The sequence below is a fragment of the Lycium barbarum genome, chromosome 6, assembly GCF_019175385.1.
Source record: "Lycium barbarum isolate Lr01 chromosome 6, ASM1917538v2, whole genome shotgun sequence".
Lineage (NCBI taxonomy): Eukaryota > Viridiplantae > Streptophyta > Magnoliopsida > Solanales > Solanaceae > Lycium > Lycium barbarum.
The window spans coordinates 133,807,049-133,878,523 of record NC_083342.1 but is presented as its reverse complement, the minus strand read 5'-3'; the positions used below and the strand labels follow the sequence as shown (position 1 = coordinate 133,878,523).

Sequence of the window (71,475 nt, the reverse complement as noted above, 5' to 3'; positions counted from 1 at the left end):
CCAATCCAAACCAAAAATCGAATCAAACCGATTAAATAAACCGATATTTACTTGGATTGGTTTGGTTTGGTTTTAAATTTTTGAAAACCGATAATATTTTGTTTGGTTTTGGTTTTACTGAAAGCAAATCGAAGAAAAAATCGAACTGAACCAACAAATTTTATACATAATTTTTATAAATACTTTTAAATATTTTGTATACTTTTTAAGTAAAATTTTATTTATCTCTAATAGGCTAATGAACTTTATACATTTTAAAAATGAAATTCATGAATTCAAACTCATTTATTCAAAGAAAGAACTATGAGATTTACCTAGATTTATTTTTTGTATTTCGTATAAAATTTATTCACTTATTAAAGCTTATAAATCATGTGACATTTTCTCCATGATACAAAAAAACAATAACTACCACAATAAAAGGGCAATAACGAATTGTAAGTCGGAAAATGATAGAAAATTCTCTCCTAATTGTAGAAAAAAACATGAAAGAAAGAAATACCGTTGGTTTTCTTGAAAACCAAAAGATCAAGCCGAACCGAACCAAACCTGTCACAACCAAACCGATGGATATGTATTATATTTGGTTTGGTTTGCTTTTTATAATTTAAAAAACCGACTAGATTGGTTTGGTTATGGTTTTTGACGCAAAACCGACCCATGAATACCCCTAGTTCCTATATATGTTTCAAAGTTATTCTAATTTTTACACTGATATCATTCAATGTGCATACAACTTACAAGAGGAGTGTATGGATCGGGTTGGTTCGAATTTTTCAAATATCAAACCAAACTAATTGCATCGGGTTTTAAAATTTATAAATCAAACCAAACCAATAAAAGTCGGGTTTATCAACCTCGGATTTTCTCGATTTTTTCGAGTTGTTCGAGTTTTTAGATTTTTTTCGGTAAAATCTTCATACAAAATGTATAACTTATACTTCAAATATTTATTCAGTCCTAGTAATATACGACTATCTAATTATGATATGTTTAAGAAAATAACATAAAATGTGATATGAGAGATACATTGTACTAAAATATTCAATAAAAAAAATAACGAAATCACATAAAATAAGGGGAAAAGGACATACAATGGCCAACAGGCCAAAGTAATCCCACATTTAGCCTACATTTTGAGCCTAATACCGTGAGTTGGCCGGCCGGCCCAAATTATTCTCAAGCGCTGGCGAGCCCAGTAGCCCAAGTGCCTTTATAACAAAAAAAGACTTTCTGTGGCGATCAAAATTTTTTTTTAAGTGGCAATTCAAGAAGTTTCCACCACAGGTTAAAATTCATATTGAGCCTTCAACAAATATTTCAAAACATGTATAATATGTGTATACTTATATAGTGATTGAACTTTTAAAAAATATTCCAAAACATATATAATATGCGTATATTTATACGTTGATTGAGCCTTCAAGAAATATCTCAAAACACTTTTGTGGCGACTTTAAAAAGGTTTGCTGCAAACTTCGTTTTGTTTTCTATCTTCTACTAGGGATTAAAAAAGAAGAACTAAATAAATAAACTAAAGTAACCATCATCAAAAACTTAACAAACTAAATATATTAACTATAAACTAATAAAATTAGTAAGGATACATTAATTATAAATTTATTAAACATAAATTATACGTTAATTACATTTATTAAACATAAATTATACGTTAATTATACATTTATTATACACATATTATACAATAATGATACAATTTCTATATGTATGATATATTTTATTTACATATACAGTAGTGATACATATTCCATACAACAATGATACAGTTTCTATACGTATATGTATGATATATTTTTTGTACATATGCTACACTTTCTATACAAGAATGATACAGTTTATATACATATGCTGGAATTATATATACACACTTTTTATACAAGAATGATACAGTTTATATACATATGCTGAAATTATATATATACACTTTCTATACAAGAATGATACAGTTTATATACACTTTATACACAAGAATGATACAGTTTATATACACTTTCAATAGAAGAATGATACAACTTATATACATATGCTGAAATTATATATAGACTTTCTATACAAGAATGATACGGTTTATACATAAATTATATAACAACGATACATTTTCTATACGTATGTATGGAATATGTATAATATGTGAATCATTAGTGTATACTCAATGTATAACTAATGTATAATATATGTATGATTATTGAGTATACGTTGATGATACGTTTATTATACACAAATTACACAACAATGATACATTTTCTATAGATATACATTTTCAATACATATGTGAATCATTAGTGTATAATCAATGTATAATGTACATGCTAATGTATAATATATGTATGATTAGTGAGTATACGTTAATGATACATATTATATATGGAATATGTATAATATGTGAATCGTTAGTGTATAATCAACGTATATTGTACATACTAATGCATAATATATGTATGATTAGTGAGTATACGTTGATGATACATTTATTATACACAAATTACACAACAATTATAAAAACCTATGATACATTTTCTAAACATATACGGTAGGGTTTCATATTCTATACAATAATGATACATTTTTTATACGTATGATACATTTTCTATACATAGTTGATCTTCAGTAGCTTTTACCAAAAAATAAAAAAATTGTTCTTTAGTGGCAACTAAAGCCGCCACAAATAGTCCTTTTTTTTGCAGCGGACTTTTAGTGGCGACTTAAAGGCCGCGCTAGCTACACTTTGGGTTTGGAGAAACATGGGCCATTCGGTGGGAATAGTTTGGGCCGGACGACCCTTTTTGTCTTTTTCCCTAAAATAAAATGATCATAATCTAAAAGTATTAAATCATGCTAAAATAAGTACGGCTAATAAGTATTAATTACATGACTAAATATTAAATAAAAAATAAAATTAAGTTATTTATTGTTACTGTCTAAACAAATATAAAACTAAAGAATAGATATCCAACATAATTGTCATTCCTATGTTATAATTGAATTTCTTTTGTTAGCATTAGTATTGGTTTGATATTTATTGGGTTTTATTTGAGTTACTAATATCTATGGGCTATAAAACTTATTGAACCATTCAAAATTCTAATTTCAAGCTAGAAATAATATGTTAAAAGACAAAAAACTATGAAAAAGTTTAAGAAATATTTATAAATTACATATAAATAAATATTTTTATGTATAAAATATTTTGAAATTTTATACATGTAATGTCGCGTTGATTTGATTTGGTTTGACTTTTTTAGTTAAAACCAAATTCAGAGTGGTCGGTTTTTCTTTTTAAAACCAAACCACTATTCGGAGTTTTTTTTTCGATTTGCCTCGAATTATCGATTTGGCGCTGTTTGTCGGTTTCCTTTGTGTACCCCTACAACTTAATTACTATAATAATTTCTATTTATTAAGCCAATTATACTTTAATATAGATCTGATTTTGTTTCTTTTCAATCACATATTTAATATTCTCTGCTATCATTCATGTGATGTTTTTCGGTTTGCACACACAACTTAAAATGTTAATTCGATAGAATTTGGAAAGTAATAGATGTTATTTTCTTGGCTTTAATTCTCCTTTCGTCAATACTTATTTGTGATATATTTTTCCCTTTTTTTTTTTTTTTTTTAACAAAAAAAAGACATCTCCCTCTCCCTATATATAGGACCAGTTTAACTTTAGATTTCTAGTTTTACTTTTACTGAGACAAGTTATAATTACACCAAGGTCTATGATTTTTTTTAAAAAATTTTCATGTTTCAAAAGTTTTTCTTTCTTTTATATCTTTGTCTAGTTTTTTTTTTTTTTTTTTTGTTGAAAAACACTATGGAATAATGAATTAATAATATCAAAGCTAATACGTATGTATTGTTTTCTCTAACACATCTTACTAAACCAAACGATCTTCGTCTAGTTAAACAACGCCACATAATTTAAAATGATGAAATTTGGTCCAATCCTACCAATAATGTTGAGTTTCAATTCTTCAAAAGGTAAAGCGCCATAAAATTGTTTTAAAAGCATGCCATGGATATTAGTGAAGCGAACCCTCTAAATTTCAAATTATGAATTCCCCAATGATACTACTTACGAGTCTCAACTAAAAAAGGCTTGAACACATCACAATGTGAGTCCTAGATCTGGAATCTTAAGCAGTAAAACTTAAAAAGCTGCTTAAAATGAATCTAAAAATATCGGGTCACCCCTACAAAAATGATGATAGATGATTGATGATGGAAATAAATGAAAGAAAAAGACAGCAACGGTGGAGCCATATTTTTAATGTTTCATTACTCTTAAAACAGAAAAGAGAAAAGAGCCTGATTTACCCCTCTAGTTTGAGAAAAGGTTCATATTTAACACCCGTTATACTATCAGTCCATTTATACCCCTACCGTTAGAATAGTTGAAACATTTGCCCCTATTTTTAACCCCGTCCTTGATAGTAGAACGGGGGGCAAATATGAACTTTTTCCCAAAGTAGAAGGGTAAATCAGGCCCTTTTCCCTTTGATTGCCGATTCTTCTATTTTTAGATAACGTTGCAGGTTTCCTAACTAGTTCTGATTTGCTAAAAGAACAATATACACAATAATTTTATGCAAAAGTAAGACATTGTTTCATCCAAAATAAGGTTTTACAATGGACATATTATAACAACAATTTATCCAAACGAGGGCATTACATTACATTCATCAAAACAAAGGCATTTAAAACAACTTCATGATAATATTTTTCAAGTTACACCAAAAACATAAATACTAGTTACACAAATATTTTTCATGATAATATTTTTCAAGTATTTATGTTTTTGGTGTACCTAAACATAAATACTAGTTACACAAATATTTTTCATGATAATATTTTTCAAGTATTTATGTTTTCAAGTTACACAAATATTTTTCAAGTATTTATGTTTTTGGTGTACCTAAACATAAATACTAATTACACAAATATTTTTCATGATAATATTTTTCAAGTATTTATGTTTTCAAGTTACACAAATATTTTTCATGATAATATTTTTCAAGTATTTATGTTTTTGGTGTAACTTGAAAAATATTATCATGAAGTTGTTTTAAATGCCTTTGTTTGGATGAATGTAATGTAATGCCCTCGTTTGGATAAATTGTTGTTATAATATATCCATTGTAAAACCTTCTTTTGGATGAAGCAATGTCTTACTTTTGCATAAAATTATTGTGTATATTGTTCTTTTAGCAAATCAGAACTAGTTAGGAAACCTGCAACGTTATCTAAAAATAGAAGAATCGGCAATCAAAGGGAAAAGGGCCTGATTTACCCCTCTACTTTGGGAAAATGTTCAATTTACCCCCAGTTATACTATCAGGGACAGGGGGTTAAAAATAGGAGCAAATGTTTTAACTATTGTAATGGTAGGGGTATAAATGAGCTGATAGTATAATGGGGGGTAAATATAAACCTTTTTTCAAAATAGAGAGGTAAATGAGGCCCTTTTCCCAACAGAAAAAGAACACCGGGTGGTCCCTATTGCTGGTGAGCTTATTTCTTACTACCTTCAAAACACACTCGCAAAATCAGTCAATTTTTTAAGTGATAATAATTGTAATTTCTTACCTTCAAAACATATTGTGAAAGGCGTTAGACATAAATATATATATATATATATATATATATATATATATATAGGTGGTTAGGTTTGGTTTTTGTCTTATATTTATTAATCTTAATTCTTAAGTCAAATGTCACGAATTTGAATTATCTTAATATTCTTTTTTTTTTTCTTTTTCAATTGAAGTATCTTATTCTGTTGCTTGAAATTTGGTCATTCTAGCTAAATTTTACGTATTGTGTGATACTATATTTACATTGAATATTAAGTTTAGTCATCAAGTGATAGAGTATTTTTACTTTTCAATAGTTTCATCTAGGATCATATATAACATTCATGTAAGCTAGAGGGCATCAATTATGACTAGAATTTTTTTGGAAACATACTCAGAAGACAGTGTGTTCCAAAATCATGACACTAAAGGTGTCAACCGGTTCCGTGTAACCGGTTTTAACCGGTAACCGGACCGGTTAAATCGAAACCGGAACCGGAACCGATATAACCGGTTAACCGGATATTAGTTAACCGGTCCGGTTCCAATTTTTTCTTAACCGGAACCGGTTAAACCGGTTTAACCGTAACCGGACCGGTTAAACCGGTTAAAATTAAAATTAAAAAAAAAAAAAAAAAAGGAAAGAGCCGTTGGACTTGGGCCTCGGTAATGGACCGTTGGCAACGGTCCATTTGCAAAAATGGCCATTTCCAAACGGTCATTTTCTTAATTTTTGGCCCCCAATTTTTTTTTTTAACACTTTAACCCCTCCCCCACCCCTATATAAACCCTTCTTCATTTTCATTTCAATTCACTCTTCTTCATCTTTCTCTCAAATCTCAATCTCTCAATTATAGTTACTTTGCAATAATTAGCCACAAAGTCTTATTATAGTTTGAACTTTCAATTATTAATTTTGCAATTATAATATTGTTGGTGGAGTTGGTGATTTTGCAACAATCCGAAGTAGCTTTGGTGGATTTGCAATTCTAGCCGCCTTCGCTTTGTTGGAAATTATTCCGGCAATTTGGTACCTTCGTTCCAACTCTATCTTTAATTTTTGCAATTTAATTCTAGCAATTTATTTTTCGAAATTTAATTTACGCAATTTATTTTTTGAAATTTAATTTACGCAATTTAATTTACGCAATTTAATTTGTTGTAATTTATTTTCTTGTGATTTATTTGATTGTGATTTAAATTATTTCTATTTAATAATGTCAAAGAGATTAAGACGTGGTGCCGGTAGTAGTAGTCGTACTGTTAGGGGTGCGCTTAATGAGGAAACATTTATGGAAGAAACACCTAATTTAGGTATTGATGTTGGTGGAAATAATCCACTTTTAGGTCATGAGGCAATGCAACAACATTTTACCGACACTTTTAATGAAGACTTAGATGATGATGATGATGAAACACAACCCCCCGAAAATCCTATAGGAGATACAGGTCCTGCACAATCACATACACAAGACAAACCGCCTAGAACTCGTAGGCCAACAGCTAAAGTTTGGAAATTTATGACTAAGGATAGGGAAAATCAATCAGTTACATGTACCCTATGTGGACAAGTATTTAGTTTTAAGCAAGGAACTGGTAAGGATGGTGGAACGGGTACACTAAATGCTCATATGAGAACCAAACATATGGATGTTTGGGGAGAGCAAACGGGTTCAAATGTGGGGGGAATTCAAATGACGATAGACCCACGAACCGGTAGAAATTTTAAGTATGACAAGAAAAAAGAACGCGTAGAAGTAGCTAAAATGGTAGCTTATGATTGTTTACCATTTTCCTTTCCCTCGGGTTTAGGGTTTGTTACTTACATTCAACGTTGTTATAACCCGTTATTTGAGGGTATTCCTAGAAGTACTTGTAGAGCCGATGTTATAGATTTGTTTAAAAAATATAGATTTTATTTGCGCCATGTATTTAATTCTTTAAATTGTAATGTTTGTCTTACCGCTGATTTGGGTCTTAGTATTAACCATTTAGATTTCTTTGCTATTACATGTCATTGGGTTGATGACAACTGGGTTATGCAAAAAAGAATTATAGCTTTTTTATACGACGAAGGAAAAGGTCGTCACGATGGAAAATTTTTAGCCGATTTAATGTCTACTATAATGAGATTTTTTAACATTTATAGAAAAACACTTTGTATTGCTTTAGATAATGCTTCTAATAATACAAAGGCAATTGGTCTTTTAAAAAGAGAAATAAACCCTCCTCTAAGAAATATTTTTCATGTAAGATGTAGTTGTCACATTTTAAATTTAATTGTTAAAGATGGTCTTATGCATTTTGATGATTCTGTTCAAAAAGTTAGAAATGCTGTTGCGTTTCTTTTTTGTAATGCTAATAGGGGAAGAATTAGAGATTTTAAGAATGCTTGTGTAGAAAATAACCTTAGACCTAGGAAAATTCAAGTAGAAATTGAGACTAGGTGGAACTACACTTACATTATGCTACAACAAGCATATGAGTATAGGATTCCCATACAACAAGTTCACAACAAATATAATATTGATAGTGAGGATTGGTTAACTTATAGGCATTGGGAAGATGTTAAAGAATGTATTGAACTCTTAGAATTTTTTTATAATGCAACTCTTGCTTTTTCTAGACAATTCTATCCCACGGTAACCGGAATTTTAGCCTACTTAGCGGAAATAGCTAGAGTTTTACAAGAGTATAAATATAAACCCGATTATCAAGTGGCTATTTTTGAAATGATAATCAAATTTAAGAAGTATTTTTTTCCCATCCCAACTTTATTTATATTGGGTTCCCTTTTAAATCCTTGTTTAAAAGTGTCTTATACTAAAAATTTGGTTAGTCAAATTTATACATTTTTAGAAATTGAAGAGGGAGTTCAACCATCTTTAGCTAAAGCCGATCTCGCTATTGATGATGAGTTTAGAAGAGTTTTTACTCATTATTCTAGTTTGGAAGAACGTGCTACACCAGATGCTCCACGCCGTACTACTTCTCATAGTAGCAAAAAGGGTTTGTCGGGTTTAAAAGTTTTACATTCACAGCCTACATCTTCTTCTACTGCAAACTTTGATGAATTTAACTTTTATTTGATGCAGCCAAATGTGGATATCAGCCAACTGGATGAGGTGGACGTCTTAGCATGGTGGAAGAAGTACAAGGCAAGCTATCCGATACTTTCAAGAATGGCTCGAGATATCCTTACGGTTCAAGTATCAACCGTGGCTTCGGAGAGCGCATTTAGCCAAGGAAGACAGCAAATTGGAGACCATAGACATTCATTATCCGGCTTTAACTTGCAAGTACTAGTGTGCATTCGAGATTGGATTAGATCGGAGCGACGCAACCAAAACTCAGAAGCGGAGCAAGGCGAAGAGGAAGAAATTGAAGATTTGATAGCTAGTGGACCGGACCAAATGGAAGACTTTGAAGATATTTCCATGACCGAATATGATGTGGGGGAAATTAACGAAATGGTTCAAAATTGGTGATTTTATTATTCTACTATTTTTGTATAACTCATGTATTATTTGCAAGTTAAAAAAAAATACAACTTGCAAATAAATGTTATCCAAGAATGAATAAAATATATGGCTCATTGAGTTTTCTTCTATTTACTTGTGTTTATATTTTCACTTTTATTAAGTTAGGAATATACCTAAAATATACTAAGAATATACTTAAGTTATATAGTATACTTAAACATATATAAGTATATATAGAAAAAATAGTATATATAGTATATAAGTATATATAGTATATAAGTAAGTATATATAGTATATAGTATATAAGTAAGTATATATAGTATATAGTACATATATACAAGTATATATAGTATATATACTATATATATTAAGTTATACACATATATAAGTACTATATATACTTACTTATATATAGTATATATATTAAGTTATACACATATATAAGTATATATAGTATATAAGTATATATATTATATAAATATATATAGTATATATATTAAGTTTATATTGTATATATAGTAGATATGTATATATAGTATATATATTAAGTTATACATATATTTAGTATATATATTAAGATATACATATATATAAGTATATATAGTATATATATTAAGTTATACATATATATAAGTATATAGAGTATATAGTACATATATATAAGTATATGTAAGTTATACATATATATGTGTACGAAAAACACTATTCTGTATTGCTGACTTGCTGTTAGGCTGTTAGTCAGTAAATATTTAAACTTTAATTATAAAATTGTATAACATATGTAAATATACCTACAATATACAAATAAATACTATAATATATATATATATATAATACAAAAAACAAAAAAAAAAAAATATTTTAACGAATCCAAATCGGACCGGTTCCGGTTTGGACCTTAAAACCGGTTAACCGGAACCGGCCGGTTTCCTAATCGGTTCCCGGTCCGGTTCCGGTTGGAACCGGTTGACAGGCATACATGACACTGAAAAGAAAAAACAACAATAAGCCATTGCCTTTTGAAAAATCAACGGGAGAGACCTCGTACTAATGACACGTGTCTCAAACATATTTCCTTGCAATATTCCTAACTGAAATCAATTACTATTTGTTAGTGTTTTTCTTGTACACGCCTCTTAAAAATATTCCCCCAGTCCCATAATAAGTGTTATCTTACGAAAATAAGAAATAACTTGGCTAGCTTTTTTTAATTCTAGACAAAAACTTACATGTTAAAGTAACATCTAAATGATAATTAAAAAAGTCACATAGTAACTTGGTATTGTTGGATTTCAATGTCAAAAAGTTTACTGCTTATGCATGCTCTAATCATGAGAAAAAAGTAATTTATTTTTATTATATAGGATAATTTGGTAAACTTCACATACATTATTAGTTTTTTAATATGCGTATTTTTGACTAAAGTGACACTTATTATGGACGGAGGGAGTATTAGTTAAGAGGTTTTTTGATTATTTTGTTCTTACTTTTGTTTTAAAGTATAATTTTTCTTCATTAAATATTTACTTTATCTATGTGCCATTTTTTCATATTTGAGATGATTGTAGTCTTCAAAAACAATTACTTCTAAGGGTAACATTGAAAAAAATAATACGCGATAATTAATTTTTATCTTTAACTTCTAAAATGACAAATAATTTGGGATAACTATTTTTAAAAATCACGATAAATAATTTAAGATGAGGAGTACTGTTTAAAATAAAATTAGATGTACTTATTTTTGTACTTGTAATTTGTATTTTCAGTCAACGACAACAATTATTATTACAATTCTGGTAAGTTCCTCTAGGAAGTTAGCATCAATTATAAGTCAACAGTATTTTTGCCTCATTTTCCGTCTCAATCTAATATTTTCAAGAAAATAATTCCTATCCCACCAATGTCATAAGTTTTTGCATCTGCTGTCACACAGACACACACACACGCACGCACAAAATAAAAATAAAAATGAAGGTGTGATATTTCGTATTTGGTCGAATTCATTCTTTTAAAAAGAATCATCTCTACGTCTCTTTGTTGATAGTCGCATCGCCGTCAATTCACAGTGACTGATGATGGGTACAAGGATAAGTTTTAGAAATTTTGTTCTCCTAAGCATTGAATTTGTTTGTTAGATATGATTATGTTTTTTGGCTTACTTGAACAGTTTGACATTGATGGAACAAATATCCAAATTAATTAGTAATGTATGATTTTGTTCTATGGTTTTAATAATTTAAAACTAAGTGTAAATAAATAGAGAGCGTCCACTTCCTAGGTGAGCCGCAAGAGGCAAGTCGGCAAGCAAAATGACAATCATTGTCTGGAGTGCGATGTGTTATATTCGATACGTTTTCAATTTTATCACTTTCTGTCCGAAAAAGGAAGAAACACTAATTAATTATCAGTATTAATCCTTGACTCAGACAAGAAAAATGGTCTAATACAATGCACGTTTGGGTCTAATACAATGTACATTTGGTTCTTCAAATCAAATGTGCTTGTCAACAAACAGATTGCTTTCACCTCGACAAAATTACATGGGTTGGTGATTGCTGATTCATCCTATGTTTGTGCTACTACTTCTAGAAGAAAATAAATGAATAGATTCCCCTTTTGTTTGATTTTTAAAAACAATGAGACGAATTTATCGTGGAAAAGAAAATTATTAACTGGCCATCCAACAACTTACGATTGGTCATCCAATTTTTGAAGTCTAGTGACTCTTCTAGAAAAATTGTAGCTTTGTAAGTTGAATGACGATTAATTTATTAAACAAGATTGTGTAGTCGTTCCTCATTCCTCAAGATGATTGTTCTGCTGTTAAGAGCTTATTATCAAAAGCTAATAATAGTTGGCGTTTGGCCATAATAAGCAAATATTTTTCATTTTATTTGGAATTTTTGAAGATGGAGTTGTGTTTAATATTTGGTTGATTCTTTTAGACCTATATGTTTGTCTTCAACTTATGCAAAACTAAGTTATTAGTTGCTGCTATAAGATTGTTTTCCTCTTGTTGTTACCCCAATGAATATCTCAGAATGTTTAGAGAGTAAAAAAAAAAAAAAAAAAAAAAAAAAAAAAAAAAGGGAAGGACAATTTTATGGCAATCATCAAGTCAGATATGTCCGGGGGCGCTTATGGTTAGGGTTTGCCTGAATTTCCAACTTTATTTGAATTTGATCATAATTGTGTTTTACTTCAAAAAGAATTTCTTGATAGAAAAGGTTTTTTTTGTAAAAAAATACTCTATCATATTTATCCATTTTTTTGGATGAGAAGTTTTACACTTCTAGAAATTGAGGATATTCCCTTCAAACTTAAACACAAAAACATCAACAATGTAGTCGTTTAGAGAGTTTTGTTTGGTGGGAGATTTTCCCTCAATAGTTCTTATGTTGCTTTCTTTTATATTATATGTAGGCTAATTGGCCAAACCATATTTTTATGCATATATTAATATTTTTTTTTTGTGTCTGATTTATCGTTGTTCAAGGTTTTCAATTATTAACTTCTGCATGACTAGGGCTGCTTATCGGGCGGATTGGACGAATTATTACACGTAACGGTTCGGCTTAACGGTTATCGGCTTTTAAAAGTACTAATCCGCTAGCCAACCTATAAGATATCGGTTGCCTCGGTATCGGATTAGCAATTATGGACGGTTATCGGGCGGTGTATCGGCTAAATATAAGAGGAAGTGAAAGAAGATCCGACACTAAAAATAACTAAGTAACTCTATGAAACATATATAACTTATAAGTTAGCCTTTTAGTGTGCCAAGACAGGAGAGTTTTTTTAATCATTCACAAGATTCTCTGTACATGCTGTGTTTCATTCAAACTAGTTTACAATGCATAATAATGTATGCCAAGAGCTGGTACTAACAAAGAAGTCTAGCCAGGTCCAATACACTTGGAAATGACCAAAAATAACTTGCCAAGCAAAAATGAACTTTTTTTTAAAAATTTTTTTTATGAAACCAAAGCTGCTTTTAATTGATTAAGCACTCAACAGGCAAAAGGTTCAAATGTACAACTGAATGCCAGTAGCTAACCAACATGGCAAAGTACTACTATGAAGAAAGCCTGTACAAGTAACTAGACAGATAGCTTCTTCCTCTTGAACGTGTTATACCTTCATCAATGACAAAAAACGAAGGCATCCCCAGTGCTGAGGCTTAGCTTTAGGTTTACAAATTATAATTGTCATACATATTTTATATGTTTAGGGGTAAAAATATAGTAAAATATGATAAATTCTTAACGGGTTAATGGTTTATCTAATAAGAAAATTGAGTAATCCGTCCCCCGCACCGATAAGCCATTAATTATAAAATTTAAATCCATTCTCCACCCGCTAATCCGATAACCCAATACCAATAAGGCTATAAGCCAATTTTGCGGTTGGGTTATCGGTAGCGGTCGGTTTTGAATGACCCTACGCATGACGCCCTGATTATTTCGATCCAACACTTGTGATCTTGCTGAATAAATATTTTGTTCAAAAACATTGCTAATATTTTACATTTCGGTATAGTTTAATTATATATGGTAATTGATAGCGCAAAAGCTTTTTTAGTTTAATTTGTGATTGTAGGTAGGTTAGTTACGGGGTGGATCTTGTGCAATAGTTACGGGTTCGTCCGAAGCAAGTAGCATTAATTTAAATCATAATCATGTAATTTCATATAGAAAATAGATTCCAAACCTGTAAATCAAATCAGTTGTGGTGAAATTCCAAACTCCATCTCATAAAATTCTAATCTTGAATCCGACTATAACTAATTACCTGTCTGTTTACTTACCACACAATGCTTTTCATATTGGATTTACTAATAATTGTACCTAATCCTATTACTGATACTACTTTTTACACCTACCACATATAGAAATTGAACTCTTATCCAAAAAGTAAAGCAAAAGATTGATTTTCATGAAGACTTCATATTATGAGTTGTTACTGCTTACATTACTGTTTCTTCGATGTTAATGGTTTCATCTTGAAGTTGAATGTATCAGGCCATATTGAAGATTACTTCTGGAAGATTCTGTCTCTATAAAATTTTACTTCTTGTTTGAGCTGATGGGAAATCTTCTTACTTAAGGTATGCAAACAAGTCAAAGGAAAATTTGGGTCCAGAATCACATCTACTTTTTTCATATGATCCCCTTTTTCTTGATACTTATCTAGCTGCTACTGTGAAGTGAAAATAATTCTACATCTTTATTAGCAAGCATATGAGCATGTAATTAATTTAGACAAAATAACTGTATCAAATAAAGTTTCGGCGATTTACATCATGCTAAGAAACGGAGGTGTATATTTATTTGTTAAGTTTTGGCAAGAGTAAGAGTTGTATTCCATCAGCATTTAATATGGTTCGTAGAAATCAAAGACAATAGTAGAAATTTTTATTTAGGACATACAAAAAAATTACATTACAAACTTTTAACTTAAGGCGCGCTAGACTTCTCTCCCAGTTCCGATCGGCAATAGGGACAAAATAAATTTGTTAAAAGCCATCCCAAAATGCAGACTTCATGGTATACGTGGGAACAATGATTAATGCAACAAACCATCGAACCTGTCCAAAATTCTTCCCAACAAATCGAACACAAGTCTGATGAATTAGAATTCTCAAATGCGCTTCCTTCAAATCTCATCTTCTTGATCCCTACTTCTTTTTGTAAAACTTCGTATTTCTTAATCCTTGATTCCAGCTCTTTTTGACTCTTTTCCCATGATTCATAATTATACTTTTTGTCCATATTGTTGTAAATCTCCATAAATTCTGTTTCAGGTAGACGAGTAATTCTTTCAATATCCAAAATCATGTACCGGTCTTCGTTAGAAATCAAAGATGCAGGATCCTTCATGCTCCTAGCGAACTCGGCTACTTTAGAAATCAACGTGTCCTTATTTTCCAATGGGGCATTAGTCTCGCCATCTTTCCACTTAAGCTTGTGATCTAATGAGAATGGAACATTCATCAAAAATATAATTTTTGATATAATGCCGAAACCATTGTCCGATAAAATAGTATCATACGGAATCCAAAAGTTGTATTCAGCTCTGTGATCTATGAGGTAGCAAGAAGAAATTGACTTTGAGGAACCCCGTTACGGGATGTTTTGTTAACATCCAATTCACACATATTTGCTCTTACACGTGTATCGCTGTAGTGTGATTGTGAACATGAAACTTCAGTACTTTCCTTAACCTTAGTACTTGGTTCGTGGTTTAATGCTCGTATTGCAAGAAAATCGGCTACAGTTAATAGTTTTGGCATAGTTGCTAAAATAGGCAAAGGCCAAATTTGTGCTTGAATTAGCTAAAGTAGAGGGAATGATGTAAAAGAAGAAGTTGCTGCTTTTATAAATTCACAGCAGACCATAGTCCAATGGAGACTGGGTTTTGAATCCTGAATGGAATTGGATTTTTTTTTTTTTCTAATTCAGTATTTGTTCTCTTTTTCTCCTAATTTGTTTTCCCAATACAACAACAGCCCAGTGAAATCCCACATCTTGGGGTCTGGGGAGGGTATAATGTACGCAGACCTTACTCCTACCAAGGTAGGATGGCTGTTTCCGAGAGACCCTCGGCTCAATAGAAGCATAAAAAGGGGGTCAGATAAGGTTAAAAGATTTAAAACGATATTGCAATGAAATAATGCAAGCGACACGGTAAAACAGGATAATCAAGGAATTCAAAGCGATATGGAAATGCAAATCACGAAAGTAGCAAATAATAACATAAATCAAAGCACAAGAAATTATAATGCGCTAATGCGCCTACTAATAAGGAAAGATAACGAGACTTATATACTAGCCTTCTACCCTAATGTGGGTCCTCCACACCTTCCTATCTAAGGTCATGTCCTCGGTAAGCTGTAACTGCGTCATGTCCTGTCTAATCACCTCTCCCTAATATTTCTTTGGCCTACCCCTACCTCTTCTGAAACCATCCATGGCTAACCTCTCACACCTCCGCACTGGGGCATCTATGTCTCTCCTCTTCACATGCCCAAACCATCTCAGTCGCATTTGCCGCATCTTGTCTTCCACCGAGGCCACTCCCACCTTATCCCGAATAGCCTCATTTCTAATCCTGTCGCTCCTAGTGTGCCCACACATCCATCTCAACATTCTCATCTCGGCATATATATACCTAAACAAAATTGTATTGAAAAGATTTTATTTTATGCTTCTAGTATATACCTTAAAAATTAAAAGATAATAATAATAAACTTTCCAAGTCCCGCGTGTTCTTTTTTTCTTTTTGTGTTTTGATTTCAAACTATGACTTCAATTTGTCAAAGATTTCTTTGACCAGAACTTCTAGTATAGTATATTCCTAGCAATTGCAAGCTTGTCCTCGTGGTATTAACAGTTACACAAATTTTATATAAAGATGTTTACGGTTTTATCTTTAAATGACGCTATAATTAGAGTTATATGAGCTAAATACTTTGGTTTTATAGGCTAAATGTGATAAATTTCAAATATCTAACTATGAAAGAAGCAGAACTTGACTGATCTAAATTTTGAAAATTGCTAAGGAATGATATCTCTGTATTCCCAAAAAAAAGCTTGTTGTGGGCTGCTCTAGTTCCAAGTGAAGCAATTGCATGGTTTTCCCTTCAAATGGGTTGATCTTTAGTTTTTGTATGTACCAATCAAACTTACGTCTCGCGGGACATAAATTTTTTAAAGGTGTAAGACATAACTTGTGAAAAATTATAATTTAAAATATAAACTTATAACCTGCAAAAATTATTGTCAAGAGGGATAAAAATTAAAGATCAGCAAAAAATAGGACATAATTGCCAAGATATTGGGCCTGGGTTGTTCAAACAAGAAGAAAGTGACTAATGATTAGACTTTGATGCAGTTCCACGACTTTGATGCAATTCCACGCAATAACAAAAAGGGTCACCATTAGGGTATCAAGGCCAGTTTAATTTTTGTCCTTCATCTAATATTCTGAAGTTTTAGATTCGAACATTGGCTCAGTTAAAAAAAAAATATCACAAGACACAGTTTCGTAACAAAATTAGATTCATTCGGGCAAAAATTAGGTTTTAAGGCAAACCTCTGCCTTAAGACCTAACTTTTGCTCAAAACTAGATCTCAAGGCAAATCTCTACCATAATATTTGCCCAAAATTAAGCTTAGCCCTTAAGGCTTAACATTTGCCCGAATAAGCCTAATTTTGGGCAAATGTTAGGCCTTAAGGCAGAAGTATAGCGAAAGCCTTACCTTGCGATTTTTTTTTAACTGAACGGGGTTCGAACCCAGAACTTGGGGATATTTTCGGCCACTTTTTTAAGCAAAGGAAAAAAATTAAAGACCAACAATTTGAGGGGTAAAAATTAAAGATCAGTGAGTTTGAAGGGCAATCCACACAAAAAAATGTTTCGAACAAACTTAGTTAAAAAAATAACAGTCTTTGTTGCTTTGATGACATTTTCAAATGGGCCCGTTTTCCGTGGAAATAATAGAAGAAATTGTATAGGGAAAAATAGGGTGGGCATGGTATGGTAGATAACGAGTACAATATTGAAGTCGAAATTTTTATACCACGATTTTGGTATTATGATATTTGGTACGGTTTTCGGTATGCATTTTAAAAAATTTTGATATTCGGTATGGTATTCGCTATTTACAAAGAAAATACCGAAATACCGGATATCATATCGAAGTATATCTGCATATACAATTCATATATCTTAGTATTATAATACTAACAAATATATAAACTAGTGTTATTACAAAATTGATTGTTTAAACATTGGAAACTTGACTATCCCATCCTGATTTAAATGTCTTTTTTGTGTAATTTATTTAGAAAGGGGATTGATTGTACTTTCTTTTGAATATTTTTATGTGTAAGGTGTTGGTACGATATAATTGAGACGTTTCTTGAATAGCCGAAGTCATAATTCTCAACGATATGAGCATATGTAAGTCGAAGTCAACAAACTATGGTACCAATTTACTGTACTGTAAAATACAGAAATCGAACTTAAAAATACCGAACCATACCTATTAATTGGGTATGGTAATGGTATAGTATTTTTGAAAACCGAAAATCGAAATTACAGTACCGAAATTTCAAATACCGTACCTTGCCCACCCCTAGGGAAAGGACATAAATGGCCAGTCGGGTGAAACTATGGACACCAGTGGCCTAAGAATCTTAAAAGACATTTTTAGCCTTTTCAAAATAATTTCATTTTCCAGCCATTTTTTAACTAATTCCAGCATATGTATATAAATGTTATCATTATTGTATATGTATTACTATTTTATATGTATAAAAAATATATCATACGTATAGAAACTGCACCATGATTGTATAGAATATGTAGCCCTGCAGTATGTGTAAATGTATCATTGTTGTATAATTTGTGTATAATAAACGTATAATCAACTTATACTCACAAACTATACACATATTATACAATCATTATATACATATTATACATGTTTTGGAGATATTTTTTGAAGAAACATGACTACGCACAAGGTGCATAATGAAGCTCAAAATCTCACATCCAAATTTGAGTGCAGATGATATGCACAAAATCCTCTATCAAACCAAGTAATAATACGGAAATAATAGTATCAAAAGTGTAAAGTGGGGCAGAAGAATAAAGCAGAGTACCCTAAGTAGCGTAACCAGCAATGGTAACACCACCGGCGACGGCAACAATCTTCAGTTGCAAGTACAGGTAGGTTTGAACAAGTTATTAGATCTACTGGGAAACTAATAAGACAACCAGAGTAAAATAATGGAGTAGGACATTCTGTTTGGAGGAAAAAGATGAATTCTTTTAGTTTCTGTTGGGCCGAAATATGGATGACTTGTAATTCAATTTTTTGCGCGGAGTGCCCTTCTTTTGGGCTGGTCTTTATATTTTGTCCCTCATTTATGTCTTCTTTAAATTTTGCCCTTGCCGCCTGTTTAATGAATGTTTTTTGATAAAATTACCCTTACCCCATTAAAATCCTTTTTATTTCATCATTTGCCCTTTTTTTTTTTTTGCTTCTTCTTTCCTCTTCTGTTTTGTGTTTGTCTCATCTGTTCTAAAACTTAGGTACGAATTTGGATCTTTTGCTCGTTTCAATATTTGTTTTTATGTTAAATTGTTATTTGTTGAATTGATATCCTTGTCTTCATCGTTTTTTATATTTAATTGATCCTTTTTTATTTAAAATTATCGTGTCTGTATGATTTTTTGAACTTTAGTTTCATTCCCCATGTATATATTTTGGTTTTTTGAATGTCGTATTATGAATGTCGTAATATGAATGTCGTAATATGTTTTAGTTGATTTTGATATGCGTTTTGGTTTTCTCTTTGTTAAATCGTTGAAGTTTTGCCTGTGAACAGCTGTTTTATGTTGTTGTTGTTGTTGTTTTTATTTAATAATCTGGTTTTTGTGAAGAATGTGTTTGTCTGAGGCAACATATGTCGGGTCCGGCAGAGTTCTTGGTTTTTGAAACTGAAGTTATGCCGGTTCCGGCATAAAGTTATGCTTGTTCCGGCATAACTTCATGAATTAAGTTAATTTATGTGTGCTTGATTTTTTGGTGTTGTCTTGTTAATAATTTTGGTTTTTATGCAATCTTATGTGTTTTTGGTGTTGTTTTGTTAATAATATTTTTGTTTTGCTTATGAAAATGAAAGTTGCCTCTAACAGCATACTTTATTCTTTTGTAAAGTAAACTTCTGCCTCCTCCGGCATACTTTTCTAGTTCTTAACACTTGCGTAAATTTTTGTTTTGCTCATGAAAATAAAAGTTTGTCACTAACAGCATACTTTGTTCTTTTGTAACGTGAACTTCTGCCCCCTCTGGCAGATTTGTCTAATTCTTAACACTTGTGTACTTTTTTATTTTGCTTATGAAAATGAAAGTTGCCTCTAACAGCATACTTTGTTCTTTTGTAAAGTAAACTTCTGCCTCATCCGGCATACTTTTCTAGTTCTTAACACTTGTATACTTGATATTTTGCTTATGAAAATGAAAGTTTGCCTCTAACAGCATAATTTGTTATTTTGTAAAGTGAACTTCTGCCTCCTCCGGCAGACTTGTCTAATTCTTAACACTTGTGTACTTTTTTATTTTGCTTATGAAAATGAAAGTTGCCTCTAACAGAATATTTTATTCTTTTGTAAAGTGAACTTCTGCCTCCTCCGGCATACTTTTCTAGTTCTTAACACTTGCGTAAATTTTTGTTTTGCTCATGAAAATAAGAGTTTGCCACTAACAGCATACTTTGTTCTTTTGTAACATGAACTTCTGCCCCCTCCGGCAGACTTGTCTAATTCTTAACACTAGTGTACTTTTTTATTTTGCTTATGAAAATGAAAGTTGCCTCTAACAGCATACTTTGTTCTTTTGTAAAGTAAACTTCTGTCTCATCCGACACACTTTTCTAGTTCTTAACACTTGTATACTTGATGTTTTGCTTATGAAAATGAAAGTTTGCCTCTAACAGCATAATTTGTTCTTTTGTAAAGTGAACTTCTGCCTCCTCCGGCAGACTTGTCTAATTCTTAACACTTGTGTACTTTTTTATTTTGCTTATGAAAATGAAAGTTGCCTCTAATAGCATACTTTGTTCTTTTGTAAAGTAAACTTCTGCCTCCTCCGGCATACTTTTCTAGTTCTTAACACTTGCGTAAATTTTTGTTTTTCTCATGAAAATAAAAGTTGCCTCTAACAGCATACTTTGTTCTTTTGTAAAGTAAACTTCTGCCTCCTCCGGCATACTTTTCTAGTTCTTAACACTTGCGTAAATTTTTGTTTTGCTCATGAAAATAAAAGTTGTCTCTAACAGCATACTTTGTTCTTTTGTAAAGTAAACTTCTGCCTCCTCCGACATACTTTTCTAGTTCTTAACACTTGTATACTTGATGTTTTGCTTATGAAAATGAAAGTTTGACTCTAGCGGCATACTTTGTTCTTTTGCAAGGTGAACTTCTGCCTCCTCTGGCATACTTGTTCAGAACTTTGCCTGATTATTTTTTATCAACTGAAGTTACTATAATTTCAAGTCTAAGTCATTGAGCATTATATACTAATCAAATGGAACGTATAAACTAATCAAAATCAGAACAAAGCAATAAATTTGATCAATTCTATGTTGTTGAGTAAAATTATGATTCGCAATGTTGAATCTCAACTGAATATCAGTTGTTTAGTTCATAGACGATGATTTGTTATTATTTTCAAATATTAACAAATCTAAACTTAATAAAGCATCAAATTGAGTTGAATTACGTTCAATTGAAACGCTATATATTATGTATTTATATTTTCCGATGTTGTAGCAGCAAAATCAATGGAGATTTTCCGGTGAAATGTTGGAACGATGGAACGATTGAAAGGTTTGTTGTTGGAATGATGGATAGGTTTAATTGGATGTTTGGGGTTCGTTACAGACTTTCAGGTTTTTATATGTGATGGGTAGGGGTAGTAACGTCTTTTCTCATTATTTTTTAGCTTAGAAGGGCAAATATTAAAGACCACGCATTACGGGGGCAAAAATTAAAGACCAACACATTTGAAGGGCATTCGCGTGAATACGTTTTGTTAAAGGGAAAAGGGCCTGATTTACCCCTCTACTATTGGAAATAGTTCACATTTACCCCCTGTTATACTTTCGGCCTATTTTTGCCCCTACCGTTACCTAAATATTTGTCCCCATTTGGACGACAGTCCACCATGGCAATTAAAATTCCACGTGACCTAACATTTGGATGAGGTGGCATGCCACATGACATGCCACCTCACCACCCTCTCCCTTCTCCCTCTCCCTTTCTTTCTTCTACCTCCAACCAAAGCCACCTCCAACCACCATTGAAGCCACACAATTTCTGCAAATCAGATTCAAGTAACTTAAAAATAGATTTGCAAACCCTAAACCTAAAAATAATTTCTTCTTCCCATTGTTGGGAGCAGTAGGCAACCACCCTCAAACATCGAAAAACCGCCGCAACCACACCACCGCCGCGCGACCACACCACCAAAACAACCTTAACTCCGGCGAACCCATCTCCACAACCACTATATGCCACTGCCCCGTCCTTTCTCTCTTACCTTTTCGATACACCACACCACCACCCCCAAGACAACCAAACAACCTTTTTCCTTCATCTTAACCCAAATGAAAAGAACTCATTACCAATCAAAATCTCTACCTTGTCATACCATTTCCCCTCTCAAACCCCAACTCAATCTTCCCACCACCGCCCTTAAATTCATTCGAAATAACCTTCTTATTTTCAAGACTTTCAAGCATTCAATACCCAAATGTTGTATTTTTACACAATGATGAAACCTTTTTTCTAAATCTTTCAAATTATCGTAAAGATTTAGCAGAAAGATAAGCAATGATGTTAATGCTTACGAGAGTTAAAAGACATTCTTTTATGTTATTGAAAGATTTAAACTTTTTATCTAAAAGTATCTTCAGATTTGTCAAATGGATTTTAAGAATTTAAATGGTTGTAACGTTTTTGGGTTGGAGTTAGATAAATGGACAGTATCCGGCTAAAATGATAGTAGTGGTGTTTATGGTAATTTCGGTGAGATGGATTACTGAAAAAGAAGATATAATTTTTGGAGGAGATGGTGGTGGGATGTGGCTTCAATGGTGGTTGGAGGTGGCTTTGTTTGTTTATAGAAAAAAGAAATGGAAAGGGGAGAGGGTGATGAGGTGGCATGCCACCTCATCCAAATGTCAGGCCACGTGGAATTTTAATTGCCATGGTGGACTGCCGTCCAAATGGGGGGCAAATATTGCTACTTAGGTAACGGTAGGGGCAAAAATGGGCCGAAAGTATAACGGGGGGTAAATGTGAACTATTTCCAATAGTATAGGGGCAAATCAGACCCTTTTCCCTTTATTAAATTGGTCTTTTACGTTGGTGGGATAAAACTTGTCTTTATTTTGGATTAGGGTCAAATTTACCCTTCAGGTATGATTTACAGATTAAATTTGCCCTCCGTTAAAGTTAGGGGTCAAATTTGCCCCTGCCGTTAACATACTATTTAAAATTGTTTTGATTATGGATGGAAGTATGACTAGGACTCCTTATCAGTCCACATAAGCGCCACCGTATATAAATAAATTTGTTTTTCCTTAAATCTTAGTGTAAAAACCATATAAATTAAATTTTGTCATGTATTTTTTTTTTTTTTTTTTTTTATATAAAAAAAAAAAGAATACAATAGCTAATCTTCTTTTCCATCAAACCACCACCACTTCCCCTTATTTTTCTCCGCCATTGTCATCGCCGTCCACCGTCATCCACCGCCGCCGGTTAATTTACTAAAAATAACCCATTACTTTCCAACTTTCCACTGTTATCGCTGATTAATGGGTTTGGGTAAAATAATTGGCAAGTAATGAGCTACTTTTAGCAAATTAATCGTATGAAAGGTGAAAAAGCAAGGCAAATATTGGATAGTAAAGGGATTCGCACTGTTGAAGTTGATTTGCATGCTAATAAAGGGGTCTTCCATGCTTCTGTTCCAAGTGATGTTGCTTCTGGAATATATGTTTTGCTTATATTTTGTCGTAGTCATGAATTTCAAGTTTCACTGTGATCGCCGGTTAATGAGTTTGGGTAAAAATTTTGGAAAGTAAAGGGTTACTTTTAGCAAATTAAGCGGCGAAGGTGGAGGGCGGTGGGTGGACGGCGATGACGATGGCGGAGAAGAAAAGGGGAAGTGATGGTTTGATGGAAAAAAGATTAGGTATTGTATTTTTTTTTCATAAAAAAAGAAAATACATGACAAAATTGAAGCGATATGATTTTTACACTAAGATTTAAAAGAAAAACAAATTTATTTATACACGTGGCGTCTATGTGGATTGATAAGGAGTCCTAGTCATACTTCCATCCATAATAAGGCAATTTTAACAAGTATGTTAACGGGAGGGGCAAATTTGACCCCTAACTGTAACGGAGAACAAATTTAATTTATAAACCATACTTGGAGGATAAATTTGACCCTTTTTCCTTTTGGATTTAATGGCCATTTCGGGTCATTTGCTTACGTTGGGCCTTTTGGGCCTTTTTTTTTTTTGCTGGTGGACACACCGTGTCTTTTTCCCAACTGTATATGCCTTTCAAATGGATTGGTTTTAAACTTTTGTCCTTCAAATAGGTTGGTATTTTTTCCCCTTAGCAATCAAACTTATGCCTAGGGAGAAATAAGTTTTTTAAGGAAAAAAGTCATGTGGGGCATGACTTGTGTGATATTATGATGCGAAAATATAAATTTATGTCTCGCGAAAAAGTTATTTGTCATGAGGCCAAATATTAAAGACCAAACACAAGATAGGGACAAAACATCACATGACCCGAAATAATAATGATCTGAGAGTCAAACTCCTTTTAGCAAAGCCCAACTCCTTTCAGCAAAGCCCAAGTTAAAGAAAATTTGTTCAATAAAAGCTCATTTGACTCTTGAGATTCGAAGGATACGACATAAATTATAACATTGGAAGTAATTAGAAAATTAAGAAAAGTTCAACGAAATCTTAACTTGTTCAACTAGCCGGCAAAAATGAATTTCACTAGCCTAGCCGTAAAAATGTGTAACCATCATTGGTGTATACTCAATAAATAATAAGTGATAGTACACTACATACTGACTAAACTTTTTTCTAAATAAAACTCTTTATATTTTATTTCGGACTGTATTGGATCGTTATTTAGTATAAAATTCTCAAATTTAATTAAGCACCGGTGGAATCAAGAAAAAGCTATATTCCCTCCAGTCCCATATTAAGTGACGTTTTTACATTTTTATTATGATCAAATTAAGTGATGTTTAATACAATCAAGAAGGTATTAATTGCATTTTTCCTAATTTATGTTTAACTAATTAAGTTATTTGTTAAGTTTTGACAAGAGCAGTATTCACTTGAGAACAAAATAAAGTAAATAAGATGGATGATCACACACTTCAACATGATATCAAGTCACCATAGGTCCTGGAATCTAATTTGACCGTCACCTATTATCAAAAGAATTTTTCCCGTGCTTGACCATTATAAAAAAAAAAAAAAGAATCACGCACATACATGAAAGGCGTGTTGAGAATATAATTAAATAAATAAAGTGTGATCTCATTTAATAGCTTAAACTTTATATGGAGATGGTCACACACTTTAACATCTTCAATCAGTATTTTTTGTAATTCATACAATTGTAGAAATTTGTTATTTAGGACTTACAACAACTATGCATCACTAATTTTTAACCTAAGGCGTATTAGAGTTTCTTTCCCAGCTCGGATCGGCAACAAGGACAAGATCGATTTGTTAAAAGCCATTCTAAAATGCAGACTTCATGGTAGACGTGGAAACAATGATTAATGCAAGAAACCATTGAACCTGTCAAAAAAATTTCCATACAAATCGAACACATATCCGATAAATTAGAACCTTCAAATGCGCTTGCTTCAAATCTCATCTTCTTGATTCCTACTTCTTTCTGTAGAGCTTCAAACTTCGCAATCCTAGACTCCAGCTCTCTTTGAGCCCTTTCCCATGACTCAAAATTATACTCTTCATGTCTCTTAATATTATCATACATCTTCCAAAATTCCTTTTGAGATAGATAAGTTTCTTCTGTAATATCCAAAATCATGAACCCGTCTTCATTAGAATCCTTCATGCTCCTAGCGAACTCTGCTACTTTATAAATCAACGCGTCTTTATTTTTCAACGTGACATTGGGCTCAACATTTCTCCACTTTATTTTGTGATCTAAAGAGAAAGGAACGTTCATCAAAAAGATAATTTTTGATATAATGTCGAAACCATTGTCTGATATAATACTATTATAAGAAATCCAAAAGGTGTATATAGCTTTGTGATCTATGGCGTAGGAAGAACAAGTTCTTTCTGAGGAGCGGCGCTTTACGCGAACAATAACCTTAAGTGGAAAACCGGAAGCTTTGTTAACATCCAATTCGCACATATTTGCCCTTAAAAATGTACCGCCACCGTGTGATTTTGAACATTCAACACACACATGAGTACCTTCCTTGAACCTGGATTTTCCTTCTTGATTTGATGCTCGAATTGCATCCAATTCGGCCAGAGTTAATATTTTTGGCATAGCTGCTAAAATAGGCAGAAGGCAAATTGGTGCTTCAATTTTTTGCTAGAAAAGAGTGAACGGTGTAAAGGAGGGAGCTATTGTTTTTATAATTCACAGGAAATCATAGTCCAATAGGGACTGGATTTTGAATCCTAAATGGAATTGGAATTTTTTTTTTCTTTTCTGATTCAATATTTGTGCTTTTTTTTTTTTTCTCCTAAATTTTTTAATGTTCCCGCGGTTTCTTTTCCGAATCCTAACAAAATTGTATTTAAGAAATTTTCTTCTAGAATAATACTTTAAAAAAAAAAAAAAAAAACCCCAAATTCCGCCTGGTTCTTTTTTTATTTTGCTTTAACCTTAACTTTGTCAAAGCTCTCTTTGACCAGAACTTCTAGTACTTATATTTGTTTCTATCAATTGCAATAGTGTCCTACTTTTGGTGTTAGCAATCACACAAATTTAAAAAGATCTTTACTGTTTTATCTTTAAATGACGATTTAATTAGAGTTATATTAGCTAAATATTCTACATCTTTAGTAGCAAGCATACATGACGAGAGTAGTATTCAATCGGCATTCAATATAGTTGATACAATAGTAAAATTTTCTATTTAGGAGTTAGGACAACAAAAAATTTCCATCACTAACTTAAGTACTTAACCTAAGGCTAGACAATTTCTTTCCCAATTTGGACCGGCAATAGGGACAAGAGCGATTTGTTAAAAGCCATCACAAAATGCAAACTTCATGGTAGATGTGGGAACAACGATGAATGCAAGAAACAATTGAACTTGTCGAAAATTCTTCCCAACAAATTGAACACATATCCGATAAATTAGAGCTCTCAAATGTACTTGCTTCAAATCTCATTTTCTTTATTCTGACTTTTTTCTGTAGAGCTTCAAATTTCGTAATCCTTGATTCTAGCTCTTTTTGAGTCTTTTCCCATGACTATAACTATACTTTTCGTTCATATTGTTATACATCTCCATAATTTACGTTTCGGGTAGACGAGTAGTTTTTCTAATATCCTAATCCATGTACCCCTCCTCATTAGAAATCGAAGATGCACGATCCTTCATGCTCCTAGCAAATTCCAATATTTTAGAAATAAACGCTTCCCTATTTTCCAAGGCTCAACATCTTTCCACTTTAGCTCGTGATCATCTAAAGAGAACGGGACATTCATCAAAAATATTATTTTTCATATAACATCTAGACGATCGTCGAATACAATACTATCATAAGAAATCCAAAAGGTGTATACAACTTTGTGATCTATAACGTAGTAAGAAGAAGTTACTTTTGAGTAACCCAGTTCTGCTTTTAAATGGGCCTGTTGCCTGTTGGAGATAATAATGATCCCAGACGCAATTTTTTTAGCAAAGCCCAAGATAAAGAAATTTTGTCCAGACTCAAGAAATTTGAACGATGTCCACATAAATGGAAAAAAAGAGCGTAAACAGGGAATTAGGAGAAGTTTAGGAATCTTATTATTTCAACCAGCCGGCTAAAACGAGTTTCACCAGACTAGCCTTAACAATTTGTAGCTATCATTTGTGTATGCTCAATGTATAGCAAGTATCTATACACAAATCATATAGTGATTACGGATTATTCACTACATACTGGTTAAATTTTTTAAGAAATAAAGCTATTGATAGTTTGTTGTGGACTTTTCACTAGGTATGTTGTTGTTATGTATACTTCGTTGTGGACTTTATTAAACTGTTGCATAGTATAAAATTTCTGATTTAATTAAGCACCTGTAGATTCAAGAAAAAGCTATCCTCCCTTAAGTTCATATTAAGTGGTCTTTTTACCTTTTTTTTATTAATAAGTGGTGTTTCACATAATCAAGAAGGTATTAATTTGCACGATTTCCCTTCAAAGGCGCTGGCTTTAATTTTTGCCATTTGCTTAAAAAGGTGACCGAAAATGCCCCGAGGTTCTGGGTTCGAACCCTCGCTCAGTCAAAAAATAAAATAAATTCACAAGGCATAAGTTCATATGAAACCATGCCTATTCGTTATGTAGTTACATAGAAACTATGCCGGACACAACTAAGGTTTCTGTGAAACTACATAGAACCTATGCCTATAGGCATAGTTGCGAAATTAAGACAGAACTTCATTTCCACGAATCTTTGTCGGACAAGCCATAAGTTCTATGTAACTTTGCCCGAATAGGCATAGGTTCATAAAAACAAGGCAAATGTTGGATAGTAAAGGGATTCCCACTGTTGAAGTTGATTTGCATGCTAATAAAGGGGTCTTCCATGCTTCTGTTCCAAGTGATGTTGCTTCTGGAATATATGTTTTGCTTATATTTTGTCGTAGTCATGAATTTCAAGTTTCACTGTGATCGCCGGTTAATGAGTTTGGGTAAAAATTTTGGAAAGTAAAGGGTTACTTTTAGCAAATTAAGCGGCGACGGTGGAGGGCGGTGGGTGGACGGCGATGACGATGGCGGAGAAGAAAAGGGGAAGTGATGGTTTGATGGAAAAAAGATTAGGTACTGTATTTTTTTTTTTCATAAAAAAAGAAAATACATGACAAAATTGAAGCGATATGATTTTTACACTAAGATTTAAAAGAAAAACAAATTTATTTATACACGTGGCGTCTATGTGGATTGATAAGGAGTCCTAGTCATACTTCCATCCATAATAAGACAATTTTAACAAGTATGTTAACGGGAGGGGCAAATTTGACCCCTAACTGTAACGGAGGACAAATTTAATTTATAAACCATACTTGGAGGATAAATTTGACCCTTTTTCCGTTTGGATTTAATGGCCATTTCGGGTCATTTGCTTAAGTTGGGCCTTTTGGGCTCTTTTTTTTTTTTTTGCCGGTGGACACACCGTGTCTTTTTCCCAACTGTATATGCCTTTCAAATGGATTGGTTTTAAACTTTTGTCCTTCAAATAGGTTGGTATTTTTTCCCCTTAGCAATCAAACTTATGCCTAGGGAGAAATAAGTTTTTTAAGGAAAAAAGTCATGTGGGGCATGACTTGTGTGATATTATGATGCGAAAATATAAATTTATGTCTCGCGAAAAAGTTATTTGTCATCAGGCCAAATATTAAAGACCAAACACAAGATAGGGACAAAACTTCACATGACCCGAAATAATAATGATCTGAGAGTCAAACTCCTTTTAGCAAAGCCCAACTCCTTTCAGCGAAGCCCAAGTTAAAGAAAATTTGTTCAATAAAAGCTCATTTGACTCTTGAGATTCGAAGGATACGACATAAATTATAACATTGGAAGTAATTAGAAAATTAAGAAAAGTTTAACGAAATCTTAACTTGTTCAACTAGCCGGCAAAAATGAATTTCACTAGCCTAGCCGTAAAAATGTGTAACCATCATTGGTGTATACTCAATAAATAATAAGTGATAGTACACTACATACTGACTAAACTTTTTTCTAAATAAAACTCTTTATATTTTATTTCGGACTGTATTGGATCGTTATTTAGTATAAAATTCTCAAATTTAATTAAGCACCGCTGGAATCAAGAAAAAGCTATATTCCCTCCAGTCCCATATTAAGTGACGTTTTTACATTTTTATTATGATCAAATTAAGTGATGTTTAATACAATCAAGAAGGTATTAATTGCATTTTTCCTAATTTATGTTTAACTAATTAAGTTATTTGTTAAGTTTTGACAAGAGCAGTATTCACTTGAGAACAAAATAAAGTAAATAAGATGGATGATCACACACTTCAACATGATATCAAGTCACCATAGGTCTTGGAATCTAATTTGACCGTCACCTATTATCAAAAGAATTTTTCACGTGCTTGACCATTATAAAAAAAAAATAAAAAAAATCACGCACATACATAAAAGGCGTGTTGAGAATATAATTAAATAAATAAAGCACGTGTAGATTCAAGAAAAAGCTATACTCCCTTAAGTTCATATTAAGTGGTCTTTTTACCTTTTTTTATTAATAAGTGGTGTTTCACATAATCAAGAAGGTATTAATTTGCACGATTTCCCTTCAAAGGCGCTGGCTTTAATTTTTGCCATTTGCTTAAAAAGGTGGCCGAAAATGCCCCGAGGTTCTGGGTTCGAACCCTCGCTCAGTCAAAAAATAAAATAAATTCACAAGGCATAAGTTCATATGAAACCATGCCTATTCGTTATGTAGTTACATAGAAACTATGCCGGACACGGCTAAGGTTTCTGTGAAACTACATAGAACCTATGCCTATAGGCATAGTTGCGAAATTAAGACAGAACTTCATTTCCACGAATCTTTGTCGGACAAGCCATAAGTTCTATGTAACTTTGCCCGAATAGGCATAGGTTCATAAAAACCTATGCCCTTTCACGGACGTTTGCCGGATAAGGCATAGATTCTATATAACTTTGTCCGAATAGGCATAGGTTTATAAGTTCATATGAAATTATTATTATTATTTACTCTGCTAGGGATCGAACCCATAATCTCTGGTATGAAAAGGGTACTTTAGCTCATAAATTTCATTAAATGAGAAGTAGGGGCAAAAATTAAAGACCAACGAATTGAGGGGCAAATATTAAAGACCGGTCCGTATGAAGAAGGGCAATCCATGCAATTTTTTTGGTTGTTTTCTTCTAAATTTATCCTTGTTATAAGTGAATTTTTATGTAACCAAGAAATTATATTAAATAGGCACTATTAAATTAAGTGTAAGTCAATAAAAACGCATTCCACTTTTTAGGAGTGTGTATATTTTTTAAGAATGTGCCCAAAATAAAAATAACTATTATATGGAACTGCAGGAAATATCATTTAATTCAATTAATTATGTCATAGCATTCCACTAAATATTACATATATCGAAAGAACATGAATCTCTTTTGCATTTTGTTATTCATGAAAGAATATGACCAGCGTCAATTAGAATAGGTGTAAGTTCAAATTTAAACAAAGTATCATAACTTCCCTCACTTTTCAGTTTTTTTCTTTTCCACCGTTCTAAATAATTAATGATGAGCACATGCCAATAAAGTACATTAAAGTGATAGCATGGTCAAAAAGACTGGGTACTATTGTTTTGTTCTACAGATAAGTGCCAGTTGGCAATAGGTGATAAAGCTATTTTATTCTATGGATTTAAAAAAAAAAAAAAAACATAGGACTTTGCATTTATTGCAACTAAATTATGGATATTTCATTTCTTTAAATTGAACGTACATTGTGCCCAACGCCGGCGTTGAATTTTCTCTTGTATCCTTCGTAGTTCCTAGTCTGAGAAAATGATAAGACGGTCCCCAATATTCGGGGTAAATTCAAAGTGGCCATTTAAATATATTTCAAACTTCAAAGACATTTTGGTTGTTTAAATTTATCAAAAATATATAACATTTTTATCTTTGTCAAACATTTAACAAATTTTAGTGTCAGATTTAATAGGTATTGTAAGGAATTAAAAACCCAGGAAAGTCCCACCAAGCTCAAAAGCTGCGCGAGAAAATTAAATAGATTAAGAAAACTAGAATCAAAATCACAAAAAGCCTCATTAGACTTCATATATGGGCTAAAAAATAGCCTAGACTAGAAAAACTTCACCTCCAATGTGAGTTTATTTTTAACTATTTCTTTTTGAAATGTTTCCGCTAAATCTAATAAATAAAGTTTGTTAAATATTCATTAATAATCAAAAGTGCTCATATTCAACAAACTTAAAGGATCAAAACTCTTAAAGAATACATCTAAGAGACCATTTTAAACATAAATGATCATTTTAATCATCTTCTCATCCCAGTCTTCATAGAATATGCCAGCGAACAATTCGAGAAATATTGCCATTTTCATTCTAAGTCAAAAGTGTCGCATACTTTTGAGGAGAAGAATATCTCTTTTATTCTTCTTGTCTAACGAGGAAAGTCAATTTTTGTTATTTTATACTACGATTGATTTTGATTCCTTCTTTTAAAACTCTCTGATTATTTTATTGGTTTATTCTAGTCAAATTAACCTTTTGGTTTATTCTAGTCAAATGAACCTTTTACTTTAATATATACTATACTCATTCCGGTTCAAAATAATTGAGAATTTAGTCTCTAAAAGTTGATCTAAAATAATTGAGGTTTTAGTCTAGCAAGAAGGTATTTTTTTTTTAGAGTTGCTAAATTGCCACACCAATTTGACTCAAATTTGGCTATACTTATGTAAAAATCACCATAACCTCTATTGTACAATTTCAAATTAAGATAAACTTTGAGAAGAAAAGATAGAAATGACATTAAGTAAGCAGAAATTAATAAATTTGACCTAAATAGTCATATGAATTAACCCCATTTGGGCCATTGTGGCTAAAATAGTGTGCAAAAAGACCTTATTTTTTTTTTTTTTTTTCAAATTTACCCTTGACACATTCTTAGTTCAATGAGCAAATTTAATGCTTGTTATAGTTTCAAAGCCAATTAATTAAGTATAGTTTAATCAATACACCTCTTAATTTTTAGAAATAAGTGAATTTTTTAATCCATGTGCTCAAGTTTAAAACCTCAATTATTTTAGACGGAGGGATTACAAAGGAATACTTATCAGTTATGATCTTATCTTTGGGACGCAATTGCATTCCAATACAGTATACTGATAGTGGTGTTAAGAGAATATTAATCCTTCAATTTTTTTTAATGCTCCAATTTTGTACTTTATACTCCATTTGGTCCATTTTATATGATAGAGAAATCAATTTATCTTTTACCATTTCGCATCTATTCTTAATTATAAAATTTTGTAATTTGTATATAGTTTTAAAACATAATACTGTATGTAGGCTTAAATTTAAAAGACTTAACTAAAACAGAGCATAATAGAATAAACAGATCCAACAAGGTAATAATTGCTAGTTGGGGATAATAACAATAACAATAATAATATATATTATTAATTTATTTTACTTTTACATTTATTTAGTATGATGAAGAACCGAACATGAGTCAAACTTAAACGGAGAAGTGAAGACTCATACGCCGATTCTAACTTATTTGGGAATGTGACATATTCATTATTATTATTATTATTATTATTATTATTATTATTATAAAAGGTAAAAAAAATGTATGAATTAAGACGAAAAATTTAAAAGTTTAACCCGGAACACATATATTATGCTTAGTAAAAATAAACTATAATTAACATGAGTCTTTCACCTTCAGCACGGACCATATCAATTTTTGTATTTATTGCTTGATTGTTGGATTTGGTAGGATTTTATAGCAGCCCTCTCTTTATGAGGAGTCTGGTCAGAACATGTGTTTGGTGGAATTAAACTACATGTACTACCTTGCAATTATTGATAATCTAGGATATGTCTAATGGTACGAACAATTTATTTTTCTTTACCCTATTGGCTGAAATTATTTTACTTATAATTATGTTAACCTTTGACTTTGTATTGTTTAATCCGATTAGAGCACTTTGACACTAGTATTAATCTTTATCACTTAATTTTCTATTTTAAAATACTCTCCAATTTGCTAATATGCTACCAATCAAACAGAAAATATTTTTCAAAAACTTTTTTTTTCAATTAAAAGCATTTCCCAAAAGATGAATTCAATGCATCAAATACAACTGAAGAAAAATCCTTATAGACAGTGTTTAAAACACTATTTTCATAAGGGAGAACAGACAAGAAAACATATTAGCGCCTGCATTAACGGAGACAGCATATGTGTCTTTTCATTTGACAGTACAATATTCTTATTGCTTTATTTGTTTCTTACACTCTAGCACTTTATTTCAAATTGATGATTCATCCACAAGTCAACCATTAACTGAAATTTGTTTTTAAATAATATTTGTATAAGTGCTTTTGGAGAATAAAATGTGTTTTACTAATTAATTGAAAACTATTTTTAACTACAATAGTAATTTATGCTTGCTCATGATTCCGATAGTTAAGCTGAAAAAAGTAGCTTATGTTACTATTCAAACACACTTAATATTTTGTTTCCCATAAGCTTAGCAAAGATTCCTCAACTCCGATCTTTTAAAATAAGTAGTACTTCTTTAAAAAGATATAGTATAATTTTAATTTCCCAAAAATTTGGTCGCACAAGCTATAAGTTGATTAAGGCCTAATTTGGTACTCTATCTTGGAGGTGAATTAGATATAACATTTCTTCTTCTTCTTTTGGTCACATTGAGTCGAATTAGACCCAAAACATAAGGATAATTTATTTTGATCATTTTCGTTAGTACATAGTACTAATAGTTTTGATTGGTTCCAACTTTATTAGTCCCGGGATTAAGTTGGAGTCCCGGGATTATAATTCCGGGACTAATTTATCTCATCTATTGGGATTATTTTATACCATCTAAAAGATGATATAAAATAATCTCAGTATAAGTGGGTTAAGAAGGTATAAGTTGGGTTATTTCAGCACTAATTTTTATACCATGTTTGGTCCAAGGTATAAATTTATCCCAACACTAATTTATACCTTATACCAAACATGGTATAAAAATTAGTGCTGGGATAACCTAGCTTATACCTTAAACCAAACGACCCCTTAGTTTATTCAAACCTCCAGCATAAGTGAGATGGATAAATTTAAAGTTCTTTTCCAACAATGGAGGTCTGATTAGATCCAAATATATAAAACAGAAAGGAAAATTATTTAATTTAAATAAATAGTACATAAATACATTTGATTATTTTTTTTAAAAAAAAAACGTATTATATACCTGCCACAATAATGACTTTTCACTAGAGTGTAAGGCTATAATTCCTTTACCGTTAGAATAAAGTCAATATTTCAAGAAATTAAAGTTGTAGTAAGCCCTCTGACCTCTTCCATCTGTTTGACATTAAAGTACACTTTGCAGAAGTTCTAGAGCCCGTTTGGATTGACTTATAAGTTGCTTATAAGTTATTTTCAGCTTTTTTAAGTGTTTGACTCGCCAGCTTAAAGTCATTTTGTGCTTAAAATAAATTCAAAAAAATAATTGAGCCCATTTAATTTAACTTATCTAAAGCAGCTTATAAGCTGAAAATAACTTATAAGCAAAAAAAAATAAGTTAGACTACCCCAACTTATAACATAAGCTCATCCAAACAGGCTCCTACTCAACTTGATAATGACGTGACAAAATTTGTAGGGCCATAAATTTAATTCTATGATATGTAGGTATCTTTAACCTTTTGCTTCACAAGGAAATGAAAAGAAAAAGACTCATTGTAGTATCCCGAAACTCAGCCAGTTGGATCTTACGTAAAGGAAAAAATCAAAATATCCGGCGGGGTCACCTAGACAAATAAGCTTTATGATGCCGGGTTTGTCATATAGCTAAATGTAAAACGTGAAGTAAGAAGTACCCTTTTATTTTTAATTAAAAATTTATTTGAGGTGAGAGGTAATTTTTTTATTTTCAACTTCTAGTTTTGAAAATGACGTTATTTTAATAGAATGTTTTATTTTTCATCGTGAACTCAAATTAATTGGGCTTCCAAGCGAGCACCGTCACCGTTGAGTTCTTTTTTAGAGAAAACTTTAAGCACAATTTCTTAAAGTCAAAATCAAGAATTAGAAATCTGATTGGGTTGTTTATTGCTGTTACAGCACGATTTTGACCTTTCACCATATTAACAACCTGTTTTTATTTAGTGGTTAACCTAAAATTTTAAGTTGACACGTTACACTGATACAATACAATGAATATGATCATTCATCAATATTAATCCGAATGAAGAAATTTCAAATAGCAACACTTCCCTTTTAATGAGTCATATGCGATGCGATGCATATTTGTATTACTCAAGCTTTTGAGTATTGGGTACCAAATTGTTGATTACTAAAAAGAATCAAAATACTTGATGGTACAACAACAACATACCCAGCAAAATTCCATAAAGTGGGTCTAGGAGAGAGTAGAGTATACACAGACCTTATTCCTATTTTGAAATGTAAAGACGCAATTTTCGATAAATCTTCAGTACAGGAAAAAGCAATTCAAAGAAGTATAAAAGTCACAATAAAATACTATAAAAGCATTATAAAGCAATCTGAAAAAATAAAAAATCAGTAACTACCACAAAGTAATACATCAATCGAAATAAAGGAAACAACAACGGGTATCAAAAATCGAAAGACAAGAAAATATAAATATAGCACTACGCCACTACCACTATAGGGAAAGCAAAAAAAAAAAAAAAAAAGGATTTATTTATTGAAGGCATGCGGCAACAATTTACATTACAATAAAGAGTGACAACATCATTACTCAATCAATCTATTTGGCATATTTCACTCCAACGCCACTGTCGGCACTTTGCTTTATTTTTATTCCCCTTAATAATAATAAAATTCCTACGCAAACACGCTCTTTTTGCCTATGCCACGTGGCATATATTTGGGTCCCAGACAATTCTTATTCCTCACAAGTCACAAATATACAGCTCACAAAATTAACCCAATATCTTTTACTCCTCTATATCGCCGTCGCTTAATCCGGTGATAATATCTTCTTTTAATCCCAAAATACCCTTCCTCTAAACTTCATTAATTCCCTATTTTCCGTTACACTTAAATTTTCTTTGTAGATTTTTGTTATCTTGGTTATGCATTTATTGCCGTTCTTTGAACCTACACACTTGGAAAAGGTAGTTTCAGCACAAATTCAGTATTAATTAATTAATTAATTAATCCTTCTGTAGTTTTAGAGTGTTGTCGCAGTTTTTATCTCTGAACTTTTAGAGGATTTTATTTTACAGGGATATTGTGGAGCTATTCTTGATTTGCCGATCTGCAAGTCTTGAGATTCTTGATTTGCTATGTCGGGTCCATTAGATCGCTTTGCTAGGCCATGTCAGTTTATTTTCTTTCCCTTTTTATTACTATCAATTTTATTACTGGTCAATTTTAGTGTATAGAGATATTTCTCTTGCTAGAAATTACGGTTTTTTTTTTTTTTTTTTTTTTGAACTTGTTTGAATTTTTCAATTTGATGATTTTTGTTGACTGTATTGGATGAGATAGGTCAGAATTGTGCTGAATTGATATAGAGGATTTATATAGTTGACCCCAATTAGTTCAGAATAGAGGCTTAGTGGTTGTTCTTGTTATTCTTTTTATATCACAAGGATGGAAAAAATATTTTTTGTTGGATTGGTGTGTTTTCTTGAGAAAATCTATAGTATTAGAATGAAATTTGTCCCAATATAGAGCAGAATAAATATAAATGATTCACATAGTCGACTTCAACTAGATTTGATTCAGACAAAGTTGTGGTTAATTTTCTTAGTCCTAAGGAGGGAAATATATTATTCACATAGTCCACTCCAACTAATTGGGGATTGAGACAAAGTTGTGATTAATTTTCGAAATCCTAAGGTTGAACAAATATGATTAATGGTTTTTCTTGACTATGTCCTGTCTGGTTGTTTGAGTTTTCTTATCTGGGAAAAGTAGCTTTCATCTTGTTGCATCTTCTCCAGTGATGACTGCCCAACGATACGGTCATGTTCACAGTAATCATCTGACACTCTATTCAGGATAATTGGCTTATGCAATTTGGTCTAGTTTGTTTTCTCCACTATGCTTACCCTTTTCGATATGCTGGAATTGATTTTCCTGCTCCTAATTTTTTCTGCCGCTTGACAGGCTTTGAGGGGTCATCTACTAGTGATGAGAGAAGAGAGCGAAAATCTGATTTTGAGAATTCAGAGGATGAGAGGAGGACGAGAATTGGTTCCCTGAAAAAGAAAGCATTGAATGCATCAACAAAATTCAAACATTCTCTTAAGAAGAAAAGTAGTAGAAGAAAAAGCGATGGACGAGTGAGCTCAGTTTCCATCGAGGATATCCGGGATAATGAGGAGCTACAGGCTGTCGATCAGTTTAGGCAAGCATTACTTTTGGATGAGTTGTTACCTGAGAGACATGATGACTACTATATGATGTTGAGGTAATTTCCTCGTACATGTAACATCTACCTGTATGTCTGTGCAAAGTGATAAGATCTATGCTGCATTGAGTTCAATGTGAAACATTTGAGTGTTTAGAGACATTTGGAAAATTTATTCATATAGATCTTCTGTGAAAATTGGTTTGTTTGTCAACTTTATTAAAAACCTTTTTTACAGGCCTGCCAGAATTGGAACAAAACATAGATCAAATGTGAGTACAGATGTTTAAATTTACACTTGGTCAAAATGAAAATGCATACATACATGCATGCATGCAGGTGTATGGAGAGTGAAGAGGATCTGGATCTACAGTTTTCTGGTTGTTTCTTCTTGATGTTGTCCAGTTCTTCAACATTCCAATTTATTAACAATTGTTCTGTGTTTGTTGCAGGTTCTTAAAAGCAAGGAAGTTTGATATCGAGAAAGCGAAACACATGTGGGCTGATATGCTTCAGTGGAGGAAGGATTTCGGGGCTGATACAATCACGGAGGTAAGATTATTCTTCACCGTGTATGGCTTGAACGGTGTTCTTTATTTTATTTTTATTGTATGTTTGTAGAATCACTTAGGCTGAAATGCTTTCTGTACTTAAATTCAGGATTTTGAATTCCCAGAGATGGCAGAAGTTGTAAAATATTATCCCCAAGGTTATCATGGGATTGATAAGGAGGGAAGACCAGTATACATTGAAAGACTAGGGAAGGTTGATCCTAACAAACTCATGCAAGTCACATCCATGGACCGTTATATAAAATACCACGTAAAGGAATTCGAGAAAACCTTTTTGATAAAGTTTCCAGCTTGTACGATAGCTGCAAAAAGGCAGATCGATTGTAGCACCACCATTTTGGACGTTCAGGGAGTGGTAAGTCGCCTCTTGTTAGTTTTGTCCTCTCTAACATTGATGATTTGCAGAGCAGTTTTGACCAAATTAGACGTTTTACTTATCTTTCTTTTCAATCATTGATTTCTCAGGGTTTGAAAAACTTTAGCAAGAGTGCAAGGGAGCTCATTTTGCGGCTCCAGAAGATTGACGGTGATAACTATCCAGAGGTATGATTTTAGCCCCCTATCTGACTAAATATTATGAGGGTGGCTTAAATGTGCGGACATTTCACACTTTTTTTTTTTTGACACGTGCAGACGCTTCATCAGATGTTCATAATCAATGCTGGAGCCGGGTTTAGGCTCCTGTGGAATACTGTTAAAAGTTTTCTGGACCCCAAAACGGCCTCCAAGATACATGTCTGCCAATGCTCTTCTCAACTGATGTTGTCTCTTTTTAAAAAAAATTGGTTGCATTGACATTACTTTTGTTTTGATGTCTGTTATAGGTTCTTGGGAACAAGTATCTGAATAAGTTGCTTGAAATAGTTGATGCTAGGTAAAAGGGACTGAATTCTTATCCATTGGACAAGGAACTTTTCTATATTTTCTTGTCTGGTAATATTGCTGGGAGTTGCTTTAACGCTCTTCTGCTGATCTTTTATGCAGTGAGTTGCCAGATTTCATAGGCGGTACCTGTACATGTGCAGATCAAGGAGGTTGCATGCGTTCAGATAAAGGACCATGGCAAAATACAGATATATTGAAGGTAGTCTAAAAGCCCTCGCAGCCCATGTAATGTTATTTTCTAATGATGCTGTGGTCCTCACATCTTCAGGAAGCCAGTTTGTCTTCAAGATGTTTCTAATAATGGGGAACCATATGTTTTTGTGATGCAGATTATTGGTGAAGCACGGCGTCCCAAGCAGCTTGTTAAAGTTCTAAACAGTGAAGGGAAAGTAGTTTATGCTAAGCCTCGCTACCCAACGGTAGGATTTCTGCCGTAATTCCAAATTATGAAGAAATACTCCATATAGACCCTTGTGGTCTGGCCCTTCCCCGGACCCCGCGCATAGCGGGAGCTTAGTCTGCCCTTTTACTCCATATGCTTTCTTTCCTTGAAGATCGGTGCTCATATTCTTTATTTTAGCAGGTGAAAGGTAGTAGTGACACCTCTACTGCGGAATCTGGATCTGAAGCTGAAGATATTGCTTCCCCGAAAGCTGTAAGGAGTTATTCACATCTTCGGCTTACTCCTGTCCGAGAAGAGGTATACTTTCCATTTTCCCTCAATTTCATGAGTTGGCTTTCCTTTTCTTGAAAGGAATCTCTTTGGACATCATCTTATAAAAAAAAGTTCTGGACATCAAACCACAGTTGTCTATTTGACGTTCATGTTTGAGATGAGCCTGAGATTCAAAATTGTGTCACGTAGATTAATCAGATTCATGTTCCTTTCTTGAATGTGAAGTTGAGTATTTTATTTGCAATTGTCATATCTACTTTTTGCTCGTCATCAAACAGGCTAAGGCTATTGGAATGCCTGGCTACACCACAAACTTCGCAGGATATGATGAATATGTTCCCATGGTTGACAAGGCTGTTGATTCTGCATGGAAGAAGGAATCATCCATTCAAAGACCCTCCATTCCCAAAGGTTAGAATTATTGAGAAGAGAATGCACTGCTTTTTATTTTGCACCTAATCAAGGAAAAAAGAAAAGCAAACTGTTAGGTGTACAATTCCATGGTTAACTTGAACTTATGATGCCGCTTGTCGGCCTACTACAACATTTTCTGGATAAACATTTCAATTTTTATTGACATGATTTCCATCTCTATTTACCTTTTCCAGTGATGCTTCCACCAGCAGACTCCCAAAAGCATGTAGAAGGTCTTCATGCTCGAGTATTTGGACTTCTTATGGCCTTCTTCATGACTGTGTTGATGCTTTTCCGCTCACTTACATGCCGTGTTACCAAGAAACTTCAAGGTGCATCGACTGTTGAGGACCAACCTGTTCAAGACTTTACTTTTGATGCTAGCCCTAAAGAGGAGTTTCGACCCCCTTCACCTACTCCAGCTTTTACAGAAACTCAACTGCTCTCCGTTGTTCTCAAGAGATTGGGTGAACTTGAAGACAAAGTAAATACACTTCAAGAAAAGCCATCTGAGATGCCTTATGAGAAAGCGGAATTGCTAAATGCAGCTGTGTGCCGAGTAGATGCCCTAGAAGCTGAGTTAATTGCAACCAAGAAGGTAACAGTTTATGAGCATGTTAATGTGCATCTTTTCTGTTTATATGATTGTGCAACTGTCAATTCTGTTTACATATCTGCTGACTAACATATGGGTTTAATTAACGTAGTTTGCAATTTGAAATTTTGTTGTGGCATTTAGTTGTATATAAACTTTGTGCTTTGAACTGTTTGTCGAGGTCAATTTTGTTGTGGCATTTAGTTTCTTATAAACGTTTGCTTTGAACTGTTTGTCGAGGCCTAAAGGAATAGTAAGTAGATAAGGAGAGGGAAGAAAGGGTTTGGGGTGGTCTGGTTTGCTTTTGCCAGTGGGAGATAAAATTGTATGTTGTGAATGGCAGCATAAGGATTTTATTAAATGTAATTGGATTGTTAAAAGTAACAGTTTTTTTCCATGTTACAAACTTTTTTTTCCGTTGGTCTTGAGTCGATAACTCCTCCTTCTAATGCTTGTTTCTGGTTGAACAGGCATTACATGAGGCTTTGATGAGGCAAGAAGAACTTCTCGCTTACATCGATGGTCAAGAAGCTGCCAAGTTCCAAGTGAGTTCTTGTTATTGCCTGGTATTTGAACATCATCAGTGTAGGACCTAGCCTAATTTGGAATTGAAATTGTTACCATAATATGTAACTTCTTTTACTTGCCTACAAGAAAAACTACTATGAGAAAACAAGATTTCTGAATAGAAACGCGCGTGCACTTTCCTCTTTGTGCTATTAAGTTGGTGTATTCGCATGGTTTCATAATTTGTGTTTTGTTGCTAATTTGCATCCATAATGCCTTGTTCTGCAGAAAAAGAAGTTTTGCTTTTAAGATGAAGATGCTTCAAGAAGTGGATCTCGGATTTCAACTGTAGTATCCAAATGAGATACATATTTGTAATGTGTGTTGGCAATACTCCCAGTCATTGTGCAGTGGATCGGTGTTGAGTGTTTCCTTCTTTTTTCCCCCTTTTTGGATCCTCTGTTTCATTTGCAAAATGAGGTGAACATTTTCTCATGTGAAAATATATATTTTCTGTTAGTTTGTTGTGAGTTTGTTTTTGACATACTGAAGTAACATTTGAAAGTGTGTTGATGCAAAATCACCACCCGTGTTATATTTCAAGTAGAAACGCCTTAATTTTTCTGCGTGTATAGCGTTTTTTAGTTCCTTAAAACACTTGAGCAATGGAACATTTCTCCATTAGTGTGAATTGAAGTGGAATAATGAAAGCTAAATGAACAAGTGAAACAAACAAAATGAAGAACACCAGATAAAATTGAAGGGGCAAATGGTGAAAGAAGCACGATGGCAAATAAATGTTTGTACGAATTTGCACAAGTAAATTTACCAAGCCTTCCCAGTATCTCATCTGTGCATCTTATAGCACAAACCTAGCCTTCTTGATTCACTAGGTTAAACTTTAGAACAAATCTCAAATCACTATAAACAGGTCATTTAAATCTAATGTATATGTAGTGGGCCATACTATACGGCATTTACAGTTTGCTGTCATGGAAAACAAACACTGTAATATGAGCAAAAGCAAACAGCAAACTGCTTTCATCTTTATTTACAGAAAAATACAAGCCGATGTATGTGTAATGTGCCATAATATATGGCATTTACAATTAGAGCTCCAAAGGAGAGGGTGAACAATAAATTTCTCTGAAGAGGATAGAACAAAGTTTACAGAGTTAATTTTACAAATATGTAAGAGATCATTCAAACAGCCTTTCTTGGGCAAAAAATTCACCATCTCTACATCTATCTAAAGAAATTCAAACCCTATAAAGTTTCCAATTTAGCTCAAACTTTTTGAGACTTCTGCACGCTTAGAAGACGAAGAACTTCTTCTTCTTCTTTTTCTTCTCAAGGGCGGATAGGAGCTCTTGTTGACGAACAAGAGCTTGGTCAAGAGCCTGCCAGTTAAAAGGTAAAAGAAGTATATTAGGCATTACTTAATCACTCAAATTGAATTTGTTTCAAAATATCCGACATTTTTTGAGATTTTGAGTCACTTTTTCTTAAAAACTACCCTTAATGTTCCAATTAGTGGTATGTTAATTAATTGAGACGTTTAAAAAGAGATAGAAGGTAATTTAGATTAATACTCTTATGATCAAGACTATTAGACGTCCTTTAAGGGTTGTGAAATAGCCTTAAAAGACAGATAATGTGGATCGGCAGTAGTAATAATCAAGAAAAGCGAATAATACCTGCTTGGTAGCTAAAAGTTCTTGCTCCAAACTATCAACCCGGTTGATGGCACTGTTAAGCATTTCCTCTTTCTCAGGTGGCATAGAAGAAGGTTTGTGGCTAAGAGTAATGACTTTATCCTCGAGCTCTTCCATGCGTTTCATCATGCTAATGTAATCTTTTGTCGAGATGACATGTCCTTGAGTCTGTTCTTTAATCATGTCAGCACTATACAAAGAACCAGCCAAAAGGGTGGCATCTGTAAGTTTCCTTGGCATGTTTTTAGTCATCCGAACCAATGTCACGATGCCCATGACTAAAGTCATCACTCCACTGAATACGGGGTTGCCAAATCCTTCAGATGACTTACAAGCATTGTGGACGGGGTAGAAATCTGTTGTTCAAAAGATAAGAGGAATAAGAGTTACAGACTTACCGTATTTTGATACCTTTCATTTAATGATATGAATAGCTGCTGACAAATTATGATATGTTTAAGACCTTAAGTCCAAAAGGTATTTTTGTATGTGAGTATGTGACATAAGTCTGTCTTTATTTTTTGAACTTCGTGTCTGTCAAAACACCGGTATATACAATAAAACGAGTAATGTTATATGAGAAGGCTGAGGAGAATGAAAACAATTGGTTTGAACCGGTTTGGTATTTAATAGCTAATTATTAGCTGCACAATATGAGAGAGCAGATTATGTACCTTTAGAATTGGCTAAGTTGACAGCTTTTACAGCTTTAGGCCAAGTTGCATCAACAGACTTTTCCACAATAGGGATATCAAACTGAAAAGTAAAACCAAAACAAAAAATTTGGTTAAGGCCTATAGGATGAATCACTGGTGTTACAATATGAACTTTGGTTATTTGTCCCAAAAACTTTGGATGAAGAAGCAACTTACTTCCTCGCAAACAGGTGAAAGATGGTTATGTGCCATATTATCCCTTTGAACCTTGGAAGAGTCAGTTTCCTTTTTAAAAGAAACGTTCTTCTTTACATTCTGCAAAATTGAGGGACTTCGTTACTCATCTGATGTATTTTATCACTTCATAATTATATGAAGAATAAAAGCAACTGAGAAAAACAACAGAGATGACTGAGAGAATACACACCTTGGCGTTGGCGTCATCATCCTCTGGGATAGTTTTCTCATCCATTGAGATCACAATTTTGTGTGAACATTTATGCTCACCATTGCGAACCATCTGTCATCAAATGAAAGTAAGGACAATGAGGGAAAGTTAAGTATCGATTCACCATTTTGGAGGCTAGACCACCTAAGTACGCTAGAGAATTTACTCGTATGAATTAGGATTGCATCTTATGGAATTAATCCCCGTGAATGTAAAATTACAAAGTTGATAATTACCCTCATTATTTCTGGATCATTCCATGGACCTTTATCAGAAAGCATGCATCCTCCTTTGTCAGCACAAGTACATGTTCCACCTAAGAACTCCGGTAATTCACTGGTACAGTCAAACCAAAAATTAGGCTTTATGCAGATAATCTAATTGGCTATGTGTGACTCCACCTTAAGTTAAAGAGTATTTTAAGTACAACTAGTGTTACCTGGCATCAATTACTTCAAGCAACTTGCTCTGGTATTTGTTGCCTAGAACCTAGAATCAAGAACAAGACTTATGTTAAACTACATGACAAAAACAGTGCTTGGACTTTAAGGCTGAGTATGGACTTACATGGATCTTTTGAGTGGTCTTCGGGTCAAGGAATGACTTGACAGAATTCCACAAGAGCCTAAATCCAGAACCAGCATTGATGATGTACATTCGGCACAAGCTCTAGAAATCGAATAAATGATTTAATTAAACAAGAGGACTTAAAAACTCATATTAACATACGTGAGTGATAGAGAAAGAAGTACCTCAGGGTAATTGTTACCATCAATAGCCTGGAGGCGTTGAATGAGATCTCTTGCTGACTTGTTGAAGTTTTTAAGTCCCTGAGTTATTCATGTAGATTATATTAGTAACCCGAAAAATAAGGCAGGTTATATCTGCTACAACAGATTAAAACATACTGATGTGAAAATTTTATCCTTCCTATTTAAGTAGTTTTGAGATCCAATCATACCACTCCTTGGACATCCAGGATAGTTGTGCTCGTGTCAATGTGTCTTTTGGCTGCAAGTGAGCAGGCTGGCATCTTCTCATTAATGGTCCTTTCGAACTCCTGTACATGGTACTTGAGGTATCGGTCCATTGTTGTGGCTTGCAATAGCTTGACTGAATCTACTTGACCGAGTCTTTCAATGTAAACTGGTCTCCCTTCTTTGTCAACTCCGTGATGCCCTTGTGGGTAGTACTTTAGGACCTCTTCTCTTTCCTTGAAATCAAAGTCCTAATCAAAATGTGAAAAATCTAGTCAGTTCCTAAAAACTTGAGATTATAGTTCGTTCAACAAATTCTCACTAGTATTATCAAAAATACCTCTGTGATTGTGTCTGCACCAAATTCCCTCCTCCACTGGAGCATGTCAGCCCACATCTGCTTTGTTTTTTCAATATCAAATTTTCTAGCCTTCAAGAACCTGTGTCATCATTCATAATGAATCTTGTTAAAAATTATTACTGTACTAGAAAGAAAAGGTCCAAATTTATCCTTGCCATTAGCAAATCGTCTTGTATTTGCCCTTAACTTTAATGGAGCACCATCTTAAACTAGGTGGATTCCACCACGTCTCAAAACACTTCTGAAAAAAGATTTAAATTTACCTACCTCTCTATCTATTTGATTGGTTTAAAGTACCCTCGTTATATTTCACATTGAAGTTCTGTTGGGATCAAGACAAATACGATAGGATCTGCTAATGACAAGAGTGTAAATGGTCCTAAAGTATAAGGAAAGGTAAAATAAAAATATTTCGTATAGCAAAGAGTATTTTGACCATTTTCCCTTATTAAAAAAACATCCTCTAAGCGCATCAACATTTATAACCTGATCTGATGACAAAGGTCTATAATTTCTATCATGTACATACGGTAACAAGTTAAACAAGTTTAGTCACCTTAGCATCAAGTGATAATCATCGTGTTTTGCAGGAAGTAATTCCTCGAGGATAAGAGCTTGACGCAAGGCATCAACTACCTTCAATTCCTCTGCATCATGCTCATCTTCAAAAACAACAACAGACATGACTCTACTGTTTCTACGACCCCTTTTTGTAAGAGAATTTCTAAACTTGGTGGAGGCATTAATTGCCGCTTTCTTGATAGACCCAAGCCTAGTCTTCCTCTCATCTTCTGCATCAAAGTCAATCTTTTCTAGACCTGTGAAACAATTAAGAAACATAAGCAGATGGCATATGCTAGCTAAGAATCAAGTTGACAGAGCTTTTATAGCCTTAAGACATCCAAAGAGGATAATAACATGCTAAACGTAGGGTAACAAAATAACAAAATGGGGTTTAAAATTGTGGAACTTTTGCACATTCCGGACAAATAGCAGATGTCATGGTACCTTGATAGGAAGAGTTACTTGGTGTATGTGCTCAAAGCCCGAGCTAGATGGGTGCAAGGAGTTTAACCTCTTTCTTAGGAAAATTATACAGTGCAACATCAACATATCCAGTATATTCCCATAAGTGGGGTCTGAGGGAAACTATACAGTGCAAAACGGCAAAAATGAACTCTTTTGCGTATACATAAATTGTTAAATCTCCTTTACATATTGAAAGATTATATTATACTATAGTATCAAAGGTGGTTCAAAAATTGTTTTAGATCGTAGGTTTCAAATTTTAGGTGTGACATTTTCGCACTTTTTTTAATTTCTTTGTTATTAGAGTTCCTGACTCCGCCACCATGAATGTTGGTGGGAGATAACAGGTATTTGGTAGATCAAACACCACCTTTTATTTGGAAAAAAAAGGAACAGATGACAGGATGGATTCCATAGATTTTAGTGCATTAATACATGTTATATCCAGTTATTCTTCTATTCCAATGTAAGAAACTAGATTCTTCAAGTACTACATAACAGGACCATGAAGATGGATAAAACACAAAATTCCAGGTCAATATTAAGGGTACAAATTAAATGCAGCAAAGATTAGAAAAACTTACTTGGCCTGACAGGTCTTTCAAGAGGTCCTGACTTGTAGTCACTCATGATTGCAATAAGCCAGCTGTGAGCTTTTGGATATATTGGTGAAATTTTGTGATAAATTAGAGTTTTAATCTCTTCTTAATACCTACACCTTTTCAAGCAAAAAGCAAAGTCAGAGAAGGAAAAACATTTGAAAGGACCAGCAGGAACTTGGCACAAACATAAATTCATCAATATAAATAGTCCAAAAGGCATAGAAAAATATCAAGAGACCAAAAGCAAAACAAAAGAAGCTTAATTCAATATAATGGGGATTAGTTATATATCATAGAACTTTACGTCATTATAATTCCTAAAAATTCAAACTAGGAAAAGAGAAAGAAAAAGTTAACTGATGAGGTGAGGATCATCCTAGATCATATAAGGAGACAATAACTCAATCTTCAATCAATATAGGACAATCTAACACAACACACTTTTATGAATGTATGAGTCTGTATCTAATATTACGTTAAGAAAATGGACATTGGACAATATAATGACACAATAGTTCAATCTCTCAACCAATGTAGAAGAATGTAACAATTAATTTTGTGACATGCCAGAAAAATATGAAGGGAAGGAAAATTAGAAGAATATTAGGGGAGAAGAAACAATGAGAAAAAGAATGGAGAGTATTATTACCAGTGACATAAGTGCAGGGACAATTTGAGAAAATAGGGAGGGAGTTGTCTTATATAACCGAATTATTAGTCTCCGAAAGTATTGCTGTCCCAATAACTTAGCTAATGGACAAGAGATAATTTTTCTTTCTATTTTTCTAATCATAAATGCGCCGACACCTATCAATGATAATCTGGTTCTGGAGATAGAATTAAACATGGTGATTTGGATAGAGAATTTGGCAATTAATGGTAGTTTATTTATTTATTTGAAGAGGTCCTCACATAGGTCAATATACAGCTAAGCTATTTTCTTCTTCGTGTTTTATGCGTAGTGCAAAGCACTATGTTCACAGGTACTCTTCCCACGCTATGCCTTACATTTTCGTTGCTTTATCAATGTCATTGTCATCAATGACTGTTTTTTTTTTTTAAAAAGAAAAAAGAACTAATTTTTTTTTTCTCTTTTATTGTTTTCCTCAAAATGTAAATATTTTAGCTGTAAAAAGACACAACTTATTTGCACTGTTTATGTAATTTCTAAGCACGTAAAAAGGTGCGACTGGGAACACATCTAACAAAGCATATGATGACCCATGCAATGTTTTTTCTCTTTTTATTAACTCAAGCAACTATGTTTCATAGCCAACGATGAAATACAACAACAACTACTAGATTTAAACAACTTCTCAATTATATCGTCGTCTCACTCTCATAACAAGTCATACTGATACCATTAAAATAATGCCACCAATACATATATTGTAATTCCAATTTCCACCATAGTGTATTAACAAACTAAGACATGCAAAACTTTCGAAAACTGCAATGTAAAATTGTTACGTAGTAAATACAATCTTGAATTATTTCCAAAATGTTTGAATAATGCTTATGAATTATCATGTCTCTATTATGTTACATTTGGTTCATGTGGGAGTATATAGCATTAAATTTCCATTATTCCAAAACTTACATGTGAACTAAATGATTGAAATCTATAATGCATTCTTAGCTTGAGAATTATTGGGAGATTGGTATCAATACATATGGTTGTGAGGATGTTGGTTATTTTCATTTTGTTCAATTTAATACTCGAATTAGTTAAGGGGTCAATTTTAATATCTTCTCCGTTGATGAAGTTTGTTAAATTGATGATTAATAAACCACCATTATGCCGCTTAGATCATCTCAAGTCAATTATCCATGAATATAACATTATGCTGTTCCACTAAGTGGCATTGCAAGCTTGCAACTTGTTGGCAGGTGGAGAGGGTATCACTAAATGTTACATTATATCAAATAGTGGATGTATGATTTTTATGATTTCTCCCTCTTATAACTGGCACCAAAGTCTCTCATAAATTTATGTTTTTTTTTTTTTTAAAAAAAGAACAGCACTACAAGAATATTCTCATAGAGAAAGGAATAATAGAGCAAGAAGTTTTAAAATTTGAAAGAGCAAGGAAGTTGTTGACTCCATTCCATTTGTGTCTTAACCGTACAACACATCTTGATAAGGCAACAAGAAGTTTCTACTTGTGTGTTGTCAATGTAAGAAGATTTTACCTCTGAAAAGTTACTTCCACCACTTAGAACATTATTAGAGCCCGTTTGGATTGACTTATAAGTTGCTTATAAGCTGTTTTCAGTTTTTTTGAGTGTTTGACTGATCAGCTTATAAGTCATTTTGTGTTAAAATAAGCCCAAAAAAATAATTTGGCTCATTTGGCATAGCTTATCTAAAGCAGCTTATAAGTCAAAAAAAATAAGTTGGGCTGCACCACCTTCTTCTTTTTTGACTTATAAGTTGTTTTCAGCTTATAAACAGCTTTTTTAAGCCCATCCAAAAAGGCTCTTAGTCTCAAAAAGTAAAAATCCGCTCTCTTAATAGACAAAATGATTTGGCAATTGGAATTAATCAACTTCTAAGAAGCACATTTCATTTTGTTTCTTATCCTAGTTTTCCACAAATACTTCAAGTTTACCTCGTTTGTTAGGGATTGTGTTATTTGCTATACCTTTCGATTAGTTTATATAGAAGTTAGGACTCATACCACAGAGTGAAGATAAACATTAGTATCTTGAAAGGGACAAAATGTTGAAGTATAAACAACCTGAAGACTAGTAGTGATCATATGCTGTCTTAAGAGAGAATGCCTTTTCCAAACCTGTCCCATTTAAAATGGTAAAATAAATTTCTCAAATCATAAAAGTTAAATTATAGTTTAAATTCTTGATGTTATTCTTACAATTCACTGCGTAGACCTTTTCTATATGTCGTTCACCAATATTTCATTTTCTCTCAAAATGATAATATCACCTAGAGAATTTTCCTCTATAGATTGTGAATATGATGTTCAAATTATTTTGAAATGATTGTATTTGCACTTGTATTATCATCCCTCAACGGACTTTTTTGGTGAGTACTAGTTTAGTATGATCAGAGATGACAACTCACTAAAGTAGGTGGCCCAAAGCAAAATCTTAATAAGAGACATTAAACATCTTTAATAATTTTTTTATATATTTTTATTTGAAGTTTGTTCTTTTAGTTTTTTCTTATTTAGTAAGTACATTGGTAACAAGTTGCCAAGAGTTGATTGAACAATTTTCTTATCATTTAATCATAAGCAATAATAATGGTGTAAATAATTATTGGGCCCCAAAGCAACCGGTTTAATGACCAAGGTTTAAGTACCCCTGACCCTGAGTATGATAGACAACATTTTTCCGAAAAATATGTTTCTGATTTAATTATTTTTTGAAGTTATTATCTCAATTACTAAAAATGATTTATCCAAATAAATCCTCTTTACTGAAAGAGAAAAATAGTTTCCATCATTTCACTTGTAACACAACTTATTTTACGTAAAAGAAATGGGTTCAAGGCCTAAAGCTCATTAGTCTTGGAAATAAATTTAATAGTAAAATTAATATTTTGATGAAAAATTATACTTAAAATTATTTAATATATTGCATATATATATATATTATTATAAAAATTGTGTATATAGTTTGTCAGATTGGTTCAAGTTAATTATTCCTCGATTTATTTTAATAAAACCACACCAAACCAAATGTTGCCTGTTTCTCAAATTTAGGGACTATTTAGCCACATTATCCGAGGACAACCAATGAGGAACGGTCACAATAAAGTTTACAAATCATTTTCTGATGTAATTGAAGGCAAAGAGGGAAGATTTCGTGAGGCTCTGCTTGGCAAACGAGTCGATTATTCAGGACGTTCTGTCATTGTCGTGGGTCCTTCACTTTCATTACATCGATGTGGATTGAAAAAAAAAAAATTGTTTTCAAAGTAAAAAATGATATTTGAAAATTGGAGTTGTGTTTGGTTATAAATACAAATTGAAGTTGTTTTTAAATTTTTGTGAGTGATTTGAAGTGAAAAAGGTGAAAATAACTTTTTGGTGTTTTTCAAATGTCCAAAAATTCATTCAACTTCAAGTTGAATTCTAATTTTTTTCTGGCCAAACATGATTTTATGAAATTCAACTCCGAAATAAAACCAAACCAAAATCAAGATAGCGGTTTGATTCGATTTTTAATTTGTAATGATCTTTTATCAAATCATGAACGCCCCTACTTGAAAATATAAAGAACGTTAACATTTAATGATATTGTACACTTTGTATAGTTAACCATATTCTATCTTCTTTAAACCTAATAAAAAAGATCAAGAAAACGATATTTCCACTTAGAAACATTATTTCTATGAGAGACTCCTACTAGTCTGCAAACCCTTATATTTTCAGTCAAAAGCTGTGTGTATCTTTGCTCCAAACATGGCGGCTACACACCTTGTCTCACACTCTCCATCATTACCCAAATCCCTAAAATACCCTTCAAATCCATCACTAAAGCTCTCATCTTTCAAACCCAATTTCCCATTAAAGCACATTTCAAGAAACTTAAGTATAAAGGCAGCTATATCAACATCTGAGCCAAAAACTCAAAAGTTTCAGCACTGTTTCAAGAAATCTGAAGATGGGTTTTTGTATTGTGAGGATGTTAAGGTTGAAGATGTTATGGAAACTGTGGAAAGAAGACCCTTTTATTTATATAGTAAACCCCAAATTACTAGGAATGTTGAAGCTTATAAGGCTGCTTTAGAGGGTTTGAATTCAATTATTGGTTATGCTATTAAGGCTAATAATAATCTCAAGATTTTGGAACATTTGAGAGGGCTTGGTTGTGGAGCTGTTCTTGTTAGTGGGAATGAACTTAAGTTGGCACTTCATGCTGGATTTGATCCTACAAAGTATAGTTTTTATTGTTATGAATCTTTGTTTCTTGATATTCTTGTTTGTTTGTGCTATATCCCAATACAATATACTAGTATTCATTAATTTGTGTAACACATTTTGGAAAACCTTCAAATTTACTTTCTTGAATAAAGTTTGGTGTAAGATAGGTTTGAGTTGCTACTACACACTCAGTGTTACACAGTCATTAGGATAAAGGGAAAAATATAACTTGGTGCTCCCTCCGTCCCAATTTACGTGAAGGTGTTTGACACAGAGTTTTAAAAGAAAGACATTTAAAATTTGTGGTCTAAAACAAGCCATAGATATTTGTGTGGCTGTCTGTAAATGGTGTCATTCTGTCTGGGACTGACTAAAGAGGAAAGAGTGTCACATAAATTGGAATAGAGGGAGTGTAAGATTTGAGAATGAGAAGGGAAAAATATGAACTTGGTAAAACCTTCCTTAGTTTTTTCATTTTCTCTTCTAGGTAGCTTGTGTATTCTCTAGTTGTCTGGTGTTGGATAAATACTAGGTGTGTATATCTTGTGCCCACACTAGCTTAGGAAAATCTGTCCTATGCACGGGCTTAGAATGTTAAAATCTTGGTTGGAAATCAAAAAGAATTTCTAGTGGTCAGATTAGTGAGTATTGCACTAAGAAAAAATGTTACTGAAAGAAAAAAGAACCTTGCTTTTTACCCCGACAAACATTTATAGCTTGCCCAGCTACAAAGGTGATGCCTTTTGCCATGAACTTCTCAAATTTGTTGTTCTCCTTTAGGGTTCATATCAAACGTTGGACTCAAGCACTTCCTGGTGTTTTTATTTTTATTTTAATAAGACTTCTTTTATTGTATTAGAGGTTATTTCGTACTAAGTTAGCTAAGTACACTTTCTTCAGATATATCACCTCTCACATAACAGGACTTCGATTACTTCTATTTAGGTAGGACGTTCTAATGTACTTATAGCACTTTGTAAGGATTTGCAGAGGAAGTTGAGAAAAACTGAAATCTATCTTCTTTGTTTTCTCTATACGTGTTTTTTTCTTTGATACATTTTACTTTAATGTGATTGCTTTTTATTTGGCTACTCGCCGTTACATTGTATTAAGCTGACTCATCGACTTGTCTAGCGTAGGTGTATTTTTAATGGGAATGGAAAGCTGTTAGAGGACCTAGTGCTAGCTGCCCAAGAAGGTGTGTTTATAAACATCGACAGTGAATTTGACTTGGATAACATTGTAGCAGCTGCAAGGATTGCTGGGAAGAAAGTTAATGTGCTACTCAGGATTAACCCAGATGTGGATCCCCAGGTATTCATGTGCCATGATATGAAACCTTAAGTGATTTTAATGCTTTAAGGTCTGCTTATTCCACTACAATTTCCACGATGTGCCTCAGCTATTTGGCAGACGTTTTATTACTAACATAATTAGGCTACTGCATTAGATAAAGTTGTCTTCCACAACTAGAGAATGAAAATAACAATTACATTACAAATGCGCTCCCACTAAATCTGGATCTTGAAGTTGCCAAACAGTCTCTAATATTTTTTATACTGGCTGATGAATCACTGTGCTAGTAATCGTTTTTGTACTGACTTTTTTGTGTGTGTTAGGTTCATGCTTATGTTGCCACCGGAAATAAGAACTCCAAATTTGGCATCAGAAATGAGAAGCTTCAATGGTTTTTAGATGCTGTCAAGGCACACCCTCAGGAATTGAAACTTGTTGGGGCTCATTGTCATCTTGGGTCAACTATCACCAAGGTAATATTAGGATTGTCTGCATTTAATTATCTATAACAAGAATTGGTCTACTCTGCGGGATTCACTTTTTTGCCTTGTCTGCGCTTTTTTATTTGGATAGTATATTGACTTAGCTGTTTAGTATCTGTAGTTAGATGCAGTAACAATGGGAAATATGAACCATGACCTATCTTCTAATGCTTTATCGGGTGTCATTATTTGGTGGCTGACATTACCTTGTTGCATCTACTCAGCACTAAAAGATACGAGTCAAATTCTCGTGGAAGTACGATTTACATGTTTAACCAGTAATATGTTGGTGGAGCCCTATGCTACGTTTCTCTTTAGTCGAACTTGCACATTGAATACCATATGTTGCTGATCCTTTAATGGTTCTGTTCTTTCTCTCTATTTGATTATGCTACTCCATGTAATATATCTTCTAAAAACTAATATTTTCTCATAGAAAATGTAATTTCTCAATGGTGGATGACATTACTCCAGATGTTTTGTTGACCTAAAACTTTGTTGTCTTTTCCAGGTAGACATTTTTCGAGATGCAGCTGTCTTGATGGTGAACTACATTGACGAAATTCGATCCCAAGGATTTGAGATTGATTACTTGAATATTGGAGGTGGTTTAGGGATCGATTACTATCATTCTGGAGCTGTCCTTCCTTCACCTAGAGATCTTATTAATACGGTAAAGTTTCTACCTCATATAAGATATATGACATGTGCCTGGGTATTTTTAGTAGAGTGATTTCCCCAAGACTGGTTTTCAAATTTTGAATAAAATTAAAGTTAGTGGTCAAACTGTGGGTCTCACCTATGGTTAGTTGACACTTCCTTTCATGCGTATTGCAGGTGCGGGAATTGGTCCTTTCTCGAAACCTCAATCTCATTATTGAGCCTGGAAGATCACTAATTGCAAACACATGCTGCTTGGTTAACAGAGTTACTGGAGTTAAAACCAATGGAACCAAAAACTTCATCGTGATTGATGGTAGTATGGCAGAGCTTATACGTCCAAGTCTTTATGATGCTTATCAGGTGAGGTTGCCAAATATTTTTCTTGCAGCTCTCATAATTGACTCTCACTCATTAAGCTAATAAACCGGCTAGCATATTCATACAATTCCCCTTTCCCTTGATCTGTATTCATGACTGTACTGTATTTTGTGTAATGGATCTATATTTCATTTAGTGGATGTCAATTATATGCTTTCAGATCATTTTGTAACAGCTGATGCAATTTAAGAAAAATCCCCATCCCCACCTTTTCTGAAGTTGTTCTATTCTTTGGTGAGTGGGTTGGGGGGATTTACCACTTTCCGGAGGTGTCTGCAGAATTTTTGTGATGGGCTTACTCCAAAAATGTTATGCTTTGTTCTTGACTTCTTGTTGCTATTCATATTAGTTTTGCTCTTCTCTGTGCTCTTGCTCTTCTATATATGATTTACGCTTTCTTGGATTTTATGATCTTCTCTGTGCTCTTGCTCAGTAAATGATTTTTTAATTGCAGCACATAGAGCTTGTTTCTCCTGCACCGGCGGAAGCTACTGTTTCTAAATTTGACATTGTTGGTCCTGTATGTGAGTCGGCAGATTTCCTGGGAAAGGACCGTGAACTTCCTGCCCCTTCTAGGGTAATTTGTTTTGACCTCTCATAGCCTCAGTTTCAAAAAAAAAGGAAAAAAAAAAGGGCAAGTTTACCTTCTCACTTGAGGATTTCTTGAATACAGTATATAGTCATGCTAACTATGACGTTTGAATTCAGGGCACTGGTTTGGTAGTTCACGATGCAGGTGCATACTGCATGAGTATGGCATCAACCTACAATCTCAAGATGCGCCCACCTGAGTATTGGGTATATTTTCTTAACCTTTTATTAAAATAATTCTTCTCCTAATATTTCTTTGTGGCGTTGCTTACATATCTTAATCTATCCTCAAGCCTAGTCATGATGGAAACAGACTTCGTATTCCTGTCAACATTCTGTACCCAAAGTAAAGAGTTGGTATTTTTCATTCTCGAGGATTGAGAGTCAAGCTGCCGTATGAATAGTATTTCTGGAGTACAGAAAAACCTTACGGTTACTGGCTAAGTAATGTAATGACAAGATCTATAACTTACACGCCTTTTGCTGTCCTAAAGACTCCGAAAAATGTCCCTTAAATGAGAGATGTTCTGTATTAATAAACGTTGCTTGGAAAGATCCAGTGCAACTTTTCGTTTTGTGCAAGAGAAATCTGCTCTTTTCTAATGTCGAACACCAGTTTGGTGATTGGCTGGATTTCGTTGATATTATTGCTAATCACAAGATAAGAAGGTTGAATGCGACTATAAATCTGCTAGTCTTTTTAACATAGCAACATCTACACATCCAAGGCATGCATTGATCATCTTCAGTATTGTACTATTGATACCAAATTTTGAAAACTGAAATTGGATTGTGCATACTACTGTTTGTAGGTGGAAGAAGATGGATCAGTGTCCAAAATCCGGCATGGGGAGACATTCGAAGACCATTTGAGATTCTTTGATGCTCTGTAAAACTATGGTTTCCTTTAAGTACTTAAAACATGGCAGGATGTGAAACTTAGAAGTTCCCTTTGTAGTTTTCATGTCAATGTTGACATTCTGTATTTGGATTGTTCTAATTAATGGATTTTCATTACCATAACATATTTTTGGTCAAACGAAAAATAACATACTGCGAATAAGATGAATGAGATACAGACACACATTTCTTTCTTGTATTTCCTTTGCTAACTAAAATGCATTATACTAAAAGTGACCGTATTTTTTTTCTTCAAAAAGTGACTAAAATTTCCTAGTCTTGACTCTAGTATACTTTATTTACCAAGTTAATTGTAAAAGAAGAAAATACGTTGCACATGAACTTGGAGCAGTGTAAACATTTTTTTTTTTTTTTTTTTTTTTGTGTTCATCTGTGAAACTTCTTAATTGTAAAAGAATAAGGCACTGACACACAATTCTGATGATTGTTATTGTTCCAACTTTATTTTATTATACGTAGAAAACATTTACTATTAGGTTAAATATTAGGAAAAAAAACATAAGTAGACAAGAATATAAAAATATTTACATATTTTTAACATATAAATTCAGTAAACATTTCATAGCAGTTTAATTAAGAGTTTCATAGTAAAGCAACTCCCTAAGAATAAGGAACCACACGTTTTCCTACATTTTTGCTGCCATATTCCAAAACAGTTACATCTAATTAATTTCAATACCATAACTTTTTCATCCTTATTAAATTCACATAAAAGGTATTCAAGCATTAATAAATATATTAAAGCAAAATTTGATCTTATTTATATTGTATAAATGTATGATAAGTAATATTTTAAACATGAGCACGACTGTAGTTAAAAAATACACAAAATATTGAGAATACACATGATTGTAGTTCTTTTGCTTATATAAATATCATATAGGTAACATTTTGAAATTAAATTTATATCAGAAATAAACTTATACAAAATATGTATCATGAATATGTGAATTCTTCTGTAATTGCTTTTTATATCTTATATACATTTTATTATACCTTGCAAGATAAATTTTATACCTTGTATCATAAATTTTATATTCCTCGTATAATTTTGTTATACATTGTATACATTTCATATACCACATATAATTTTATTATACCTTGTATGATAAATTTTTATACCTCTTATAATTTTGTGTATGCTCCAAATAATATTTGTATATGAAGTTATACTTCATATAATGATCATCTTTTGGATATGTTGTTTTGAAATATATTTTCTGGAAGAGAGATAAATAATATAATAGAGATGGGTTTATCCCTTAAAGCAGGGAGATAAATGATAACAAAGAATGAATATATATTATTGAGTCCCTAATTTAGGGGGTTCTTTTTGGTATAATATTTTCCTAAATATGTTATTTTTGATGGACTTTAAAAGTTGTGTTATTTATGTGCCTAACTTTAAAAGCCACGAGATTAAGGTTTCTTAAGTAACTCCCATCGCAAGCATAGCTTTCCCCACCCTCATTTTTTTCTTCTTCTAGGTTTATGCTTCTCAAAAGCCATGGTGGAGACTGGAACGCTGAAAAAAGATCAATTTGTGTCTTTCTTTATGTTTTTGTCCTTCTTCTTTATTTTTCTTATTTTAAACACCACTACTACAACAACAACAACAACGTACCCAGTGAAATCCCAGAATGTGGGGTTTCGAGAGGATAAAGTGTACGCAGATCTTATTCTTACCTTGGAATGTAGGGAGACAATTTCCGAAAGACTTAGACTCAAGAGAAAGCATGGTAAAAAAAGTCAGATTAGAACAAATAATTCAAAGCAGTATGAAAATGAAAGTAACGAACATGAAAAAGGCATGATAAAGTAGTCTGAAAAAAAAAAAACAGTGGCTACCACAATTAAAAAAGATAATCTAAGTACAAGACAATAGATAGCAGCAGAAATGAAAAGACTAGTCTTATTTCACACTAATTTTGTTAAATATTTAACATATGCTAGCTTAAAGGAGTAAAAACACACATTTAAATTAATTGGAGGTATAATGTTCTCAGTTAAATAACACAAGTATCAAAAACCGCTATTTGCCCTTAAAAAAAAAAAGAAGGGCGTGGCGCTGCTCCGTGTCAACAGTAGTTTTGGATTTTCCTCAAAAGTTTTGGCTCCATAGTCCACACCCCATTATTCATCTCTCAAACTGTATATGTACTGTACTACTACAATTAGAGAGCTTCAAAACCGCTTTTTTTTTACCCATTGGTTTTTCTTCATACATATTTACTGAAACCATTATCTTACTTATATCTCCACTCACTAATGCTTAACTCACACACTTGAAATATCCGAACCCTAGTCTCTTCGTTTTTGTCCACAATTCTCCTACGACTCTGATCCAACTCTTCAAAATTACCTTCTTCTCGAACTTTCCTCTCCGATCGGTAAGTTTTTGTTTTTTTAATTTTCATTTGCTTTTTTTACTTGGCATTTTCCTATTCTTATGGTGTTAAATTTGAAACTGATTTTAGTTTGTATTAATTTCATGTATAAATTTCTTACTGCATTTCCTTTACGTGCTTGTGATGTGTCTTTGCTAATTTGCTCAATTTTGCATGTTAAAGTTTTTTCTAGATTAACTGTGACATTAAAATGAAGTGTAGTTAAGTACAGTTATGAATAAGTAAAATGACATATCTCTTAGATGTAATGCTTCAGCTATCGGTAACAAGCTTTGTTAATGTTGTTCATTTTTTAATTGAGGATTGATTATCTGATGCATTTTAGGTTGTGTTAGTTTCATCTACAAAAATAGTTCGTGTCGTGTGAGTTCTATTGATTCTTAAATTCTTGCTGCATTTCCTTTACAGGCTTCTCGTGACGCTTTTGTTGTGAATTTGCTCTAAATGCATTTGAAATTTCTCTAGCTTAACTGCGCTCAGTTAAGAATAAATAAATGACATATCTCTCAGATGTGATGCTTCAGCAATCGATACCAAGCTTCGTTAATATTCTCCATTTTTTAATTGAGGATTGATTATCTAATGCATTTTAGGTTGTGTTAGTTTCATCTATAAAAATAGTTTGTATCGTGTGAGTTCCGTTGATTCTTAAATTCTTGTTGCATTAACTTTACAGGCTTCTCGTGAGGTGTTCGTCGTTTATTTGCTCAAAATGCATTTGAAATTTCTCTAGCTTAACTGAGCTATTAAATTTTGGTGCCGGTTAAGAATAACATATCATATCTCTTAAATATGATTTGTTTGTGAGCTTTGTTAATAGTCTCCATTTTCCTTGTAATTACTTAACCACTCAACATCGAACTGATATGTTATAAATATCTGATGTAACTAAGTATTTATCCTCAAATGGTTAGCATTAATATAGATGATATTGCATTAAATATTGCCTCCGGGTCAACCGCACTTTTTGGATTTTCGTGAAGTGTTCCCTCCATAGTCCACACCCACCCTTCTATCGCTTCCCCCATTATAGTCCCCTTTCCCTATTTCTCCGTGAAACTGTAGTAGATTTCAGTGTAGAGAGAGGGAGAGAGATTGAAAACCGCCTTCGTAACGCTATTGGTTTTTCTTCATGCATTTCCTGAAAGCATTTATCTCTCTTTCTTCTTCTTCACTCACCATTTGCAGCATTGCTTAACGCACATACTTGAATCGGAGCCCTAGTCTGTTCGTTTTTGTCCACAATTCTTCTACGGTTTTGATCAAACTGTTCAAAATTTCCTTCATTTCGCGCTTTGCTCCCGGATCGGTAATCTTTTATTGCATTTCTTTCATTTGCTTCGTACTTTACAGTTTCTTACTCTTATGGTGTTAAAATTGAGGACTGATATGCATTCTTGTATGGATTTCATCTATAAAAATAGTTCCTACCTTGTGAGTTCTGATGATTACTAATTTTGTTACTGCTTTTCCTATCGTGTGAGTTCTGATGATTAGTCACAAATTCGTCCTCTTCCGTTGTTGTTCCCTTGATGAAAATCTCATTTTCTATTTTGGGATTCATGTCGGTATGTTATTTTTGCCCTAAGACTGATTTTTAATCCTCTCGATTACTTGTTTCTGTTCACTCGATTTCGCTTGCCCCCTTTTTCAGTTTATGTTAGCTGATGGTGTTATGTGTGTTGATCATCTATACCTATACGGATAAATGATTATGGTATGTTAGTTTTTGGGGTTTTATTTAGGTTTTCTCTTTAATGAGTTTTCATTGATCGCTGAATTTCTAAGTTGCTCGGTCACGACGTAGGTATGTTTCGGTGCCGCACCCGTGTCGACACGACGTGGGTATGGGTGTGGATGTGGGATCCGTATTCCCCACCCCATTTGGTCAACCAATTTTGGGTACTTTGACCAAAATCGACAGAGAAATTCCGGACAGATTCAGTTATTTCTGTAATCAAAGCAAAAGCTAAGGTGAAATTTGAGAAAACGGAATACCTTGTACATAGAAATTATTATGTCACTCCTTTTCCTTTTATCTCCTTCCGAGATTCTCCTCTTGATCAATATTTTCTCCTCAAGCTTTCCACGTAATATCTCATAATTTAGCTTTTATAACTCTATTTTTAGATATTTGAATTATTTTAGGCGAATCCCCGCACCCGTATCCATACCTGCATCCGCATCCCTAGATCTTAAAATTTAGATCATGAAAGATCTGCACCCGAGTCCGAGCAACTTAGCTGAATTTACTCTTTTGTGTGTGTGTGTATTTTGAGTTTGATGGAAAATCTTGACTTCCAGGCAGATCTTCTATAGAGCTTAGTTTTGTTGAATTTTGATTCTCTATTTCTGCTTAAAGTAAGGCTGTGTACAATAGACTCTTGTGGTCCGGCCCTTCCCCGGACCCCGCGCATAGCGGGAGCTTAGTGCACCGGGCTGCCCTTTTTTTTTTTTTTTTTTTTTTTAATTTCTGCTTAAAGCACTCCTTTTTATTTTGGAATGACTTTGGATTGTTAAGCTATGCCCCTGCCCCCCCCCCCCCCCCCCCCCCCACCTCTCTCTTTTTAAAGGGGACAACACTGGGGCCAGTACACTACAATTGGAATGTAATGTTATGAGCTGGACTACAATTGCTATCCAGTTGGGCCCTTTTTATTTTCTTTGAACTATGTGCAAAATAAAAATTGCTTTCCCTTTGTTAGGTTCTTTATTTTTTTGATGAAGCTTCGTTGGGTTCCTTATCACTACTACTTTTTTTCATGTGTTTTATATTCAAAGATACCAAGAGTATTAACACTATTCTCGTAGTTTTTTGTTCGTCTATTTCTGTTACCACATGTGTTTCTTGCGCTTCAGTTATCGCATTATTTTGTCATTGTTACTGTCTTTTTCTCGAGTGCTATGTACTGGTTTTTCCATCACATTATTTCGTTGTTGTTCTTGCTTTCATTACTCCCATATCCCCTGTTTCAAACTGCTATGAAATCCTTTACTTGAGCCGAGGGTCTATCAGAAACAACCTCTCTATCTCTATGAGGTAGGGGTATGGTCTGCGTACACTCTACCCTCCCCAGACACCACTTGTAGGATTAGATTGGTTATGGTATTGTGTTGTATTTCCTTTACGGTCTTCTAGCGTTGTGCCTTCGCTAATTTTCCCAAATTGTATTGTTAGAAATTATCTAGTTTAACTGCGCTATTAAAATTAAAATGAAGCACAATTAAGAATTAGTAAATGACATATTTCTCAGGTGTAATGATTCGGCTATCGATAACACGACTTGTTAATATTTTCCATTTTATATTGAGGATTGATTTTCTGATGCATTTTAGTTTGAATTAATCTCATCTGTAAAAATAGTTCATGTCGTGTGAGTTCTGTTGATTCATAGATTCTTGCTTCTTTTCCTTTACAGGCTCCTCGTGACTGTGTTTGCCGTGAATTTAGCTTAACTGAGCTATTTATTTTAGGCGCAGTTAAAGATAATCAAATGACTTATCATATCAGCCTTTAATGCTATTTTTTCAACATTAATCTTCTTGATGCAGAGAGTCCCTAAATGGTCATGCTAACATTTTATTTCTCATGTTTATAAATATAATCTTTTAAAGGTCGCAAGATATTACCGTTTTTATTAAATAAATCTCATGAGCTTAATAGGATTACTTTAATTAATCACTCAATTAATAATGCCTCATCCCAAATTGATAGCCATATGAATCATCAGTATTCATTTCGATCCCTTGAAGTTCGTATCCTTCATTCAATCCGTGCTTCTCTCTCTCAATCCCCCATTATGGTCCCCTTTCCCTATTCCTCTGAGAAGCTGTAGTAGAATTCACTCGTTCAGTGCAGACAGAGAGAGAGAGAGAGAGAGAGAGATTGAAAACCGCCTTTTGTACCCTATCGGTTTTTCTTCGTACATTTCCTTAAAGCATTTGTCTCTCTTTCTTTCTTCTTCTCCACGGACCATTTGCAGCAATACATAACGCACACACTTGAATTGGAACCCTAGCCTCTTTGTTTTTATCCGCAATTCTCCTGCGGTTTTGATCGAACTGTTCAAAATTTCCTTCATCTCACGCTTTGCTCCCCGATCGGTAATCTTTTACTGCATTTTCCTTTGCTTCGTACTTTACATTTTCGTACTGTTTTGTTGGTAAGTTGAGGACTGATAATCTGATGCATTTTTTAGTTTGTATTTATTTCATCTATAAAATAGTTCGTATTGTGTAAGTTCTGATGGTTGCTAATTTCTTATAGCATTTCCTTTATGCGCTTCTAGCAATTTGTCTTGGCTAATTTGCTCAAACTGTTTTGTTAAAAATTCTCTAGTTTAGCGCAGTTAAGTACAGTTATGAATAAGTAAATTGCTTACCTATCATCTATAAAAGTAGTTCATGCCGTGTGAGTTCGGTTGATTCTTAAGTTCTTGCTGCATTTCCTTTACAGGTTTCTCATGACGTGTTAGTCGTGAATTTGCCCAAAATGCATTTGAAATTTCTCTATTTTAAATTGACGAGTGATTATTTTAGTTTGTATTAATCTCATCAGTAAAAGTAGTTCGTATCGTGTGAATTGTGATGATTCGTAAATTCTTGCTGCATTATTTCCTTTACATGGTTTGCTGGATGTCTTCTTAGATGATTTGCTCAAATTGTATCGTTTGGCTATAACAATATTACTAGTAATAGTTTGGTAGAAGTAATTCTTTCTTGTAAAGAACCCATTTCGGTACTCAGGGTCGGTTGATAACCCACAGCGGAAGGCATTCTACCCAATAAGGCCGATACTTTGAATTTGTCTAGCTTAACTGAGCTATGGAAATCAAGCACAGTTAATTACATTTAAATTAAGTAAATGAATTTCTCAGATATAACGCTTTGGCAATCAGTAACAAGCTTTTGTTAAATTTCTCCATTTTACATTTCTTGTTTTTGTTTTTATTATTTATCCTGCTCCTCCTACCAGTTCAGTAGCCTAATTTCTTTGCCAGAAATCTTTTAGAGTTATGCAATATTTCTTTTTGCATTTTCCATTTTTTTCGAGTTCCATAATGGTTATTGTGCAAAGCATAAATTCTTATCAAGTTTGCTTAATTAGTTTCTCGGTGGTAATTGCTGAAAATTAAGTGATATCAAATAGCGACGATTTTTGCATTAATACTTGATAGCTTATCTTAAACCATAAACCAGTACATGGTGCCAAATAAGGCAGGCTAGTGGCTGGAGCCGTTTATTGCCTGTTTGGAATGTCCGACCAGATACTAGTAGCTGAACTCTTGCATTATATATGTCTTACCTATTTCTGTTTTTATTGTTAATATTACTTAATTAGATATGCAGTAGCTCTAATTGCTAAATAGGTCGCAATTGGTTCTTTACCCTTGTTCCAAATTATTTTTTTCCTCTACAGCTGTAGTAAACTTGAAATTTGTCTGTCTAAACTTTTGAACTCACTAACTGACCATGTTTGCATCTCCTTGTAGACTATTTCCTTACACTTTCAGAACACATCATTGATAAATTTGGTGCTTTTTGTATATTTCAGGTTTTATTGCATTTTGGCAGTAACCGGTCGGTCGATCTTAGGTGCAGATCATTAATATTCAGTTCATTCCAGGTTTCTTACTCAGTTATGGCCAGCGAAACAAATACAGGCTTTTCCAACTGCAATGGCGATGCTCATTCTACTCCACAAAGGACTTACCAGGTTGTGGTTGCTGCAACTCGAAATATGGGTATTGGTAAGGAGGGAAAGTTACCTTGGAGACTGTCTACAGATCTCAAGTTCTTCAAGGGTATCACAGGGACTACGTCGGATCCTACAAAAAAGAATGCTGTTGTTATGGGAAGAAAGACTTGGGAAAGTATTCCTATTGAACATCGGCCTCTTCCTGGCCGCCTCAATGTTGTTCTCACACGTTCAGGGAGTTTTGACATTGCTACAGCAGAAAATGTTGTCATATGTGGAAGTTTAGGTTCTGCTTTGCAACTATTGGCAGCCTCACCTTATGGTCTATCTATTGAGAACGTGTTTGTTATAGGAGGTGGCGAGATTTTCAGGTCAGCTTTCTTGCTGTTCCCTTTTTTAGCTAGCCTTTAATGCTAGTTTTTAACATTAATCTTCTTGATGCAGAGATTCCCTGAATGCTCATGGTTGTGATGCAATCCATATCACTGAAATTCAGACTGATATTGAATGTGATACTTTTACTCCTGCTATTGACACCTCGGTATTTCAACCCTGGTACTCATCATTTCCAGTGGTCGAAAACAAGATTCGCTACTCTTTTACTACCTATGTTCGTGTGAAGAATTCTGGAGTAGAAACTGTTAATCAGGCAAATAGTGAGACTCCTGGGAACGGTTCAGATTCTCTTAGTATTGAGATTAAAGCGTTTCCCTTCTTGCCTAAAATGATATTTGAGAAACATGAAGAATACTTGTACCTGAGACTGGTTGAAGAGATCATCTCGAATGGCATGCCAAAGGATGACAGGACTGGCACCGGTACTTTGTCAAAATTTGGTTGCCAGGTAATGAAAAGTACAGATAAAGTTCAGTTCTGTATGCTTTGTTCTCTCTTTTCCTTTATTTTGGGTGTCTGAAGAAGTGATTACATCAAATATGTTTAGTTGGGAGAAGAGAGTTGTTGAAGTAAAATTGGTCAGAGAAGGTTTCACATTTGATCACAATGTAAATAATAAAAAGGGGAAGGAAAGGCGAAGCTTTGCATGTAACCTTGTTAAGCCTGTCTGAAGAATATCAAACAAAGTCCTCTCTGTTTGCCTTCCCCGTTTATATTAGTATATTACAAGTAATGTAATGCTTGTTTGGTGTATCTGCCGTAATGCTGTATAATTTTTATCGCTGCAGATGAGATTCAATTTGCGCAAATCATTTCCCCTTCTTACAACAAAGGTATTGTGTTATATTTTGGTTTGTAGTTTAATTGCTTTTGATTTAACCCACATCCAATTTTTTCTACTACTACAATGTGAACTGCAAGCACATATCATTTGACTTTTTTTTTTGTTCTTTGGGTTTCAGAAAGTTTTTTGGAGAGGTGTCGTTGAAGAACTCCTATGGTTCATCAGTGGATCAACAAGTGCTAAGGTGTCTTTCTGTTCCTCGCTGATTGTATAATTTAGGTTCTGTTTCCTTGTCACTAATGCTCTGTGCAATTGTTATGGCATCTTGGAGATTGTAACACTTTTGTTTTAGTTATTTTTTGGCCCATTTATCGTGCATAACTAAGATTTTCAGTTTAGGTCCTGCAAGAGAAGGGCATTCATATTTGGGATGGCAATGCATCCAGAGATTATCTTGATAGGTAAGATCTTCTCTCTCGTTTTTGCTGTCAAGTCTATTAGAAAAGTTGGACTGTCTTTAAGCTTGCATCCCATTTCAGTATTGGCTTGAAGGATAGGGAAGAGGGTGATTTGGGACCAGTATATGGGTTTCAGTGGAGACACTTTGGTGCCAGGTCAGTGTTCGAACTTACTGATCTGACATACAGTTGGTCAAAACTCTAGAGTGCTGTGGTAACTTGTTCCATTGGACCGGCTATATACAGGTACATTGACATGCATACTGACTACAGTGGCCAAGGGTTTGACCAATTGGCTGATGTTATCAACAAAGTTAAAAACAATCCAGATGACAGACGTATTATTCTTTCAGCTTGGAATCCTTCTGATCTTAAACTGATGGCACTCCCACCTTGTCACATGTTTGCTCAAGTTAGTTTTATCTTGGTTTTGTTTACAACTTAACTTATTGTTTATCTAGTGAACTTCTCTGTCATCTTGTGGTTGCAGTTTTATGTAGCCAATGGGGAGTTATCCTGTCAGATGTATCAGCGATCTGCTGATATGGGTTTGGGAGTGCCATTTAACATTGCATCTTATGCCTTGCTGACATGCATTATAGCTCATGTTTCTGGTATGCTGTCAGGATTCCTCTTGTTAATTTCACATGTGCATTATGTAATAACTAGCAAATTTTCTACCTGCTTAAAGGCATGACAGTAGATGAGGATTCTGATTAAGCGAAAAAGATGTTGCAAATACTCATGTACTAGGCGAGGAATTTGGAAATGGAATTTATGCGCTTCTCATGAGACTCAATCCTTGTCCTGTATGAGAAAATCTTATGCCTTAATATCTCTAGCTAAGGTTCTAAGTAGTACTGCTTCATGATATAGCCAATTACTTTTTGTGTATTTACAAAAAGGATTTGGTACTTTTGAAATTTTGATTATGTTCATGTGTATTGATATTGGAGACATATCTTTTGATTGTCATTCACTGCTCATTCTACATCGAGACCACTTCAGTCCCTTTTGTTTTATGATGTACCTCATGGTTTTTGCTTTAACTTCTCTTTTACAGATCTAGTTCCTGGTGATTTTGTCCATGTCATTGGAGATGCTCATGTTTATCGTAATCATGTCAGACCTCTGCAAGACCAGCTTCAGAAGTTGCCCAGACCTTTCCCGGTAAGTAATGCAGCTCTCATTTCCTGCTGTTATAATCTATCTCTACCTCTCTAACTTCTGTTGGTTCTGAATGGGTGTAGGTGCTGAAGATCAATCCGCAGAAAAAGGATATAGATTCGTTTGTTGCTGCTGACTTTAATCTTGTTGGTTATGATCCTCACCAGAAAATAGAAATGAAGATGGCAATATGAAGTGCCATGGAATCAGTCCTGGAATTCTTCTGCTCTTACAATATGTTACTTGTATTTTGAGGCAAGTGATGGAATTTCCCATCTTCTGTTTTCTTCTCTCTTTGGTACTTACATGACCTAATTTTTTTTAATGTGGGAGATTTCCTGTAGGAGTTGTCTTAGATCCATTGCTTGACGTTCTGAGTGTAAGAGAGCAAGTGTGATGCCCAAACTTTCCCATTTTCCTTCACCTGGTAGCTGTTGCCTGTAGGAAAAGGGGAAGCTCTAGTTGATGGCTGTGGAAAGTTTTGTTTATTATATGTTGCAACTATGATCGCAAGTCAAATACCCAATAAATTACTGGAGCTTGTCAAATATACTTTAACACCAGATTGTCCCTTAATAATTTACAAAAACTAATGTCTTTTGGACACTGCGCACTTCTAAAGGTACCCCTGGCTCCAGGGCCCCTGTCAACCACTAGAATACCTACCGTTCGGCCACAGGTTGTAGTAAATGAAGCCTACCGTTAAGGCCTACTTCAACCAGCTTTTCCTGGCCAAGTGTTGGTATCCCTTGCTCAAAAGGGGTTGCGACTGTCTCTTTTTGCTGCTTGTTTAGTATATTCCGTTTACTCTCCTATTAGAAACTGCCTTAGAGGAGCACCGATCTCCTCTACAAATAGAGGGCAGATTTTATGCATCAGCATTGTGTTATCATTGAATGTGTGAAATATATTTCCTTCTCCGCAATGGTTTCTTGCTGATGTGCAGAGTGCTTTTTGATATTTTGTTATATGCGTAGGTGTCTTTTGAAAATATTGTTTCTTGAACATGTCTTTCGGCATTCCATTACATGCTCTTATTAGTGACAATGGTGCTGAAACCCGGCATCAGTTGAACCTTTTGTGATGCACAAGATCTCGTACCTGATTAGGGTGGGATAGTGTGTTGTCAAGGCATCCTTTTTGTTAGTTGGAAATATATTATAGTCAGGTAAGGGATTTATATGTCCGTGAAAAATATAGAGAACTTCTAGTACCTTTTATTTTTATTTAGTATAATATTGACTGGACGAGCTTAAATGGAGCGCCATGGTCAGACTGGATTCATATAGCGGACCCCAACTTGTGTGGGATTGAGTAGTAGTATAGTAGTTGTTTCTGAATTCTGCAGGCTTGCCTTGTGGAAAAGATTTTCCAATATTGTGGCTTGGGCTTTTATATACTCTTTCACCTTTGGGGGTTCTAGAATCTATCCATCTATAACTATGCTTTCAATTTTTATTTTATATGGCGTTCATTTTTTATTTTTTTTTTGTTTATTGAAGTGGTTGAAGCTTACTGTTTTCCTTGCTTAGTGGAGAGCTGGTTTTGATGTTGTTGGTACAATTTTGCAGGTAGGACAACTGGGGGATGTCTGAGGAGTTTTTCTGTAATTTGAATCTTTACTAGCATACTTGAGGAGAAAACACTTGCTAAGTATTAGGATCTGTGAATCCTTTAGCTTCAAATGATGTTTTCGTGGTTGCTAAGGTGATTTAGAATACAATGACTTTCCTTTTGTCTTTGAGACTTACCTTTTGGGCTTTACCAATGACTATGCCGATACAATTCTGCAGTTGAACTAAACACTAGATCCTTTCTGTTGAATTATGGCTTATATATTTGCTCATTTATCTTTGTATCATTTCATGGTTTTGGTTCAGCTTGGTTTGTGTGTAAGCAAGCAGATACCAAGAGGGTGGGAGATTTCTATAAGCTACTAGGATTAGTTTATTATAGTCAAACAGTGGTACTAGGTATCATCGCATAGATGGGTTTGAGGTTGCTAGATGAACAATGATGGAATCATGGAATGCCAGTGCGTAAAGGCCTTCAAATTTGTGTAATTTCTAGTGCTAGAGGCGTTAAATGGATGAGTCGGTCAAACTTGAACGGGTCAGAACTTGTTAAGTTAATTAATGGGTTATGATTTAACTTGTTCAAAGTTTACTTAGATCAAGATGGGTCAAATAACATGTCATAATTCAATCCATCTAGTATGACCTAACCTCTCCTTTTTATTTTTAGAAAAACTGTGCAGGTTATGTATTTTCTTAAATATATTTTCAGTTATACGCTAGTACCAGAAAATAAAGCAACATTCTTCAAATCGCATTTAGATTTCGGAAAGAAAAAGATGAAACCTATCACAAATAGAATAAAAAAAGGAAACAAACCTGAACTGAAAATTCCAATTCCTTTTGTGAATCAAAAACCCAATCTCTATAGGATTATGGTTGGGATTCAAAACCCAATCCCATGAGATTATGGCTTACAGAAAATTATAAATTCAACCCCTCCTCTTTAACACCCATTCTCCACTGCCTACTTCTGATATAGCCAAATTCAAGCCTTCTTCCAAGTTAAGCAAATACTATGCCGATACTACAAACCCTAAAAAATATAAGAGCATTATCACTAGCCCCAAATTCGTTGTTCAAAGAGGGTACTGATGTGAGTGTTAAATGTCAACAGTTATACGGTGGTGGTATGCTTTTAAAAGCAAATTTATGTAAATTCGATAACAATCATACCGTGCATATCACTACTGGCTTTCCACTTAAGGTTAAAATGCGCATAGAGCGTCGTCCATCATCCTTGGCTTCTTTAGACTTCATCTTAGATCATTTAACCAAGCAAACTTTTTGGATTCCTTACAATAGTATCTTTTCAGACGATGCTTCGAGTATTGTATCAAAAATAATATGTTTGATGAATGTTCCCTTCTTTTTCGATCACAAGCTAAATATAAGCTTTAAAGATACTAAGAACACTACTACCACCTTGGCAAACAAGGACACACTTATTTCCAAGATACTGAATTTTGCTCGGAGCATGAGGGATCGTCCATCTTTGATTAATAACGAAGACTATGGGTACATGATTTTGGATATTACAAAGATTACTTATTTACCCGACGTGGAATTTGTGGAGATGTATAACGAAATGGGAGAAGACCCATTAGAACAAAAGAGGAATACTTGTGAAAGGACTCAACGAGATTTGGACTCACGGATTGCAGCGTTTGAATTGCAGAAAAAAGTTGGGATCCAGAAGATGAGATATCAAGCTAGTGAATTTAAGGATTCTAATTTATTGGACACGTGTTCGATTTGTCAGGATGAATTTTTAGAAGGTTCTGTGGTTTCTTGTATTGATCAATGTTCCCACGTCTACCATGATACTTGCATTTTAGAGTGGCATTTAAGGAATCTATCTTGTCCTTATTGTAGATGCAAGTTGATATAGAAAGTCTAGTCTTAGGTTAAAAATTAGTTATGCAACTTTTTTGTATGTCATTGCAGATTTCTACTACTGTATGTATTATGCTGATTGGCTGCAATATGTCTTGTCAATACTTAACAAACAAGTGTGGTCGCGCACGAGGAGAGGCATTGGGTTATCATCTCCTTTCCTCTTCTTCCTTTTAGTAATATTATTCTGTTATCGCGTTCTTATTCTGCAATGTGTATTTACTATTTGTTGTTGTATTTGTCTTGTATCATGCTATTTTGTTGTTTTATTTTTCTTACAATCTTGCGTTGGTACATTTCTTTTGAATTGAGTTATCGGAAACAACCTCTGGTCTATCCCACAAAGGCGGGG

General features: G+C 33.5%; 5 protein-coding genes across 13 annotated transcripts; 3 read left to right on the top strand and 2 right to left on the bottom strand.

Moving 5' to 3' along the window:
• Positions 1-14,536: 14,536 nt before the first annotated feature.
• LOC132644723 (uncharacterized) lies at positions 14,537-26,232 on the bottom strand. The gene is made up of 2 exons (XM_060361328.1): positions 25,554-26,232; positions 14,537-15,051 (listed from the first exon to the last, which is right to left on the bottom strand). Exons 1-2 carry the CDS (start codon positions 26,230-26,232, stop codon positions 14,537-14,539), a joined length of 1,194 nt encoding a protein of 397 aa, XP_060217311.1.
• A 10,375-nt stretch (positions 26,233-36,607) lies between these two features.
• LOC132599190 (phosphatidylinositol/phosphatidylcholine transfer protein SFH8) lies at positions 36,608-42,311 on the top strand. Of its 6 annotated transcripts, none has more exons than XM_060312453.1 (15): positions 36,608-36,838; positions 36,933-37,043; positions 37,839-38,142; positions 38,535-38,634; positions 38,743-39,009; positions 39,120-39,197; positions 39,288-39,389; positions 39,479-39,528; positions 39,639-39,738; positions 39,869-39,958; positions 40,120-40,239; positions 40,494-40,626; positions 40,824-41,227; positions 41,695-41,773; positions 42,020-42,311. In XM_060312453.1, the coding sequence occupies exons 2-15, from the start codon at positions 37,010-37,012 to the stop codon at positions 42,043-42,045; spliced, it is 1,887 nt and encodes a 628-aa protein (XP_060168436.1). In that variant the 5' UTR covers positions 36,608-36,838; positions 36,933-37,009; the 3' UTR covers positions 42,046-42,311. The 6 variants fall into 6 exon arrangements, with proteins under 6 accessions (XP_060168436.1, XP_060168435.1, XP_060168438.1 ...); XM_060312452.1 differs by having other exon boundaries at positions 36,609-36,838; positions 36,950-37,043; XM_060312455.1 differs by having other exon boundaries at positions 36,611-36,838; positions 36,950-37,043; positions 41,695-41,769.
• A 434-nt stretch (positions 42,312-42,745) lies between these two features.
• Positions 42,746-48,356, bottom strand: LOC132599191 (phosphatidylinositol/phosphatidylcholine transfer protein SFH12-like). Of its 2 annotated transcripts, none has more exons than XM_060312458.1 (14): positions 48,169-48,356; positions 47,502-47,635; positions 46,445-46,706; positions 45,868-45,967; positions 45,512-45,778; positions 45,303-45,380; positions 45,118-45,219; positions 44,990-45,039; positions 44,787-44,886; positions 44,530-44,622; positions 44,319-44,417; positions 44,121-44,202; positions 43,429-43,802; positions 42,746-43,131 (listed from the first exon to the last, which is right to left on the bottom strand). In XM_060312458.1, the coding sequence occupies exons 2-14, from the start codon at positions 47,545-47,547 to the stop codon at positions 43,045-43,047; spliced, it is 1,740 nt and encodes a 579-aa protein (XP_060168441.1). In that variant the 5' UTR covers positions 47,548-47,635; positions 48,169-48,356; the 3' UTR covers positions 42,746-43,044. The 2 variants fall into 2 exon arrangements, with proteins under 2 accessions (XP_060168441.1, XP_060168442.1); XM_060312459.1 differs by lacking the exon at positions 48,169-48,356 and adding an exon at positions 47,877-48,086.
• A 3,470-nt stretch (positions 48,357-51,826) lies between these two features.
• Positions 51,827-56,846, top strand: LOC132599189 (diaminopimelate decarboxylase 1, chloroplastic-like). The gene is made up of 8 exons (XM_060312451.1): positions 51,827-52,425; positions 53,551-53,725; positions 54,031-54,180; positions 54,701-54,862; positions 55,027-55,212; positions 55,685-55,807; positions 55,939-56,028; positions 56,634-56,846. Exons 1-8 carry the CDS (start codon positions 51,950-51,952, stop codon positions 56,712-56,714), a joined length of 1,443 nt encoding a protein of 480 aa, XP_060168434.1. The 5' UTR covers positions 51,827-51,949; the 3' UTR covers positions 56,715-56,846.
• Positions 56,847-58,780: 1,934 nt separating this feature from the next.
• Positions 58,781-69,514, top strand: LOC132599188 (bifunctional dihydrofolate reductase-thymidylate synthase-like). 3 transcript variants are annotated; one of them, XM_060312448.1, is made up of 12 exons: positions 58,781-59,132; positions 64,705-65,219; positions 65,293-65,692; positions 66,033-66,077; positions 66,207-66,272; positions 66,428-66,489; positions 66,568-66,642; positions 66,733-66,898; positions 66,977-67,100; positions 67,550-67,656; positions 67,737-67,908; positions 69,225-69,514. In XM_060312448.1, exons 2-11 carry the CDS (start codon positions 64,792-64,794, stop codon positions 67,845-67,847), a joined length of 1,584 nt encoding a protein of 527 aa, XP_060168431.1. In that variant the 5' UTR covers positions 58,781-59,132; positions 64,705-64,791; the 3' UTR covers positions 67,848-67,908; positions 69,225-69,514. The 3 variants fall into 3 exon arrangements, with proteins under 3 accessions (XP_060168431.1, XP_060168432.1, XP_060168433.1); XM_060312449.1 differs by having other exon boundaries at positions 67,737-67,912; positions 69,229-69,514; XM_060312450.1 differs by lacking the exon at positions 58,781-59,132 and adding an exon at positions 60,339-60,459.
• The last annotated feature ends 1,961 nt before the right edge of the window (positions 69,515-71,475 follow it).

Excerpts from the sequence above, each read along its gene's own strand:
- LOC132644723 (XM_060361328.1), bottom strand. The coding sequence starts at position 26,232 with ATGCCAAAAATATTAACTCTGGCCGAATTGGATGCAATTCGAGCATCA. Across the intron at positions 15,052-25,553 it reads TGAAGCAAGCGCATTTGAAG|ATCACAAGCTTAAGTGGAAA; the intron begins GTTCTAATTTAT and ends CATTCTCATTAG.
- LOC132599190 (XM_060312453.1), top strand. The coding sequence starts at position 37,010 with ATGTCGGGTCCATTAGATCGCTTTGCTAGGCCAT. Across the intron at positions 39,198-39,287 it reads ACGGTGATAACTATCCAGAG|ACGCTTCATCAGATGTTCAT; the intron begins GTATGATTTTAG and ends TGACACGTGCAG. Across the intron at positions 40,627-40,823 it reads AAGACCCTCCATTCCCAAAG|TGATGCTTCCACCAGCAGAC; the intron begins GTTAGAATTATT and ends TACCTTTTCCAG.
- LOC132599191 (XM_060312458.1), bottom strand. The coding sequence starts at position 47,547 with ATGAGTGACTACAAGTCAGGACCTCTTGAAAGACCTGTCAGGCCAA. Across the intron at positions 45,381-45,511 it reads TCCTGGATGTCCAAGGAGTG|GGACTTAAAAACTTCAACAA; the intron begins GTATGATTGGAT and ends TGAATAACTCAG. Across the intron at positions 43,803-44,120 it reads CAACTTAGCCAATTCTAAAG|ATTTCTACCCCGTCCACAAT; the intron begins GTACATAATCTG and ends TTTGAACAACAG.
- LOC132599189 (XM_060312451.1), top strand. The coding sequence starts at position 51,950 with ATGGCGGCTACACACCTTGTCTCACACTCTCCATCATTACCCAAATCC. Across the intron at positions 54,863-55,026 it reads CTAGAGATCTTATTAATACG|GTGCGGGAATTGGTCCTTTC; the intron begins GTAAAGTTTCTA and ends TGCGTATTGCAG. Across the intron at positions 55,213-55,684 it reads GTCTTTATGATGCTTATCAG|CACATAGAGCTTGTTTCTCC; the intron begins GTGAGGTTGCCA and ends TTTTAATTGCAG.
- LOC132599188 (XM_060312448.1), top strand. The coding sequence starts at position 64,792 with ATGGCCAGCGAAACAAATACAGGCTTTTCCAACTGCAATGGCGATGCT. Across the intron at positions 66,273-66,427 it reads GTGGATCAACAAGTGCTAAG|GTCCTGCAAGAGAAGGGCAT; the intron begins GTGTCTTTCTGT and ends TTTTCAGTTTAG. Across the intron at positions 66,490-66,567 it reads TCCAGAGATTATCTTGATAG|TATTGGCTTGAAGGATAGGG; the intron begins GTAAGATCTTCT and ends ATCCCATTTCAG.